Source organism: Pagrus major, chromosome 10 (assembly GCF_040436345.1).
Source record: "Pagrus major chromosome 10, Pma_NU_1.0".
In the NCBI taxonomy this organism is placed as follows: domain Eukaryota; kingdom Metazoa; phylum Chordata; class Actinopteri; order Spariformes; family Sparidae; genus Pagrus; species Pagrus major.
In genome coordinates this window covers 433,660-496,151 of record NC_133224.1, presented here as the reverse complement: position 1 = coordinate 496,151, position 62,492 = coordinate 433,660, and the positions used below count along the sequence as shown (strand labels likewise).

At 44.7% G+C, this 62,492-nt stretch overlaps 6 protein-coding genes across 9 annotated transcripts in view; 1 reads left to right on the top strand and 5 right to left on the bottom strand.

Moving 5' to 3' along the window:
• Positions 1 to 3,679, bottom strand: part of LOC141003983 (Fc receptor-like protein 5) — a 5,426-nt gene extending 1,747 nt beyond the window's left edge. Inside the window, exons 1-3 of the mRNA XM_073475486.1 lie at positions 3,638 to 3,679; positions 2,920 to 2,955; positions 2,124 to 2,393 (exon numbers count right to left, since the gene is read on the bottom strand). Coding sequence (XP_073331587.1) covers positions 2,124 to 2,393; positions 2,920 to 2,955; positions 3,638 to 3,668 — 337 coding nt within the window. The 5' untranslated portion in view covers positions 3,669 to 3,679. The remainder of the gene's footprint in view (positions 1 to 2,123; positions 2,394 to 2,919; positions 2,956 to 3,637) is intronic.
• A 6,339-nt stretch (positions 3,680 to 10,018) lies between these two features.
• LOC141003982 (uncharacterized) lies at positions 10,019 to 19,250 on the bottom strand. Its single transcript, XM_073475485.1, has 6 exons — positions 19,146 to 19,250; positions 18,618 to 18,755; positions 17,725 to 17,781; positions 16,438 to 16,831; positions 11,597 to 11,962; positions 10,019 to 11,481 (listed from the first exon to the last, which is right to left on the bottom strand). The coding sequence occupies exons 1-6, from the start codon at positions 19,248 to 19,250 to the stop codon at positions 11,222 to 11,224; spliced, it is 1,320 nt and encodes a 439-aa protein (XP_073331586.1). The 3' UTR covers positions 10,019 to 11,221.
• A 4,028-nt stretch (positions 19,251 to 23,278) lies between these two features.
• On the top strand, positions 23,279 to 26,397 carry LOC141003518 (low affinity immunoglobulin gamma Fc region receptor II-like). The gene is made up of 6 exons (XM_073474882.1): positions 23,279 to 23,381; positions 23,479 to 23,514; positions 23,846 to 24,115; positions 24,192 to 24,431; positions 24,668 to 24,817; positions 24,926 to 26,397. Exons 1-5 carry the CDS (start codon positions 23,351 to 23,353, stop codon positions 24,802 to 24,804), a joined length of 714 nt encoding a protein of 237 aa, XP_073330983.1. The 5' UTR covers positions 23,279 to 23,350; the 3' UTR covers positions 24,805 to 24,817; positions 24,926 to 26,397.
• A 1,022-nt stretch (positions 26,398 to 27,419) lies between these two features.
• On the bottom strand, positions 27,420 to 36,872 carry LOC141003500 (sialoadhesin-like). 2 transcript variants are annotated; one of them, XM_073474857.1, is made up of 9 exons: positions 36,829 to 36,872; positions 36,616 to 36,651; positions 34,350 to 34,458; positions 33,789 to 33,943; positions 33,234 to 33,473; positions 32,233 to 32,529; positions 31,369 to 31,614; positions 30,805 to 30,933; positions 27,420 to 27,722 (listed from the first exon to the last, which is right to left on the bottom strand). In XM_073474857.1, exons 1-9 carry the CDS (start codon positions 36,851 to 36,853, stop codon positions 27,640 to 27,642), a joined length of 1,320 nt encoding a protein of 439 aa, XP_073330958.1. In that variant the 5' UTR covers positions 36,854 to 36,872; the 3' UTR covers positions 27,420 to 27,639. The 2 variants fall into 2 exon arrangements, with proteins under 2 accessions (XP_073330958.1, XP_073330959.1); XM_073474858.1 differs by lacking the exon at positions 36,829 to 36,872 and having other exon boundaries at positions 27,477 to 27,722; positions 36,616 to 36,664.
• Positions 36,873 to 38,877: 2,005 nt separating this feature from the next.
• LOC141003496 (sodium/hydrogen exchanger 9B2) lies at positions 38,878 to 43,852 on the bottom strand. Of its 3 annotated transcripts, none has more exons than XM_073474851.1 (13): positions 43,295 to 43,852; positions 42,115 to 42,220; positions 41,811 to 41,981; positions 41,589 to 41,731; positions 41,353 to 41,480; positions 41,062 to 41,143; positions 40,779 to 40,872; positions 40,581 to 40,687; positions 40,355 to 40,504; positions 40,111 to 40,219; positions 39,853 to 39,989; positions 39,322 to 39,496; positions 38,878 to 39,227 (listed from the first exon to the last, which is right to left on the bottom strand). In XM_073474851.1, exons 1-13 carry the CDS (start codon positions 43,640 to 43,642, stop codon positions 39,142 to 39,144), a joined length of 1,836 nt encoding a protein of 611 aa, XP_073330952.1. In that variant the 5' UTR covers positions 43,643 to 43,852; the 3' UTR covers positions 38,878 to 39,141. The 3 variants fall into 3 exon arrangements, with proteins under 3 accessions (XP_073330952.1, XP_073330953.1, XP_073330954.1); XM_073474852.1 differs by having other exon boundaries at positions 38,878 to 39,224; XM_073474853.1 differs by lacking the exons at positions 42,115 to 42,220; positions 43,295 to 43,852 and having other exon boundaries at positions 41,589 to 41,811.
• A 7,846-nt stretch (positions 43,853 to 51,698) lies between these two features.
• Positions 51,699 to 62,492, bottom strand: part of corin (corin, serine peptidase) — an 18,799-nt gene continuing 8,005 nt past the window's right edge. Inside the window, exons 6-25 of the mRNA XM_073474827.1 lie at positions 62,404 to 62,492; positions 61,969 to 62,252; positions 61,753 to 61,866; positions 59,558 to 59,665; positions 58,443 to 58,553; positions 57,642 to 57,764; positions 57,391 to 57,504; positions 57,011 to 57,242; positions 55,898 to 56,040; positions 55,672 to 55,779; positions 55,475 to 55,588; positions 55,245 to 55,355; positions 55,016 to 55,139; positions 54,776 to 54,904; positions 54,469 to 54,518; positions 53,836 to 54,022; positions 53,569 to 53,731; positions 53,367 to 53,475; positions 53,010 to 53,143; positions 51,699 to 52,085 (exon numbers count right to left, since the gene is read on the bottom strand). The exon at positions 62,404 to 62,492 is cut by the window's right edge and continues 16 nt beyond it. Of these exons, the coding sequence (XP_073330928.1) occupies positions 51,900 to 52,085; positions 53,010 to 53,143; positions 53,367 to 53,475; positions 53,569 to 53,731; positions 53,836 to 54,022; positions 54,469 to 54,518; positions 54,776 to 54,904; positions 55,016 to 55,139; positions 55,245 to 55,355; positions 55,475 to 55,588; positions 55,672 to 55,779; positions 55,898 to 56,040; positions 57,011 to 57,242; positions 57,391 to 57,504; positions 57,642 to 57,764; positions 58,443 to 58,553; positions 59,558 to 59,665; positions 61,753 to 61,866; positions 61,969 to 62,252; positions 62,404 to 62,492 (2,733 nt within the window). The 3' untranslated portion in view covers positions 51,699 to 51,899. The remainder of the gene's footprint in view (positions 52,086 to 53,009; positions 53,144 to 53,366; positions 53,476 to 53,568; positions 53,732 to 53,835; positions 54,023 to 54,468; positions 54,519 to 54,775; positions 54,905 to 55,015; positions 55,140 to 55,244; positions 55,356 to 55,474; positions 55,589 to 55,671; positions 55,780 to 55,897; positions 56,041 to 57,010; positions 57,243 to 57,390; positions 57,505 to 57,641; positions 57,765 to 58,442; positions 58,554 to 59,557; positions 59,666 to 61,752; positions 61,867 to 61,968; positions 62,253 to 62,403) is intronic.

The following is a 62,492-nucleotide window of genomic DNA, read 5'->3' as shown; positions in this document are numbered from 1 at the left end:
GACCTGTCAGTCACTGTCGAGGATGTCACGGTATCGCCTTCATCAACTGCGAGGAACCTGGGAGTGATCCTTGACGACAGACTATCCTGCACCCCCAACATCACCACGGTGGCCCGATCCTGCAGATTTGCCCTCTACAACATCCACAGGATCCGGTCTTTCCTCACAAAGGAAGCGACGCAACTCCTGGTCCAATCGTTGGTCATCTCCTGCCTTGACTACTGCAACTCTCTCTTGGTTGGACTCCCAGCCTCTGCAACTAAACCGTTGCAATGTATCCAGAACGCTGCAGCGTGCCAGGTTTTCAATCTACCCAAATTCTCCCATGTGACCCCCCTCCTCCGTGACCTCCACTGGCTTCCTGTTGCGGCCCGCATCAGATTCAAGACCATGGTGCTGGCCTTCAAGGCCGTCAACAGAACTGCAACCATCTACCTCCAAAAACTGGTCAGACCACACGCCCCAGCCCGAGCACTTCGCTCTACTACATCAGCTGGCCGGCTGGTACAGCCATTGCTAAGAGCAAACAAAGGTCGCTCAGTGAAGTCCCGACTCTTCTCTGTTCTGGCACCTCAGTGGTGGAACAAACTCCTGACCAATGTCAGGACAGCAGAGTCACTCGCCATATTCCACAAAACACTCAAGACTCACTTGTTCAGACTTCACCTCAACCCCGCATAGCATGACTCCCTAACCCTTCAAACTATGACACCCTACCTCCTCCAGTCAGTTTTGGACTTGAAGGTCTTGGTGGTCAAGTAAGCAATAATACATAATATACAACGTCCAGTCAGACTTTGTGCTGACAAACATTTTCCATGTTATAACACATCATGACTTTTGGACTGTTATTAATGTTGTCACAGTGTCGCGGTTTGGTTAGCTTCCGGCATTTTTGGTTGAAATAAGGATGTAACGTAAGTGATATCAGTTATGTACGTACTCACTAGGGTTGGGCAATGTCAAATTGTCATATGACGAATTTGAGTCCCCTCAGAGTTGTCGTAAGGCAGCAGTTGGGAATTAGCTCACCACTGTAGCCGCCACTGTTAACCCTATTTCCAGTTACCACCGCCATACATCCCTGTACCAGGTTTAAAAGCATCCTCGTCTTTGCACCACATGTCTGTAACTTAGCTTTGTTCAGCCTCATATGCACAAAACAATGTTGGTCGACTAGCCAAGGAAGCTAAGCTACGAAAACTGTGTATAAAAATGACATGACTGAGAGAAACAGCGGTCCACGGGAAAAGAAACACTGATGCCGTAAATTTAACAGAGTGTCTTCGGTTCTCCTAACTGAGCTGGTTTAATAAGAAAATAATAAACGGGACATGGAGACATAACGTTAGTGCACTGAGCAGCAACATGCTTCTTTTCGTTTCCTCTCCCCACATATCAGAAATTACAACAACTCTTGTCTATGGCAACTCTGAGGGGGACACGCCTTTCTCGCTACTTGCACTAGAGGAGTAACTACAGCATGACACTTAGAAGGATAAAGCCGCTGACCAGGCTGCTGTATTTGACATGTTGGGGGCGAGTGGGGGTAATCTGGGGGTAACTCCAGAATAACACTGGCTGCATGTATGTTGCGCAATGGCTCCACTGCAGTTTTGCTCTGTGATCCCTCGTCCATCAACACCTACCAGCTGTGTTTGGGTGCAGTATGGTGCAGCACTGCTGGACAGCTGGAGTGGCGAGACTGAGGAGTTCCCACAATAATTACAGAATCACGCGCAAGAGCAATTATACATGTACAACAAACAGACAAAAGGTTAGTGTTCCCAACCGAAGGATTAGAAGAAGGGTGGACTTGGATTTGTCTCTTTTTTGAGATTTTTGAGTGTTTTATTCTGAAAATTAACCAGATGTTTTGATGTTGTTTCGTTGTGTGACTTCCTGTCTGCTTCTGTGCTGAATTCGGCTGAATTGTTGTGCTGTGCTCCGGCATCCGGTAGACATAGCTTTGCGTATCTGATACGGAAGAGTCCGGACTGCCAGAGCTTCAACAGAGTAGATACACAATGCAGCGGAGCCAGAGGAAGTTAACACATAGACTAGAGTGAAGCCTATCAGCTCCACTGCCATGGCGGAGCGGAGGTGGACTTGCCTCATCTTACCAGAGACAGTGATGTTGATGCTGGTACTGGCTGCTCCCTCTGTGGACTCACACCAGTAAACTCCACTGTCCAACGGGTCAATGTAGCTGATGATACAGGAGGAACCAGCTTTTCTTCCCCAGTCAGGTCCACACTGAGTCCTGGTGTCTCCGGTCTTGGTCATGTTCCTCTTCACCGTCCATCCATCAGAGCTGCCGTCCTCCTCACACCTCAGAGAGACAGACTGTCCTTTAAACAGCTGAGAGCTGTCAGGACTCATCTTCAGAGAGGCTGGAGGGAAATAATTTTATTTTTATCAAAACTGAATGACCTGCTGAGAGGTAGCTTGAAGTTTTAAACAACCAGAACATTTTTCTTGTTTCCAGAGTGTTGGAGCTCCATATGGAGCTGAGTTTTTACAGTTTGTCTAACATGTTAGTACACCTCTGACGATACCTAAACTGCTGGAATAAGTATCAGGAAGTACAGCAGTCGGTGTACCGAGATGATGCCACATCTTTCATTCATTAGAAACAGGACCCGGTTACTTCATACATCTGCAGGAAACTAACAGATTTTAGTAGCTAGGATCCATAAACAACAGGCGACTTCTGTGACTTAAAGCTCATCCGTAGCGTAGCATAACATAACATACAGGGTGTCGGTACAAAGTTCAGGTATCAAGAGACAATCATTACATCTCATGTAAGAACTATTTTCTTTCAGAAGTCATGATTTGATTGAAAGAGGAGTTTTCTCTGTAACTTTGCTCTCATTAGGTAGCAGGCGGTTGCTGTCAGAGGGAACATTCACTAACCTCGGGTGGCCATGCAGCACAGCATCATGGTCAGCCCTGAAGGGAAGAGAGACAGGTTGGTGTGAGGTTTTATATTTCACACAAGAGACACTCACAGGAATGTACACAGTACCATCCAACTAGAAGATGAACTGTATGTGTGTGTGTGGATACTAAAACCACACCTGTATCATGTTAAATACATGTTTCTGTAGAGAGTCGTGTTCCACGAGGAAGCATGTATCATACTTGATGAAGAAGCTCATGATTATAAGGTAATTAAAGCTCCTGTTGGTGAGAAACTCGTCAGATACTGATGCGCTCGGATCATAGGTCGGGTCGGCCGCCATCTGAAAGCGTCAGTATGAGACTTGAGCTTTGAGTTGAGATGAGAATTATTTGATGAGGTTAGAAAATGTCTGAAGACAGTACATCAGATATTTAATACACAGAAACTGAACTCATGTTTAGGTTGGTTTGCTGACAGTTAACATTTGATAGAGTTATTGATATGATATCAGTCATCATCAAGGGTTTAGTTATCAGAATATCACAACCGAGTTAAGCTGATGTTACTTCCTGCTCTGAAATGAAAATCACTTTCTAAATCGATTCAACTGCTAAACGTCTCCTTTCTCTTCTTCTTTGTTTTTTATCAGTCAACATTTAATGATTTTTAAATGTCAGTACATCCTAATCAGACCTTTCAATCACATAATGTTCATCAGATTGTACTTACCGAGCAGCCATTGTGTGGATGTTTGTCCCATTGTATCACTAACAGATATGAGTTTAACCAAGCTTTCAGTCAGTGCACCTAAACCAGCCCACTTCCTGTAAGAACTCAGAGCTCTGTGGCTTTGACAGAAACAGAGTCTGTTTAGTTTATTAGACACAGACCAGTGGGATGGTAAAGAGAGACGCAGGATAATGAGCTCAAACACACCTCAAAGCTTTCACACAACAACTGAAAACCAAAGAAGACCAAACTGTCCTGACTGTCCTGGACCATTACTTTAATTAATTATTACTTAAGTCACAACTTTTGTGATAATTGTGTGTTTGATTGTTATATATGTTCCATGCCAATTGAAAAAAAATTAAAAAAAACACTTATCAGCAGCAGTTCATATCTTAAAGTTCTCGTCTTTTCCTTAGAATATAGATCAGTTAATATTTTGATGGTATAACAATGTGGTAATGCTCCATCACACATTTTAAATGTATTACACAGTGAATATTGAACTGAAGCTTGAAAACGATTGCAAATCGAATCACAATCGAAATATTGGTCGGAAATCGTTGAGCACTGTCATGGACTGTCCTCCACAGTCACCTGACCTCCACCACAGTCCACATTTATGGGGGCACCTGAAGACTGAGACAGTCAAGAAGCTTTGTGAACACTGTCACATCATGCTGGATAACATAAGTCGGCAGGTTTTACACTCACTTGTGGAGTCCATGCAGCTGGAGTTTTCAAGATGGCGCCAATGACGGCAGGCCGTCTGCGCAGTCTGTTATTTGCTTTTGCCCTATTTCTGTCTATGTGCTGGCAAGATGTCTCTGCTCTACTCATCTATGATCACCAAATAGTTCTTGACATCCGAGGACAGACGTTGTCAAGGCTTGTTGTGATAGATGGGACATCAAAACCTCCTCCCCTCCTGTCAGATATACCGGCGTACCTGCGCCGCTTACCTGCTGCTATACCTCGCAAGAGACGTTTCAGGAGACGGGGAAAGCGCGGCAGAGTGCTGGTGAAATTTAAGGCTTACCTGGCGCCCACCTGTGTGACGTGTCCTTTTGATGGATGCTACATCCCTGCTGCCCGACGACTGCTGGACTTAAGAGGCCGATGGCTCCGTCCTGTTGTCCCTGGCTTGCTGGATGTCTCTGACCTGCTGGCTCCGCTGTCTCCTCCCGGGCGGTTTCAGGTCCACAGAGGCAGCGTTGATTTTTCTAACCTTCGCCCGCTGAATTGCGTTGTGCCTTCGGTCAGTGAGTCTTCCACTCTTCGCTTGGCTCTGATTAATGCTAGATTGCTAGCAAACAAGACATTTTTGCTGAACGACTTCTTCACTTCGGGTGAGTTGGTTTTTATGTTCCTGACGGAAACCTGGCCTCGTGCTGGTGAGTTCACACAATTCTCAGAGCTTCTCCCTCCTCAGTGTGACTTTCTCAGCTCCAATCGGACCACCGGTAAAGGTGGGGGACTAGCAACTGTATATAAGTCCTCTTTTCACTGTTGGTCGGTTCCTTCTAACAGCTACTCCAGCTTTGAACTGCAACTCTTTGAAGCAAACTTTCCCGTGACCGTGCTGTGTGCGGTGGTTTACCCTCCTCCCAAATATAATAAGGATTTTATTCAGCACTTTGCCAACTTTGTGGCAGGGGTTGTGCTGAAGTATGATCGACTTTTAATTGTTGGTGATTTTAATATACAAGTGTGCTGTGAGTCCAGGCGTCTGGTCAGGGATTTTCTAAATCTTATCGACTCTTTTAACCTCACCCAGTCTGTCGCTGGCCCGACGCATGAAAAAGGTCACTCCCTGGAATTGTGTTGTCGCTTGGTTTGTTGGTTGAAGTCAGTGAAATATGTGACACGTGTATCTCGGACCATCTGCCTGTTTTATTTACTTTGACTGGTTCCAGTCCAGATGCTTCAACTGGAGCTCCCGCGTGCCATCAGCAGTTTTCTGCTGCTTTTGGAGACACGCACAGGTGGAGTCGAACTATCAATCACAGTGTGCTTGTTAATCCAACCAGGTCAGCTAACACCAAACCTCACACCAGCAATCTAACCTTTGGGTTATTTAACATCCGTTCACTGACCAATAAGGGACCTCTGCTCTATGATCTACTGAATGACCGTAAGTTTGATTTCTTTTGCTTGACTGAGACGTGGCAGCAGCCTAATGACTTTTCACACCTTAATCAAACTATTCCTCCTGGATTTGTCCACTCACAACCCCTGTACCTCTGGCAGAGGGGGCAGCCTGGCGATATTATACAATCAAAAATGGATAGTGTCCTCTATTATAGTGCCTGTGTACCCCTCATTTGAGTCCATTGCTCTTCAAATCAAGGGCCCTACTCCTACTATTCTGGCCACTATTTATCAACCACCCAAGCCAAATAATGGCTTCCTACAGGAATTCTCTGCCTTCTTAACAACCTTATGTTCTGTGTCCCCAAAGTTAATATTGCTGGGTGATTTTAATATCCACTTGGTTAGCATCAATAATGTTTTTACAAAGGACTTTACTTCTTGCCTTGACAGCTTTGGACTACAGCAATATATTGACTTTCCGACCCACTGCAAAGGACACATTCTTGACCTAATCTGCTGTTCTGGTGTAACCCCTCAAAACTGTTGTGCCTCAGATTTGCCTATCTCAGACCACAAGCTAATATCCTTCAATGTCAATCTAAGATTATCCAACACTAACATGCCTTGCTCTATCACATTTCCAAACATCAAAAATATTGACCTATCGGCTCTCTCTAATGAAATTGATGACTTTCCCAGCAGAGACAACTTATCCACCACAGATGAACTGGTATCCCACTACAATATTGGACTTCATCGACTGTTAAAACTCTTGCACCTCTGAAAACAAGATCTGTTTCCTTTGCTCACTCTGCTCCTTGGTTTACACCAGCATTACACCAGCTCAAAACTAAAGGCCGTCGTCTGGAACGCCTTTATGTCAAAACTGGCCTAGCAGTGCACAAAGAAATGTATAATAATCACGTACTCCAATACAAGGATGCTCTTTCTTCAGCCAAAACCACATACTACTCAACCTTAATCAGGACAGCGGATGGGAACACTAGAGCCCTATTCTCAACCATCAACAATATCCTGAAACCACCTGATGCTCTACCACCTCACTTACTCACAGTGCGATAAATTCATGACCTTCTTCAATGCCAAAACTGAAAACAGCTTCTCTCCACTGGCTTCCTGTCCGCTTCAGAATTGATTTTAAGGTTTTATTGTTTGCTTTTAAGGTTTTAAATGGCTTGGCACCTCCATATCTATGTGAGCTTATCAACATTTACTCTCCAGCTAAAGCTCTGAGGTCGTCCTCTCTGATGGCTCTCAACGTCCCAAGAGCCAAACTGAAGAGTAAAGGTGACCGAGCGTTTTCAGTGGCTGCTCCTAAACTGTGGATCTCTTTGCCTCTGCAAATTAAATACTGTTGTTTTGTGTCCCCTGTTTGTTTGATGTATCTATTTTTACTGTGAATTCCTGAAGCTGTGAAGCACTTTAGTCAACTTTGGTTGTTTTTAAATGTGCTATATAAATAAATTTGACCTTGACTTTGACCTAGGAGTGCATGAAGAATGAACTGAGATATTCTGACATTCAGGGACATTTTTCACTCAAACTTTTAAACTGATGTTAACATTTGTAATAAAAAATAGACGTTTCTTGACTTTAATTTCTTGAGAACTGCTCCTGACAATCAGCCCTCAATATAAAGACAATGTTTTTGCCTGTAGTGTATAGTTGTATATGAAGTGTACTCTGTATACTCCATGAGTAGATTATTAATTAAGAACTGTAGCTAAGGACAGAAAATTATAATGAAAATCAAAGTAAGTCTTGACTGAAGGATTGCTGATAAATACAGTGATGCTTTACGTGTGCTGCTACCTGAGGAGCCTCAAAGCTCCACGAACATGACAGCTCCCTGTGCAGACAGACCAGCAGATGTCAGCAAAGAGCAGCTCAGCAGCCAGCAGATCTCCTCGCCCTGTCACCAGGACACACAGGAGCAGGTGAGTTTGAGTTCTTTGTCCTAAAAGAGGCCATTACTGCTACAGCAAATAGGACAGTTAGGTAGACACATGACAAAGACTAGCGATGAGCTTCTTTTGCATTGTTTATGACTTAAAACCCAGGCAGCAATTTTTCATGAATAAAGCAAAATTAACTGATTATCATTTTCATCATTTCTAAGCAGTAGAACAGGAGAAATAATATAAAACATTTGTACCATCCTGGGTTTTATTATAAATATGTTAACAGGATTAAATTAGTTAGTTTGTTAGTTTGTGGAGCTTTAGTTACTAGTTACTTCTAATTACGGAGGATAAGGATTAATACAGTCGAAGAAAATAAAACTTCAAGTCAGGTTAGCGTATTAGGGCTGACTTCATCATTTAATCATTTCAACAAAGTAAAATAATAAAGAAAACGTCATCTTTCCCGTTGTAAACAACTTGAGTGGCCATTCCAGTAGATTTTTCTGCTTCCGCTTTACTGTTCAAAGAGATGTAGACGCGCAATGGTTTTTAAAGTGGAGACGGCGGGACCACAGTGGCTGTATCATTACTTTCAATGCTTGTCTATCAAGTACATTTAAACACAGCAGCAACAGGATGTGCAGCAGCGAGGCTTCTTATGGCTAACTTTAACTAGTAGCCCAGAAACTTTTCAGAAAAAAGGCTTTTTCTCTTCATCCGGTTGTGATGGCATCCTTTCACATGGCGAGATGTGCTCACCGTGGTTGTCTTTCTTATGAAGTAGAGTAGCAACCTGCGAAGAGCGACCGAAACAAAGTCAGCAGTCCTGATTTCTTCAATGATGTGCTCTCTGAAAACTTGCCCGTTCTTGTCAACCTCCTTGTTATCTTCTGATCTCTGTCCTGTAGCCTTCATCAAGCTGAGCAGCAATATTTATTCAAAACATGTCAAGACTCGTGTCATTTTCCATGCGGCTCTTAGCTTGTTTATGCCTTTTCACTTTTTTTGCAAGAGCTTTCATCCATGCTGGTTCGGTTCCTGCTGTCTGAAAAAGGAGGCAAGGAAAGCAAAATAAAGTGCCGACCTCACTGCATGTAGTTAGAGACGGCTTCTTATCAAAGGGGAGGTGTGCATGTGCGCATGTTGTCCTTGTCTCCTCTCTCCCATGGTGTCCTCGTCTCCTCTTTCTTCGCATGGTTTCCTCAGGTCTCTCCACAAATCCTCGCCCTGTGGGACAAAGAAACAGGCAAAAGACGCAACATGGAAACAATTTAGGTGAAATGGGAAGAACCCACTGAGGAGGGCCGGTATTTCAAAGCTTGTAACTGTAAATCTGGGACAGAACAATCCGCAGAATGAAACCTCATTCGTTCTCAGTCGATGATCCCCTCCTGTTACTGTACTTTTATCTGTAAGTGTGTTTATTGTGTTTTGTTTTGAAATGTTGTGTCTGTTGGATGTTGTGGTGCCAACAAGTTATGATGTTGAACTGAAACTAGACTTTGAGAAATGCTTTGTTTGTATTTGTCCGTTTACAGCAGGTTTTCTTTTAAGTTTAAGTGTAATGAACATCTTAGGTAACTATCTGTGAGAAGTGAAGCCTACTGTAGGATATTTATATCAATCTGCCTCAAATCTCTCTCTCAGGTAGGATCCAAACATCCTGAACAACCAGATCTCTGCCATAACATTTGAAAAACCTAGAAGCAGCGTTTTTAACTGCCCACCATCCAGGACCTGTACTCATCCAGAGTCAGGAAATGGGCAGGAAACATCTCTGCAGACCCATCACACCCTGGACACAATCTGTTTGAACTCCTCCCCTCCGGCAGGCGCTACAGAACCCTGCTCGCCCAAACAACCAGACACAAGAACAGTTTCTTCCCCCAGGCCGTCGCACTGACGAACACTGGATCAGTCACCCAGTGTCAGTGACGCCCCGACTCCAAAACCATCCACTCAGTCTTTACATTTACAGACTACATTGCACTTTATATATGTATTTCTACCTGTACATAATTGAACAACATATATCCTTACTGTAAATAATATAATATATATATACTTAAATATATATTTATAATAGACCGGACTTCTGAACATTTTTTAACTTACTGTTCTTTGTTGTTCTTGTTCCTTCTAGTTGAATGTTGTTATGTTTGTTATGTTCATGTTTACGTCTATGTACATCGTGTGCGAAGAAAAAACCAAGTCAAATTCCTTGTTTGTGTTTCACATACTTGGCCAATAAAGCTGATTCTGATTCTGATTCTTTATCCAGAGTAAAGGTCGGACTTGATTACCAAATCAGAGCAAACAGGACAGTAAAGTAATAAAGAAACAGGCACAAATGTTTCTGTCATCAGTTTGATCCACTTTATTGTCTTTGTCACAGTTCAAATACACAAAACAAACAAACCTACTTTATGACCTTGATTACAATAACGCAGTCGTACTCCGTCACCGGCTGGACATTTAGAGTCTGACCCTCCCCTGGGACCACTTTGTCATGGGGGACCCTGCCAGGAGCTGAGAGGTCCAGACAACACTGATCCCACAGTCAACGGGTCCAACCTGCTGTCAATCATCCACAAACACACACACACTCACTCAGAGGAGACTGCTCACACCCTAGGAGGAGGACGGACATACCAGTATACACAAACACCACAAAATAATGGGTCATGGAACAGGGTCTCTGAAACAGGAAAACAAACATCTCTAATAAACTGTTGCTCTTAAGTCTAATCGGATCATGTCAGCTGATCAGATCATTTTGTCAAATTTCATAAATCCCTGACAAAAACATTCCTCATACAGAAGAAATAAGTAAAAATGGATCTTTCTGTGCTCTGAACTGTAAAACCTGGTGCAAATAAATTTATATATATATATTTTAATTATTTCAATGGAATAGCATTAATTCATCAGTTTCAAGTTTTAAAAAGGTTGATTCAGACTTTCTGAACATAAACTCACTCACTTCATGAATCAAAGAAAAGTTCGTCTTATTTGCATTTACTTCTTGACATGCTTCACTTGACACTCTCATCTCAATTAAAAGAATGGTTTAAGCCTTGTGGTTGTGTGACGCTCCAGTCAAGTACTTGTTCCTGAGAGCTGGTGTTGAATAATGACCAGAACATTTTCTGCAGAATATTAATATTATGACTTTATACTTTTGTATATCAAACGTCATAACGTCACCATTTGAGTTTCAGAGCTCACACGTGTCCTTAACTCTGACTCTGTGAGGACACTCCCACACAGAAAGTCACATATTTTCTGTGCACATCCAGTAATTTGACTTTCTAATTATTCAATAATAAAACTTCATAGAAGTTCAATGTTCAGTGTGTCTTCTAGTATGTTCATACAAGACTGAGCCAATCAGGAGCATCAGACTGGAGGCTGCAGCTCCTTCTTCTCCTCCTTCATAGTAAAAAGTAAAAAATGCCGACAAACTGTCAAAGTGCCCTCAAACCCTCCACCTCACTGAGGCAGCAGTTCATGAAGGGGAAATATTGTTAGGCACTGATGAACCAGATCATCATGGTGGAGAGTCTCAGACTTCAGATTGACACAGAACCTCAACAGACTCTGTGGATAAGTGCTGTTTTTCATCAGCAGCAGGCTGCTCTGAATTCTTCTTCATTAGTCTTTTATAAACCAGGAAGCCGATTAAACCCAAAACAGCAACAGCGATCAGACCGATCAGAACCATCAGCCCATAATAACCATGCAGGTTCCCTCCCTCCTTGCTTCCTCCCTCCTCGCTTCCTCCCTCCTCGCTTCCTCTCTCCTCGCTCCCTCCAGCTTTAGGACCTGCAGAGCAGAAAGAGGTGTCAGGTGTCAGCAGGTAGCATTTCCTCTGCAGTCTCATGTCAGCTGTCACCATCTGTATAAAACACAAACCTCTGATCTGAGTCTACAAACTCACCTGAGTCTTCAACCTTCAGGTGGACGATGTGTCTGAAAGTTGCTCTCTCTGTGTGTCCCCCTCCTCCTCCTCCTCCTCCGCTCATGAAAACCGAACACTCGTACGGTCCAGAGTCGTTGGCAGTGACGTTCTTCAGAACAACAGAAGCGTCTCCCTCCTTCATCTGTCGATCTCTCAGCTTCACTCGACCACGAAATGATAGAAGCTGGTAGTTTTCATATGAGCGGTTTTCTCTGAAGAAGAAGACATATTTGTCTGACTTCAGGTCAGTTTTGTTCCATGCTAACTTCTCAATGGAGCCATCTCTGTGAGCCCGACACTGAAGAGTAGCATTATATCCAGGTTGTTTCACCTTCACCTGTGTGTCTGAACAAAAACAGAGAAGAGACTTCAAGACTTGTTTCCTGTTCACGTGAAAACAACCTTTTCATTCCATCTGTGACGTGAAATAACTAACGACATGTAAAGATGGCCGACGCAGCTCTACTTCCTCACACTGTACAAAATACGAGCGCTGCCATCTGGTGCTGGTGACGTCATCTGACATCACTTTAGTGTAATGAGCCTTTAAAACCAAGAGAAGACATCACTGATGACATATCACCATATAACACCATATACAGTCTCATATCACAATAATGATGTTATATATCATATATCATATATATATTGATACAGCCAGCCCTACACTAACTAAAAAAATGTTAATAATCACCAAAACTTATGAAACTTTTCAAACTTGTCAAAGCACTGGTCATCTCCCGCCTGGACTTCTGCAACTCTCTCTTGGCTGGACTCTCAGCCTCTGCGACTAAACCGTCGCAACGTATCCAGAACGCTGCAACGCACCTCGTTTTCAATCTACCCAAACTCTCCCATGTGACCCCCCTCCTCCGTGACCTCCACTGGCTTCCTGTTGCTGCCTGCATCCGATTCAAGACGATGGTGCTGGCCTTCAAGGCCGTCAACGGAACTGCACCCATCTACCTCCAAACACTGGTCAGACCACACGCCCCTGCGCAAGCACTTCGCTGCACTACATCAGCTGGCCGGCTGGTACCGCCATTGCTGAGAGCAAACAAAGACCGCCCAGCGAAGTCGTGACTCTTCTCTGTTCTGGCACCTCAGTGGTGGAACAAACTTCTGACCAATGTCAGGACAGCAGAGTCACTCGCCATCTTCTGCAAAAGACTCAAGACTCACTTGTTCAGACTTCACATCGACCCCGCAGAGCATGACTGCAAATGTAAACTTCCTCTCCGTCTTGTGTTTTGGACACATGTGTATCTGCAGCCCACCTCTGAGCCTCATGAGGAGAGCCTGTCTCTGTATTCAGTGCTTCATATGAACCCAACGACTGGCTGCTGGACTGAACAGATCTAAACCCGTCATCACAAACAGCATTATTCATTGACAGTAATTCATCAGAGCGATCACAGTGATGAGTCAGGAGCAGCAGGGAGAGGCAGCTGATTACAGTTTGAAACGCTCGGTCTGTCTCTGTTTATTAAACGCACCCAAAACAGGAAAACTGCTAAATCTGAGTATTTAATATGTCAATGCTTTTACTATCATCTCCACCTGAATGCATTGATTTAACCTGATTTATGAAGAATTCAACATGTATACATGTCTTCAGTGACACGTGCAGAACTAACAGCTGGTTTTCCTTCATCTTTTCTATCAGAGTAACATGTTGTTGTCCAGATGCACCAGCCTTCTGTCTGCATGGACGGACACGACTGCAGAAGAGTTGTTAAAGAACAAGTTTCCCTCCACAGTAAAACTCTTCCTTTACCTAACACTGTGAACGCACTTTCACAATAAAACAACAGGTCGTCACTGGACTTCGGGTGGCGCCATGCGGTAGGAAACAGGAGGCAAAGTTGCTCATAAGAAAAACGATTTAAACTAGCTCTTAAACATAAAATTAATGTCAGAAAGCAAACAAAACTAAAGAATATTTAGCGGAGAAGTAAAGTAAAAGAAATGGATAAAAAAGGGAGGCCTACCAAGAAGGAAAATGTGAGTAATACGCACACCGACAAGACCAAGGGTACCACGCCGGAGACGGCGCTGGAAGGCAGGGAGCAGGACTCGATAATATTAGCGGAGCTACAGAGGCTACAACAAGAGCACACAGAAGCAGCTGCAGACAACAAAGGGGCTCTGACAAGACCAGAGGCAAATGTGATGGAACTTAAGGAGAGAATAACTTCACTGGAGCAACGAACAGCCGATGTGGAAGAAAGGTTGGGAGACATGGAAGACAGGACAGCGCGGCTGGAAAGAGTGGTCGCCTTTCTACTTTCTTCTACTTCACCAAGAGGCGAAGCTGTCCGCTAAACGCGACAACTTGGAAGCAAAGTTAAGGAGCAACAACATAAGGCTACATCAGATTCCAGAGGGCACTGAGAAAAACGACACTATTGGATTTGCTAATGACTTTATTTGTTCAACAGTGCGCCTCCCGGATGATATGGTGCTCCGCATTGAAAGAGCTCACCGCTCGCTGACCGCCAAACCAAAAGAAAATAAAGCCCCGCCACGAGCGGAGTGATACAGGAGGCATGGAAACAAAAGATCACATATGAGGAGGCAGCCACGCATCACAGAAGCGGAAAAAGGTGATAAAAGATAATATAGGAAGATATATTATGATAATCGGTTCCATAGGAGATATAACTATATCTATACTAAATGTTTATGCCCCAAATGAAGAAAATGAGACATTCTTTAAAAATATAACCAATGTAATTGCTAGTAATGGGAAAGGGATGATATTAATTGGGGGAGATTTCAACACAGTACAGAATGGTAAATTAGATAGGCTGCCACCAGAACAGGGTCCAAGCACAAAAAAATCTAGAATATTAAATAATCTTATGAAAGAATTAGGTCTTACAGATCCTTGGAGAAATAACAACTCTAGAGGGAAAGATTTTAGCTTTTTTTTCGAATCCACACGGCAGTTATTCTAGAATCGATTTTTTTTTATGTGTCACAACAACATATGCACAAGGTCCTAGACTGTGGCATAGACTCCGTAACTGTCAGTGGTCATGCTCCTAATCCTAGTTTGCTCTGTAACGACCTGAAGATATTAACAAGCATCTTGGCACAAACGATGCAGAGATATATAAAAATCATCTTCAGCGTTCTCCTCTCCACCACGGTCTCAAAAGAGTCCAGCCTGAGACCGAGTACAGAACCAGCCTTCTTGATGATTTTATCAAGTCTGTTAGTGTCGCTGGCTCTGATGCTGCTGCCCCAACACACAGCAGCAAAGAAAATGGTGCTGGCAACAACAGACTGGTAGAAGATCTCCAACATCCTGCTGCACACGTTGAAGGCTCTCAGCTTCCTCAGGAAATAGAGTCTGCTCATCCCCTTCTTGTACACAGCCTCGGTATTAGTTTTCCAGTCCAGTCTGTTGTCGATCACCACTCCCAGGTACTTGTAGTCATCCACCTCTTCCACCACCTCCCGCCTGATCCGTAGTGGCTGTGAAGGCATCTTCCTCCTCCTGAAGTCAATCACCATCTCTCTGGTCTTGTTGACATTCAGCCTCAGGTGATTCTGTTCGGACCACTCAACAAAGTTGTCCACCAGTGTCCTGTACTCCCCCTCCTCTCCCTCTCTTACACACCCGACAACAGCCGAGTCGTCAGAAAACTTCTGCAGGTAACACGACTCAGAGTTGTACTGAAAGTCAGTGGTGTATAAGGTGAAGAGGAAGGGAGAAAGCACAGTTCCCTGTGGAGCTCCTGTATCACTGACCACCACATCAGACAGGACACTGCCCAGACGGACAAACTGTGGCCTGCCTGTCAAGTAGTCAGTAATCCAGGAGATCCATGCGTCGTCAGCACCCATCACCTGCAGCTTCTCACCCAGCAGCAGAGGTTGAATGGTGTTGAAAGCACTGGAGAAATCAAAGAATGTGATCCTCACAGTGCCTCCTCCACCATCCAGATGCATATGGGCTCGTTGCAGCAGGTAGATGACAGCATCATCGACTCCTACATGGGGCTGATAGGCAAATTGCAAAGGGTCCAGATACGTCCTCACCTGTGCTGGGCTAAGACCAGTCTCTCCAGGACCTTCATCACATGAGATGTGAGGGCGACTGGTCTGTAGTCTGCCGGGTCGGATGGTCTCGACTTCTTGGGGACCAGAACCAAGCAGGATGTCTTCCACAGCAAAGGGACTTTCTCCAGACTGAGGCTCAGGTTGTACAGATGTGCCAGTACAGGAGACAGCTGGCTGGCACAGGTCTTCAGGATCCTGGGTGTGATGCCATCAGGGCCTGCAGCCTTTCGCTGGTGTAGTCTTTCCAGCTGCCTCTGCCTGTAGTCACCGTTGGGCGGTGGTTGGTGCAGATGTCTTCAGTGGAGGTGGAGGAGGAGGATGTGGGGGACAAGGAGGGGGGGCAGATGGAGAGGTGCTGTACAGGAGAAAGCCGGGGGGTGGGTCGAGCCATTTGGGACAGTGTGGGTGTGTGGGTGGCAGGAGGTGAGCTAAACCTGTTAAAAAACTGGTTCAACTGGTTTGCTCTATCCAGGCTCCCTGATGTCTGCCTGTCTTTCCCCTTCATACCCGTGATGTGCTTCATTCCTGCCCACACATCCCTCACACTGTGAGAGATGTGTGGGAAGAAGATGATCCCGGAAGTTTGTTGCATTTCTCTCCTAACATCAGTCAACACGAATCATAAACCAGCTCCAACTAGTGATGTCACCATTCAAAGTTGTAAACAATCATATGTGGAGAAAAACACGCGCATGCTCTCTCTCACACAAGCACAGACACGCCCACATGCAGACACACACACCCCTTACCTCCACAAGCAACGATGATCCATGAACAGGTCAGGAGGACCGTCAGTGGCGAAGATTTTAACACGGACATGACTGAGGAGGAGCTCTCTGCTGCCGGTCTCTCTGCTGCCGGTCTCTGCTGCCGGTCTCTGCTGCCGGTCTCTCTGCTGCCGGTCTCTCTGCTGCCGGTCTCTGCTGCCGGTCTCTCTGCTGCTGGTCTCTCTGCTGCCGGTCTCTGCTGCCGGTCTCTCTGCTGCTGGTCTCTCTGCTGCTGGTCTCTCTGCTGGTCTCTCTGCTGCCGGTCTCTGCTGCCGGTCTCTGCTGCTGGTCTCTCTGCTGGTCTCTCTGCTGCTGGTCTCTCTGCCGGTCTCTGCTGCTGGGCGAGGTCTCTTCTGTTATCAACTTCCTGCTCGCCCTGTCATAAAGTCAGCCCGCTGTCACGTGGTTTCCCAGAAATCAGCCCTGTTAGAGAAATGTTGCATTCAAGTACACCTGCTCATCTTCTTGGTACAGGTTTGTTCACCCACTAAACAAAAGGTGGGTAAACAAACCTAGTGGCGCTACATTCAGTAACGCTGACTGTTACATATTTCCCCTTGGTGAAAATAAGGCTGTCCTCAGCCGTACACAGCAGAAGAAGTAACCAAGCTTCACTTAGCATTTTGTAATATATAGACTCAATGAAAAGTCAGCCGTAACACACAGGGTAAGATAAGATGCTCAGCATTCTGATATACATGTCAGTGGACAGAGTATAAAAGTTTAAGATTATTCCTCATCCCAAAGTACAAGGCTGTTTTCTCGTCCTAACAACTTACAGTGAGCTCGCCGGGTTTCCTCGTCGCCAAAATGTAATATCTTTACGATATTAGGGAAGAATGGACGGACACTGGAGGTAAGTTGAGGTGGGTTTACTGGAGCACTTCTCATTACATGACAGGAACATGGCAACATCAACTACATATCACCTGTGGCACTATAGTCTCTGAGCTAATGAATAAACCACATTTGGCCTAGGCTATGTGTTGCACTCTGGAAAATAGGGATAAATAATCACACGAGTGATGCCGTGTTTCCTCAACCAGAGCTTTAGTGAAGTGAGTTTCAAATCATATTTTATCACCATACAGCTAGTAAACTCGAACAAATATAGTAATTACATAAACAGGATATAAACAAAAATACATTCTCTTATGTGCACATACCCACGTTAACAATGAAAACGTCTAGCGTATTTATACAAGATGGCGGCCCTTTCGCTCGCTCGTACTTACTTTTAAGTGCCCAGTAAACATAGTTTAAACTTACTAGAGCAGCCAGCCGGTCACCAGAATAAAATACTGGTGTGTACGTTTCTGCAAACCACTTTTGTGTTCACATCCTCGTCACTCTGCAGCTCTTCTCTCCAGCTGACTGCTTGTTTTGCTGATTTTTAAACTTCATGTCTATGTGTTTCTGCTCCTGTGGGTCAAAGTTCAGACTTCAGACTGTCGATCATCATCTGATGAACACAGTGAAGCTGTTGTGCTGCCACCTGCTGACTGACAGCACTGACTGGCTCTCAGGCTGAGAACAAACAGGAAGTTACTGCAGTCTTTCCCTCCCATAGATAAACAAAAACAGAACAGAAATACAAGTAATGTACATTCTCCTAGAATATATCTATATATACAGTGTAATAAATAATACAGTTGAAATATGGGTTATTGCACATTAGAGAGAATCAAAGCGTCCAGAGTCGTCCTGTTGACTCAGAGTGTCTGACACTCAGAGAGGAGTTGAACAGTTTGATGGTCACAGGCAGGAATGATTTCCTGTGGCACTCTGTGGTGCATCCTGGTGGATCAGTCTGGTGCTGAATGTACTCCTGTGGCTGAACACCACATCATGGAGTGGATGAGAGCCATTGTCCAAGATGACATGTCACTTAGACAGCATCCTCCTCCCTGTAACCGCCATCAGAGTCCAGCTCCACTCCCACAACGTCACTGGCCTTGCGGATCAGTCTGTTGAACCCTTTTGCGTCCGCTACCCTCAGCCTGCTGCCCCAGCACACAACAACATATAGTATAGCACTGACCACCACAGACTCATAAAACATCCTGAGCATAGTCGGGCAGATGTTGAATGACCTCAGTCGTCTCAGAAAATAGAGACGACTCTGTCCCTTCCTGTAGAGGACTTTCCTTAGTGTTCTTTACCCAGTCCAGTTTATTATCAGTGTGGACCCCCAGATACTCCACAATGTCCACACTGACCCCCTGGATGGAAACAGGGGTCAACGGCACCTTGGTCCTGCTCAGGTTCACAACCAGTTCCTTGGTCTTTGTCACATTGAGCTGTAGATGGTTCACACCATGTGACAAAGTTGTCCACAGTAGTCCTGTACTCATCCTCAGCACCTTCACTGATACATCCAACTATTGCTGAATCATCCGAGAACTTCTGGAGATGACAGGTCCCTGTGCAGTAGTTGAAGTCCGTGGTGTAGAGGGTGAAGAGGAAGGGAGAGAGGACAGTCCCCTGTGGGGCCCCGGTGTTGCTGACCACTCTATCTGATGCACAGTGTTATAAGCACACATACTGTGGTCTGCCCATCAGATAGTCAACAATACAGGTCACAAGGGGGGAATCCACCTGCATCGCTGTCAGCTTCTCACCCAGTAGAGCCGGACGGATGGTGTTGAATGCACTGGAAAGGTAAAAAAACATGATTTCACAGAGCTCACCGGCTTGTAGGGGTAGGCGTACACACGGTTGAGGAGGGTTGCAATGGAGCGTAGCTCTGATTTCAAGCTGGACAGCTCATGATCCTCTGGGGTGAGTGGGGGCATTCTTGGGTGGAGCAGATGGTGGCTGTGAAAAGAGAGAAAACAGCTCCGGCAGCAACGGTGTTTGTAGTAGCCTATGCTTGTTTGCCTAGCGGCTAGCTGGATCGCTAGTGTAACGTTAACTTCAGGGAGGCAGTGAAGACTTACACACGAGGACTCCAGATGGAGTCCACAGCGTTGAAGAGGCACATATAGCAGACTGTTTAGATGGTGAGAGGAGGCGAGACTTACCGGCACAGGCCCAAATACCGGGCCCGGTGAGGTGATAGTGTGTCCGGTAAGCTAGTTGGTTGAATCTCACAGGCTCTTCAGTGCAGCACGGGATGGAAGCGCTGGCAATCGGTTGGCAATCAGCTGTTGGACGATGAGCAGCTGTCTGACCATGGAATCAACGACGGATCAACCATTAACTTGAATGGATTCGTACAACAAAGCGGTCGTCCAAGTAGTGGAATGGGTGACAGGGAGGGCAGAAACCAGAGTATGGAGTGCGTGGCTATAATGTTAACAGGAAGTGATGTCAGCAGTGAGGCAGCACCACATCCTCAACCAGCAGCAGTCGAAGATCTCTGCCTGAAGTGAGGGAGGAGTTGATCAGGGTGGTGAGGAAAGGCAAGATGTCGTGCGAGATGTTTTGGAGAAGAGAGGAGGGAATCGGGTCGAGGGAACAGGTGGTGGCATGGTTAGACGTCACCAGTGTGTGAACATCTTCAGAGGAGAGAGGGCTGAAGCAGGTAAGGCTGTCACAGGTGACGGTTGGGGGAGGTGCTTTCTGGATCGGCAGAGGAGTAAATGAGGAGCTGATGTCTTTTACTTTCTTGGTAAAGTAAGTTGCAAAGTCATCAGTAGTGAGGGAGGATGGAGGGGGAGCGAAGAACCTGACATACAGAACTCTACATTTCTCAACCAAATGTAACCCCAGTCCCATGTAGCTAGTAAATATTGACTGACAAATAATTAGGATGGTATAGTACAATGGGACGTGGGCCTGAGTTCGTCTGAAGATGGCGCTATGTACCTGTGATAACTGTGATAGTGTTGTAAAATAACTTGGCGGTGCCTCCAATAACTTTTAAGAAGTAAACACAAAATTTGGTACTACTTTTATCACTTATTTATCCAGAAAGTATCACCTTTGCAATTACAACACAGGATTTAGTTGAAACAACAAGACTTATTTATTACAAAGTTACAAATTGGTCATTTGGAAATGAGTTAACTGGTTCACTGTTGACCTTTAAGTATGCACTGATAACAGTATTCAAAACTCATACCATGCTCTGGGAGGTTTGACCCACAAATGACCTCTGGTGAACCCAAAGAGAAAAGGTAAAATCAAAATCAGCAGGAAAACTCAAGTGTCCACAGCCCACACTCACACACACATTCACACTGGGCTATTAAATGCAGGTAAAGGAAAACGCGGCAGGCCCGGTCGAGGCCAGAAACAAATGGCCGCTTCACTGGGTTTACCCAGCATAAACAAAAAGGCATGTGCAAAGTGTTAGAGGTGTAGGGTGCAGTTTCAGCGGCAAGGGAATGGGGCGTGCAGCAACAGTACAGCAGCTACAGGCCCGCTCCAGTGGTCCAGGGCTCTCCCGGTCCTCACTCTCTCCCTCTTATGGCAAATGTCCGGTCCTGAATCACATACCGTAATTTCCGGTAAAAGCAGCTACTTTTTCCACACGCTTTGAACCCTGCGGCCTAAACAATGATGCAGCTAATCTATAGATTTTTACGGGCTAACGGCCTCCAGGGGGCGCTCTTGATTGTGTTTTGAACAGTCATTTTGCGCATCATGCACACACCCTCATCATGGAAAACACACGAAGAAATGTATATGATGCAGCGAAAGTGACATTGAGAGCGACAAAGATAGAGAGAGTGAGAAAGTGTGTGACGAAGTCATTCTGGGGCTGTTCAACTCCGACACTGAAGAAGACGACTTCAGTGGTTTTGGTGCGCAGGAGGAAGATGAAGACAGCGATCAAGGACTTTTCTGGTAGGCTGGTTATTTTTTTAACCAGCCGTGTTACTGCTGTGTTACAGGCACTGTTCGGAAAAAAGCATTTATTTAATTAAAAATTTTAAAAAATTTCTGTGTAAATATCTCATGTTACAATGTAGACACCTGCGGCTTATAGACAAGTGCGGCCTATATATGTACACATTTTTTTTTCTTTTTAAATTTAGTTGGTGCAGCTTATATTCAGGTGCGCTCAATAGTCTGGAAATTACGGTAATTCCTCTTAGTAACTAAGCTACAGGCTAATTCATGAAGAAAAATCCACAGTATGTCTTAAATGAATGAGCAATTGCTAGCTGCAATGCGTAATTAACAGTGTGAAAGTCTATGAGCAGGCTGAGCTAAAGGCAGCGATGAGCAATTCAGCTCGTCACATTACAATCAAACAACAGCAGTGCATCAAAACACATGTATTTACCTCTGGCAGCGTCTCAGAGTTCACACACATCAACCACAGGACGACTCTCCGTCAGTCTTGGGCTGTGTCTCAATTCAGGGGCTGCATCCTTCGAAGGACGCCAATCAAGCCGCTTCTGCTGTCGCTAACCTGGCTGCGGCACGTAGGTGACACTAAGCCCCTCCCCCCTGAACAAGGTGACGACAGGACTACAGACATGCCAACAGTGATGAGAGAATAAAAGATGCTTCACGGCCCACAAACAAACGTGGTCTTCTGGTATCTGTGCAGACAACCAACTGAATGATTTTTACAACTAACAACACTCTTTTTCTTCTCTGACTTTTAACTGTATATAGAATGAATGTTGTAAAATGGTATAATCTTACACATATTTACACTTCATGAACTGTTATTTCTTAACAACGTAAACATTTTAATGTCTGCATATAAATGAATGGAATAAGGGCCACAGGGCAACACAAACATCATTTAATGTTGTTCATTTTTCATCAATCTTATCTGTTAAACATTTTTTATGACATCTGAATCACTTTTTAAAGACCTGATGAACTGAAGTGATCATGAATCAATGACAGAATCAGTGAAAGTGTCTCTGAGACAGTTACACTGCTCATGTCTCCCACACAGTGAAGACACAGTGACCTGCTGTAAAGTCTTATTGATTTAGTTACTTTAATGAAACTTTCACTGTTAGTTTTAAATGTTCCACACGCTCAACAACATGTGTGATGATTGAATTAAAATCCTGATCTTTGGGGGAGAAATGCTGCAGTGACTTCCTGTTTGTTTCACCTCAAAGAGCCAATCACTGAGAGATGATTTGAACAGCCAGTCGTGTGCAGTTGAGACGCACGGTGTAAAACACACTTTGGACTAAGAGGTCATGTCAGTGCAGTCAGACAGCCAGCAGGTGGCAGCACAGCAGCATCACAGTGTTTCACTGATGATGATCATCAGTCTGAACTTTGACCTGCAGGAGGAGGAAAACACAGACGTGAAGATTTAACAAGCTGAACAGAAGAGCTGCAGGAACATCAGACACTGAGATATGAGAGATCTGAAAGGACACAGTGTGGCTGCTCCCCTCTGGAGTCTCGTGTGTTCACAGTATGAATCATGATTTCATTGTGATGCTGCTGTCTGATTGTTGTTTCTTGCTGCTGGTGTTGAACTGAATCCACAGCAGGTAGTTTAATCTCTGGAGCAGCTGGACTGAGATTATAATCTGCTCTGTGAGGGGACACATGACATCACACAGGACTGAAGGGAGACTTAATGACTGTATCACCTGAAGTGAAGGGCTCTCTGATCGGCCTCTGCTGGACTCATCTGGTTTGGGGGTTCATGGTTGAAGGATCTTGTTGGTGAAGGAGCCTTGACAGCTCTCCACTCTGGTGGACGTGATGGATAGTGTGAAATAGAAACATGCACAAAAATGTCCCATGAGAAATTTGTCTTTTCACATTTGAGATCAGCGTGTCGCTGCAGTTTGTTGTGACGTTCAGTTTAAACTGACGGACTCCATCAGTTGTTCAGCTGCAGTCAGCTGAGAGGAAACCACAGCAGGGTGAGAGTCGTCAGGGAGGAAGGAGGAGGGTCTGACTTGATGTGAGCATGAAGTGATGCAGTGTAGATGTCATATGAGTCAGTGTCAGGATGGAGGAAACATGTCTGCTGCGTCTGCTCTGTAAGTCCACTCAAACATCAGCTGATGTTGTTTCTCTGAGACGTCTGTCCTCCTCTGTGTGTCTTCTCAAACCAACCTGAGTGTCTTCTGTCTTTAGTTGTGACGTCACTGCTGAGCGGCTCCACACACCAAGGTGAGGAAACTTCTTGTGTCGCACTCTGAAACTCATCATCTCCTCCTGATGATATAAAGTCAGGCTCAGCCATCATCTGCATCACAGTCTGCAGAAGAAGACGTTATTTACACCCACGATGTGCTCGAGCTCGTTAACACTTCAGACAGGATGCACACCAACACTTATAGCTCAGCAGCTACAGTGAAGATTTCAGCTTAAAAAAGGGTTTAAATACTTCTTAAAATACTTAAAATACAGTTTGACATTGCAATTTACTGAGGAGAGTTTAACAAACGTTGGGTTTCTTTTCATGTTTTCTAAACTGTAAAATCATCTCCTCGTCCTCCAGCCTCTCTGAAGATGAGTCCTGACAGCTCTCAGCTGTTTAAAGATCAGTCTGTCTCTCTGAGGTGTGAGGAGGACGGCAGCTCTGATGGATGGACGGTGACGAGGAACACGACCAAGACCGGAGACACCAGGACTCAGTGTGGACCTGACTGGGGAGAACCAGCTGGTTCCTCCTGTAACATCAGCTACATTGACCCGTTGGACAGTGGAGTTTACTGGTGTGAGTCCACAGAGGGAGCAGCCAGTACCAGCATCAACATCACTGTCTCTGGTAAGATGAGGCTGTGCAGTCAGTGCTGATGAAGCTGTGTAGTGGATGAAGTGCTGTAGTTTGTCTCTGTGTTGAGGTGGAGCAGTGATCCTGCAGAGTCCTGTCCTCCCTGTGATGGAGGGAGATGATGTCACTCTGACCTGTACAACAGAGACCTCCAACCTCTCAGCTGGTTTCTATAAAGATGGCTCCTTCATCAGGACCGAGCCTACAGGTCACATGACCATCCGCCATGTTTCCAGGTCTGATGAAGGCCTCTACAAGTGTCACACCAGGGAACATGGAGAGTCTCCACCCAGCTGGATCACTGTCACAGGTCAGGAGGTTCCCTGTAGACCCGTTTCCACCCAGCAGTTCACTTCAGTTCAGTTTGTTACAAAACTGTTTCCAAAAGAACCGTTCTGTGTTTCATCACTGAAGGTTCAAAAAGTTCTTTACTGACAGAACTTCAGTGGAAAGTCAGAGAAGGTGACCGAGCCAAACTGAACTGAACTGCTTTTGATTTCAGGACTCATTTCATGTTCACCTGACCAGGTGAGATTCTCTCTACAGGTAAACCTACATCTGCAGCCCCGCCCCCATCTGCAGCCCCGCCCCCTGACTCCACCTCCCTCTATCTTGTGCTCCTCCACCTGGTGGTGTTCTGTCCGTACTACATCTCCACTGTCATCATGGTGTCTTTATATTGACACAGGTCCACAGGTAACAATCAATCAATCAATCAATCAATCAATCAATCAATCAATCAATCAATCAATCAGTTGATGATTGACAGCTGTTGATAAATGATCTCACTCTCTCCGCCTGCAGGAAATGACCTGCCTGTCTCCATGGAGATGGCTCCTCCCACCCAGGCTGAGCAGGGATTGGCTGATGAGTATGATGATGTCATGGCTGCTGTCACCACAGAGCATCACCTCTGAGTTGATCCGACGTGTTCTCCTTCTTCTTCAGTCACGTTTCCTTCGTAGGAGCCAGAACTCTTCCTGTGGAGCTGCTCAGCTTCTGGGTTCTGTTATTGTGGATCCTGCTGCTTCTTCTTGTGAGACCCGCCCTCCTCTGCCTCGGATCGGCTCGTCTCTCTGGTTTTCCCCACGATGAAACCACGCCCACTTCCATGTGACGAAGGCCTCGATGGCTTCGTGGTCCTGGTCGCCCGCTGGAGAACGAGAGGGATGATCACATCAGGAGTCAGCGAGCCTGCGTGCTGTTCCCCAACTTTATGTGAAGAGGTCGGTGTGTTTACCAGGAAACTACAGGTCATAAACTGCTGCATCACCAGTGCAACAAGATCTGACACAACCAGAACTTCACTAAACTCAAACTGTGGACTCGTAGTACCAGAACCAACGAAGGCGACCAATCAGAGCCTGAGAGGGCGGATTTTTCCAGAAAAGCAGCGGGATCCATAACAACACCTCAGCAGGACGACAGGACTTCATTGTAACGCTGGTTTGTCTCAGTTTACCTGTGAATTAGAGCCACGGCCGTAATATTTAGATTCATTCTGCAGCCGTCACCTCCGTTCAGTTTAATACCTTCAGACTGTTCTGCTGGTCCACTGTGGTCCAAACTGAACCATCTGTGTCTTTACCCAGAACACAGAACTCTGTTCATCTGTCTTAGTCTGCTTCATCTTCTTTGATCCATAAAGTCTCAGACGGTAGTTTGGTCCGTGTTAGTGGATGATGATGTGAGTTGTCTGTTTGTTACCCTGCAGTCTGTTAACAGAAGCTCTGTGGTCGTCCAGTTTCCTGTTTCTGATGAAAAATGATAAATATTGAAATACTTTCTAAATGTGTAGATTTGAGTCTCTGTGGATTCTCCATTCTTTTATTTAACATTATGACTGAGCTGTTTAATTTGATTAATAATGACATTAAGTGAACTTATTTCAGTTTTATACTTCCTTTATGTTGACATACACCTTTAATTTGACATGTGTATTTCTGTTAAAGGAACATTGAAGTGAAAAAGGATGATTTTAGATACTTTGCACGTTTCCTGCTTCTCAAACTGACTGACTGTTTTTGTACAAAGACAGCAGCTGCTTCCTGTCGTCTCCTGCGAGGCGTCTAATCTACCTGATGGTGATGTTTCTGTTCTTGTGGTGAAACGTGTTAACTTTTTGTTAAGAGAAGCGAGCAGCTTTGTAGTCGTCAAGTTTCCTGTTTCCTGTTTCCATGTATACGTGTTGTGCAGTCAGAGGAGAGAAACATTGTCTCAGTGCTGTTTGAACTCACCTCCAGACTGTCGCTAATAAAACGATGCTGGATCAATAATTAACTTGTCTGTTTGTTATTGTATGTGTGTAATATAACTGTTTATGCATAAATTATTATATCACAAAAAGTAATGTTTTCATTTTTCACTGTTTTCACTATTAAAACAGTGAAAAATCATTCCAATAACTTTATTTTCCTGCAGTGTTTGTTATTTTGAAGGCGTCATGTAGACGAGGCCACCGTGCAGCTACAATATAAAGTGAGTGTTCAATTGTTTCAACTGATGAAAGCAACATTTTTCAACTAAATAAGAAGTAAGAAATATTTTTATTTGACTGAAGACACATCTGTCCACTCCAGAGGACGTTAGATTCTCACTGTGGGACCTGCTTAAATAAAACTCTTAAAACTCTTGTGTAAAGATTTCAAATCAAACTAAGGCATTAAATAATAAGTCACAGAGAGGTAGAACACCCTGCGGTGCGTTATGATGCCACATCTCAAATGAAAAATGTAAACGTGGACAAGGCTTTGGGGTCCGCCACCTGCTGGTCAGAACATGGTACTCCACTAGTACCACCACAACTATCTGTCTAGTGTCGTGGGTTTAAAAGATGATTGAAGTGTAAAGAATAAACACGTTTAATGTTATTATCAGACGTTTGTAAGGACTAATGAGAAACTTGTTAACAGTTTATCTTCTGCTTAGTAAAAAGTCTTAGCATGTAAACTTTAAGTGCATAATAACGAATGATTTAAAATTAACAAGCAGCAAATTAAAATTAAACTGTTATAAAGGCATATTTATGTACGTATTAATCTTAATAAAGCAACAAAAACAATAGTAAAGGTTTCAAACTAACATGATAGACTCAATATTATAAACAAATGTAAGAAACTCAGTTTTATTAAAGCTCTTAAAAAGTCTCGTAGTCTAACAATAACTATTAATTATGCTTTTATCAACATTTACATCTTCTATTCATGTTAATAAGCATCTTATATGGACTTACAGGGTCTGATTAACTATTAACCAACACTCATTCTTGATATAAAGTGTTACATGAGTCACACTGTTACATTTACAGTATTTATTTAACATTCACAACTATTACACCAAAACCATACAGAAACAAAGAAACACATTAAAACTTCAAACTATGAAAAACATCGAAACATTCAGACTGAAGTTTTGAACAAAATGTTGAATAAAGAGTAAAAAACATGAAGCCCAACACAACAAGCCATTTTATTACAAAACATAAACTTTGATAAACAATATAAGAGAATAAGTTCAGCTCAGAAATGATGCTCGGTGGTGACGTCATCGTACGGTTGGTCCACCTCCTCATCATCCTCGCTTAGACCTGGTGGCTTCCTTCCTGCAGAGTCAATAATTATTGAGTCAATCATCTGATTAATGGTTTGACAACAGATTGTGTTTAACTAAAGCATGCTGAAGGTGCTGTATAAATAAAGTTTGATTGATTGACTGCTGACTGGAGCTGGAGGGGAAACGTACTTTACTTCATGAACGTAACGTTACAGAGGAGACAGAGGACCAGAACCAAGGCAAGGCAAGGCAAGTTTATTTATATAGCACAATTCAGACACAAGGCAACTCAAAGTGCTTTACAGGCGCATAAAAATTACATTAAAAGCATTTAAAATACATTAAAACAAGTTAAGAAATCTTTCCTACGCCAGCTTCCTGGTTTTTGCTGGATTTACCTCCCATTGTTCTACTTGTCACTCGTCCCAGTGCACTTTATATTTATCCTTAAGACCCGGTCGCCACCGTGAATTCAGTTTGTTTACACTACAAATTCTGAAAAAAAGCAGCCAACCAGCGGTGACAACCTGAAGAGACCCCGTGTCTCCACTTGGTTCCACTCGGCCCTGAGTCGGCCCCCAATCCAGCGGTAAAGCAGCTTAATAGGAAAAAACACCTGTTCTTCCTATTAGCTCCGGCGTTTCCAGAACCCGGTTTTACTCTGCCCTGAATTGGTCCAAGTCGCCCAACTATCACAATGGTCAACAGAAATCCAGCAAAAATTACTATTCACAAGAATAGAAAATAAAAGTCAGAGAAAATAAAAGTTACAGTGCAGTTCAAAGCCTTAACATTGCTTCAGTGAAAGGCAGTGGCAACAGAAAGGTCTTCAGCCTTGATTTAAAAGAGGTGAGAGTTGGAGCAGACCTGCAGTTTTCTGGGAGTTTGTTCCAGATATATGGAGCATAATAACTGAACGCTGCTTCTCCATGTTTAGTTTTGACTCTAGGGACTGAAAGCAGACCTGAACCTGACGACCTCAGAGGTCTGGATGGTTCGTAATGTGGCAGCGTCTACTCAGCGTTTGTATGGGATTATAGTCCCCTGGTGATATGGTTAAGTAAATTTGTGTGTCATCTGCATAACTACGGTAACATATTTTGTTGTTTTCCATTATCTGAGCAAGAGGAAGCATGTAAATGTTGAATAGTAGAGGCCCAAGAATGGAGCCCTGGGGTACTCCGCTTGTCATTTTCATCCGCTCAGATGTGTAATTACCAATAGACACAAAGTATCATTTACATAGGATTTAAACCAACTTAGTGCTGTACCAGAGAGTCCCACCCAGTTTCCCAGTCGGTCCAGTAGTATGTTGTGGTCGACTGTGTCAAACGCAGCACAGAGGTCCAGTAATACTAAGACTGAAATTTTGCCACAGTCTGTGTTTAAATGAATGTCATTGATGACCTTGATTAGAGCAGTTTCAGTGCTGTGATGTGGTCGAAATCCTGATTGGAATATATCAAAACAGCCATTTACTATTAAGTAATTGTTCAGCTGTTGAAAAACAGCTTTTTCAATGATTTTACTTAAAATAGGGAGGTTTGATATGGGCCTATAATTATTCATTACTGATGTGTCTGGATTGTTCTTCAGGATGGTTTAATAACTGCAGTTTTCATGGCTTGGGGGAAGACGCCTGAGAGAAGAGACGTGTTTACAATCTGTAGCAGATCTGAAGTCATGCAGTCTGAAACTTTTTTGAAGAACCCTGCTGGTAAAATATCAAGGCAGCAGGAGGAAGATTTCAAATGTTGTATTATTTCTTGCAGGTTTTTGTCATTGATTGGATCAAACTGTGTCATGGTGTTGGAGTTGGTTTTAGGTGGACACATGGATCACACAGCTCCTGTACCTGGTACAGTGGCACTGACCGCTTGTCTAATTTTCTGAATTTTGTCAGTGAAGAAGGATGCAAATTCATTACAGGCCCTGGTAGATAGATGTTCAGAGGCTACTGGCACAGGAGGGTTTGTTGGCCTGTCGAAAGCAGCAAACAGGGCACGTGCATTATTACTGTTTTTGGTGATAATGTCTGAAAAGAAGGACTGCCTTCACTTCTTCAGCTCTAAATTAAAAATGTAAAGTCTCTCTTTATAAATGTCAAAATGAACCTGGAGATTTGTTTTTCGCCACCTGTGCTCTGCTTTTCGGCATTCCTGTTTTTCCATTTTGACCAGCGTGGCATTTCTCCAAGGAGATTTTTTCTTACCAGAGGCCACCCTCACTTTAGTGGGTGCAATGGCATCAATAACTTTTGTAACTTTATCACTGAAATGATCTACAAGGTCATTGACAGAGAGCCTGGAGAGGGGAGGTGTGGAAGAGAAAGCCAGTCACAATAAGTCACTGGTGTTTTCAGTGATGTAGCGCTTTGAGACGACCTCAGTTTGAACATTAGTGTACACAGATATATCACTCTCAAAGAAATCACAGTAATGATCACAGAGAGCAACATCAGATACCAGAGCCTTAGAAATGTTCAGACCCTTGGAGATAACCAAGTCTAGGATGTGTACACAACTCAACAGCATATAGAACAAAGGTCTAAATGTTTTAAGACATTTTAAGTCAGAAATCTGACATATTTTTTCTTTAAACAATAGATGAACGCACATAGAGATCCATCCATTTATCGAGGCAGCTGTGAATGTACAACTCATGATTTCAGTCTGCTAGCAGTCCGTCAGCGTCAGCTGCATTTTTGGTGATAATTAGCTAATGTAAGCTGCTACCATGCTAAAATAACATGGGGGACATAGTAAACATTATAGATGGTAAACATCAGCATGCTAGCATTGTTATTGAAAGCATGCTAGCATGATGTTTTTAGCATTTAGCCTGAGAACCAAAGATGTTTTATTAAAACCTGAACACAGTGTTGGAAGCACACTTGAATAGAGAGAAATAATTTAATCGTGCTTCTAGACTTTACAAATGTTATTGGACCGAACAGCTGACAGTGAAACGAGTCATTTCTCGGGTATTTGGGTATTTTCATACCCGGGAAGTCGAGCATTTTTGGCTTCAAGACGCCACCGAGGAGTTTTCATAGGAATGAACGTGGCTCCGCCTCCAACACTGTGTCCAGGTTTAATATAACATCCTTGGTATGAGTAGGTCAGCGTTACCTGTGAGCATCTGACGAAGTAACGGTACCATGAAGTAAGTGCAGATGCAGTACGGAGCGATCTTCAGCACGTAGTAGATCCCTTTCAGCACAGGCAGCCACAGAGCTGCAGGGGGCGTGTCCAGAGGATCTGGACAAACAAACACACCTGGTCAGGTTGACGTCTTAAAAGACATAATGAGACACAGTTCAGCAAACATGGAAGAAGAATGAGCCTCTGCACATCTGAGCCGACTTTGACAATCACAACGTTGGACAACAATTAAAACATGAAGCTTCACTTCTAACATGCAGAATTACGGCAGCGTTATCAGTTCATACGGGTCGGTTCAGGTGGAGTCAGGTCGAGGCTGGTCGGGTCCATTTGAGATGGAGTCTGGGTGAGTCAAAATTGGTTGATTCTAGTGCAGTCGAGTCAGATTGGGTTGATTTAAGTGGAATCCAGTTGGGTCAGGTCGGGTCGGTTCAAGTGGAGTCTGGTCGAGTGTGATTTGGTTGCTTCAGGTCAGATTTGGTCAACTTGATCGGAGCCTGGTCGCCTCGGGTCAGGTCCATTCACACTAACCTATAACAAACAGCTCGCTGGATGAAGACTCTCCATGTTCCCTGATGTTACACTTGTAGAGGCCTTCATCAGACCTGGAAACATTTTGGATGGTCATGCGACCTGCAGGCTCAGTCCTGATGAGGGAGCCATCTTTATAGAAATCAGCTGAGAGGATGGGGAGACCTTTGGATGTGTTACAGGTCAGAGTGACATCATCTCCCATCCTCACGGGGAGGACAGGACTCCTCAGGATCACTTCTTTATCTGAACACAGAGACAGTGAGTTGGTTGCATTAGTGATTAGTTTTTAGCGAAGATAAATGCTAACTGTACGAGTGTTAAACTAGTTTATCCAGAGGATGTAACTAACAACTCGATCCATCCTGTACTGACCGTCAGCAATAAGTTACTTACTTTCTCACAGTCACAACAGGCAACCTTGGAATTGTTAGCAACGGCAGCAAACTCAACCATTGTGAACTTAGCTAAAGAGACTGAGACTAAATTCTGATTGGACACAGCCGCCACTGTCCACCTTCATAAATACACTGCGAATACCCACTACACAGCAGACGAGCTGCATGGAGACATCTGATGCTTAAATCATCTCCAGCTGCTTCAGTTGTTCAGCTGAATGCTGCAACTCTGTTTTACTGTGAAGCTCCAGAAATGTTACTGTGTGTATGTAACTTGCTATTTTTTTAGCGTGTAGGTTGCTAACTTGTGGTTTCCTGTTGAGAGTTCAGGGATTGTGAAGAAACTAGCGAAAGAGAAGAGAAATAGCTAACGACAACCTTCATCTGCGTTAGTCTGCCAACACTTCAGCTTGATGTTTTGATGAATCAACAACAGAAGGTTTTGTCATTAGGAAGCTGCTCTTACCGAACACCATGAAGCTGACGGAGTTGCTCCGCTGCCTCGCAGGAGACTCACACCAGTAAACTCCACTGTCAGTCTTCTTGACTGTCTGGAGGATGCAGCCAACGTCGGTGGGAGTTCCCCATTTCCTTCCACAGGTTTGAAGGCTGAGCTTGCCACGCGAGTTGGCGGTGTTCACGGCCCTCATGACCTCCCATCCGTGAGAGCGGCTGTTGCCACCACAGGTCAGAGTTACATTCTCATACTCGTACAGCTGAGACGAGTCTGGTGACACTGAGAGCGAGGCTGGGGGAGAATCATCTGGGGACACAGAAAAAGGCTGTTCAGACCTGCTATCAAAACATCTGTCCTGAGCGATCCGATCACACCTGTACAGCTCAGAGAACAGGTGTGTTCGGATCACTCAGACCACATTCAGAGGTGGTCTGAGCTGAGTGTGACCACATTGAAAGACCGCTGACTCAACTGACGTCCTCTGAGGAAGAGGAAGAGGTAGAAGAAGAAGAAGAAGAAGAAGAAGACACAACAACAGGCAGAATAGATTACACACAGTCTGTTTGAACTGATCCAACCATTGAACCAGTAACCACAACATCCCCAGACTCCCTTAACAAATGTGTCAGTTTAGTGAGTTGTTGAGTTGGAGACACTTTATAAACTGTGTGAAACTCTGTCTCTGACTGATTCTGACTTATTTGTTCCTTCTTGTAAATTCAGCAAATGTTCTACATGAACTTCTTTCTGTCTTTGAGTAGAAACATGGAGTCTCGAGGACGCATGTTAATTTCAGCTGTGAAATGAACTGAGCTGAACACAGTTCCTCTAACCTCCACTAGATGCTGCTCAAAGAAAAGGTTGCAGCCACAAACGTCTCTGCAGAAACAGCTCTCTCCTCAGTACACACATGTAATGTGAGTCATTCACTGAAGGTTACATTGTGTCTTATAGTGTTAGTCACATGTACTACAGGACATGGAAAGTGAATCAGAGATCCTGGTCTTTACCTTTCATCCCCAGCCAGCTGGGTGGAGACTCTCCATGTTCCCTGGTGTGACACTTGTAGAGGCCTTCATCAGACCTGGAAACATGGTGGATGGTCATGTGACCTGTAGGCTCAGTCCTGATGAGGGAGCCATCTTTATAGAAACCAGCTGAGAGGTTGGAGGTCTTTGTTGTACAGGTCAGAGTGACATCATCTCCCTCCATCACAGGGAGGACAGGACTCTGCAGGATCACTGCTCCACCTCAACACAGAGACAAACTACAGCACTTCATCCACCTTCACACTGTCTGATCAACAGCTGCTGATACATTTACAAACTGAGACAGAAGCTGTGTTGAAGGATGTGCTGCTGGATCATCTTACAAACCCTGATTCACTTCCTTCTATCAGTTCCCATTTAAACAATTCATGTGAATCAGAACTGACTGCTGACTTCATAGACTCATGAGTCACACATGTTGCATGGATTTCAAATCTGTGGGTAAAGAAATGTCCAGAAACAGGAAGAAGAACAGGAAGTGTCCACGAGTCTCATGTGTCATGTTATGAATCTTACTGGTGACAGTGATGTTGATGGCGTTGCTGCTGTCTCTCTGTTTGGACTGACACCAGTACACGCCGCTGTCGGACAGTTTGGTGGTCAATATGACGCAGGCGGAGGACGTCTGGTTGCCCCAGTCTTTGCCACACTCGGACAAAACCTGTTCGGAACTGGGAAACAGACACATGACAGATGCCATCACATCACAGCAGATCTGTTTCAGTACAGTGGATTGTAGTGAAGCTCTGGTGATCCCGACTGATCCTGTCAGATGTAACGTTGGTCAGAAACAAAACTCATCATGTCTTTATAATGTTAGGTGTTGAAGTAGCGCAGTGGTCCTACCCGCTCACTGGAGCTGGACGCGCCCTACATGCTCTGCGCGTCTTGATTAAGACCATCACTTACATCTGAAAGTTGTCTGGGTCGCGTCATCAGAGATTATCAACAATCACAATGAAACCAGAGAAAAACGTAGAAACAACGGATGAGCTGGAGAGTCGTCGTCCAGGGAAGTCTATCAGATTTATTGTTGATGGCGTCAAACCCAAAGCAGCTTGTTGGTGGTGAACTAACCCGGTTGTGTATCTCCACACTGTCCACTGACCGGCGCCGTGCTCACAGCTCACAGTCATCTGCCTGTACTCGCTGAACTGAGACACGTCGGGGCTGACGGTCACACGGGCTGCAGGAGACACAAACACACCTTTACTCTGTGAACGTGTCAGTCACCAGCTTTATTCAGGATAAAGAGTCTGTGTGGAGAGCAGAAGCGGCGGAAAGCAATGGCTGAAATGCATTCTGGGAACACATCCGGTATCATCTGACAATGATTTGGACCTTATGAGATAATTTAGATATGGTTCTTATTAGGGCTGAACGATATATCGTTATCGTATCTATATGTAGATATGAACATTCAAGATATTAATATCGAAAAAGCAACGATACAAACGATATAGATCCCCCACCCCCACCCCAGCCAACCACAAACCTTATTTCATGCTTGCTGTGGATCGACAGCTGAAGCCAACCAATGACAAACATACGAGGGCGGGAGTGAGGGAGACGCACACACACACACTACAAACACAGCGGGAAATTAAAAAGAAAGAAAGAAAAGTGACACGAGTGCAGAAGATAATGCGGCCGGTGGCGGTGCTGAATCTGATTTGGTGCCAAAACATAAATCATCCTCCATTATTTGGAGGTATTTAGGATTTGAAAAGGATGATGTAAACCAGAGCGAGGTGTTGTGCAGCTCGTGCACGAAGAGTGTGTTGCAATGAGAGAAACACCGGGGACTTCTCAGTCATCCCAAAAGAAGCCCAAGCAAAGTTTGATTGCTGGTGCGTTCAGTAGCGTTACACCGTGTTGACGTCCACGAGACATAAAGACATTACAGACGCTGTAACGTACCACAATGTGAAAGACATGGTACCTGTGTGCACAGTCTCGAAAGAGGGCTTTAAAAAAATGGTTCGGACGCTGGACAAGCGTTATAAAATACCATCCCGAACACATTTTAATCAAGTGGCCATTCTGAAACTCTATAATGTGTAAAATGAATGTTGAATCCGAGCTCCATGAAATCGATCATTTCGGACCTGTGGTCGAGCCGGACAGCCGAACCTTACATCAGTTTAACGGTCCATTTTATTTACATATTTTTTATGTTAACGTTGAAGACTGGCAGTGAGTTATTATCAATAAAAGTGCACTTTCCACATTCTTTTGTATTATGATGTTTTTATTTTTCTGAAAAATACTTGGTTTTCAAACCCGTAGTCATATCGTATCGTATCGATATCGAGATATCTGGCATGAATATCGAGATATGAAATTTTGTCCTTATTGTTCAGCCCTCGTTCTTATGAAGACATCAGTCTACAGAGATCCATCATATGTGACAACACAGATTACTGTTGGCTTCATTTCCCTCCAACATGCAGTGAAGTCAAAGTATAAATCAAAATATTCAAGTACAACGTCCTCAAAAGTCGACATAAGCACAGTACTTGAGTGAAAGTACTAAGTTACTTTCAACCGCTGATCATATGTTCTTAAATCTTAAATCTAAAGTCACTTCTGTTGTCGGTAAATGAAGTGAAAAGTAGAAAATGTCTGAAACGCAGTGTGAAGTCCTCAGTTTGAAACATGTCAGCATCTACTCACTCTTCACCACAGGAGTTCAGACACACTGAAGAGTTACAGTCGGTGACGAGCTCCAGCAAACACGTGTATGAACAACGTGTATGAACAACGTGTATGAACAACATGTGCCCCAGGAAGCAGGTGTGAACGAGGACACTATCATAGCTACCAATGTGTGAACCTTCATCAGCACCTCTCCCCCATCACTCGACCGTCCAGCGTCACATCTCAGAAGGACGTGTGAAGCTCCCACAGGCTTCAGACCAGCCTACACCAGGTTTCTACTGGATCTGACCTGATGAGGTGACACATCTACTGAACTTTGTCTGCAGTGGACACTGACTTTACGACAAGTGAGTGTTGGCTGCTGGATGGAAAGAGGAAATGATCAGTGGTCTCTGGTGTTGACGTTTGAGGTTTCGCTGTGTTTCCATCCACCCATCACTCAGTTACTACGACCACGTGAGAGCGCCGACAGTCATTTCAACTGATGCCGAGGAGGTCACACCGTCTCTGCAGCAAGCGAGCGAACTTCAGACAGACAGGAAGCGCTGAGCGGTTGGCGGCCAGCGGCAAAAACACATCAAAGTTCATCAGAGATGTTCAGAACATACGAACATTGAGAGCATGACGGCAACCTGAACCAACGTTTACGCTTCAATCACACAGAGAAACACATGAAACTCACCACGACCGTGTGCAGACGTCCAGGAGGCCATCAGCACTGAAACAACCGTCACTCATCAGTGTGTGTGTGTGTGTGGACACCAGATCACACACTTACATATTATCATCTGATTAATGTTTAATAACTGCTGAAATCACATCGAACAGCTCAGCATCCTGATTCTCTTCAGCAGAGTTCAATAATAAACACACCTGCAGTGGTGAATGTACTTACAGAGGAGCAGCAGAGTCGACTTCATGTTGTCTGCAGGCTGGAGCTTCACTGACCGTCTGGTAGCAGATGTGGTTTATTTAACATCCTCTTCTTAAACCACAGGGAGGGTAGGAGTGGGTGTGCGCTCTGCACACCACACAACAAAGACACACACTATTATTTTTTTATCAAAACTCAGTTCTGGGATCCAAATATTCAAATGTGTCTGATGAATGTTTAATGTCTTGTTTTTAATTGTTTTAAAAGTGTCTGTAAGCATCAAGCTGTTTGCTGTCACCTGCTCATGAGCGGTGAGACGCAGGAACCAGAGACGACGCTCACATCCTGTTTGTCTCAAGTGGCCTCGTGCTCTCTCGCCTCACACAGAGCAGGCAGCTGCATGAAGGAGCAGGCAACACCATCATACAGACATCAGCTGTGATGAGTCCTGACTGAGGAACACACTTCTATACGTCTGACACACACGTCCTTTATTTACAACTTCTTAGACAGTTCGACAATTCAGGAAAGGTGCTGATTAGATGAGATGAATGCCTCTGTCGTTGCTGTATGCCACCATGAAGCTGCAGCTGGCAGCTGGTTATCTTATCTTAGCATGAAGACTGGAAATAGGGGAAACAGCTACAGCCTGACTCTGTTCAGACATAAATCAATCAACCTGGTTCGCTGGTTAGCATCTTTATTTGACTTCAGTTTAAGCGTCTCTGTTCCGACAGGCTCACACAGATGTTAGCTTCTCTAGCAGGCTAACAACAGTGTTAGCTTCTTCACACTAACATCAAGGTTAGCATCCACTCTCCGACAGGCAACAACAATATTAGCTTCTCTGACAGCTGACCTCTCTAACAGGCCACAGTGTTAGCTTCTCCTACATGTGAACATTAATGCTAGCTTCTTCTACATGCTAATAACAATGCTTTCATCTCGACTCCAATAGGCGTTGGATAGGAGACAGTGTTAGCTTCTCCAACAAGATATAGACAGTGTTAGCTTCTCTGACAGTCTAACATCAGTTTTAGCCTTTTGTCAGGCTAACATCAATGTTAGCTTCTCCCTTCAGCTAAAATCAATGCTAGCTTCTCCAACAGTCTAACTCCAAACGGGATAACATTAGTGTTAGCTTGTAAAACTGGCTAACAACAATGTTCCCTTCCAATCTCCAACAAGCTAACAACAACATTAGCTTCTCAAACAGGCTAACAATAGAATAGACACACTTGTAAACCACAGTGAAGCCGTCAGTAAACAGTCATGATTTTACTTCACATCGTTGTTGGCGGTCAGTTATTTATAAACGGTAGTTTAAAGGAAATAAAGCTTGAATCTAAGCTGTATATTAATTTCTGTAAGCAGCTCATAACTTCACTAAACATTTGTGCAGTTACGTTGAGTTAAGAACCAAACTCCTGTAATTATTCTGTCCTGAGCAGTGCGATCGACGCTACGCTACCAGCATTAAAGTACTGTAGTGCTGCGTCTGCCACTACTAATACCAGAGCAATGTGGCCTGTAGCTTTTTGAAAATGACTTCTGTCCGTCAGTGTGGGTGCTTGTAGATGGCTGCAGTGTGGTCTGGGGTGTGAGGAAGAAAACACGTGACGCAAGTGACAGGAAACACCCAGAGACAGATTCATATCTGGCTTTGTAGTTAAAAAAGGTCCTTGTTTGCTTCTCATTGCTGTGGCCACTGTCAACCAGAAACCACGTCTCAACTGATTTATTATGTCAGTAATGCTAAAAATATGGCTTCTAAACAGAAGTGAACAAACCAATGGGTGATGTCATCGTGGGATCATACTGTACGTTGTTTATATGTTTTGGTTGTAAAATATGAATCTGTAAAGCTGTCAGATAAAAGTACGGCAGTGAAAATTCAAGTAAATAGAAAAAGTAAAACAAATCAGTTACAGTAATCGATTAACTGCACAAAGCTTCTCCTAAAGGGATAACAACATTGTTAGCTTCTCTACCAGGCTAACATCAATGTTAGCTTCTCCCAACAACAGTGTTAGCTTCTTCTCAGAACTGCTGCGCTGTAAATAGGTCACATTTTATCTTTACTGATAAGTGTTTATTGAGCATTAATGACAGACCAGTTATAAATCACGTCCTCACAGTAACTGTTGGAAATATTAATCTTAATAAAGGAAAAAGAACTACAGAAAACCACAGAATATATAATTTCATATTCATGAGTCGTATACAGCAGAGGTTACATACATACAGCAAAGATATTTTATAAAACATATCTTCAACTTCAGAAGGTTAACTTAAGGTGTATAATATATAGCTTTATTTGTCCAATCAGACGCTTCATAGCCTGCTCTCGAGGGTCCCGTTGTCTTTGTCATGAGTCCCGTTGACGCTCAGAGTTGTGTCTTCGCCTTCCGTCTCGTCTGCTGAGATTAAGATCAAAAGGTTCGTTAAATGTGATTTCAAACCATCAAATGTAGAAAGACCACATGTGTCAGGTGTGGATGTGTGTGCGCTGACCTTTGACCTGCCGGGCCAAGAGACGCGGTCCTGCCAGTCCGATACCCAACGCTCCGATAGGCGCTGTGGTCAGGATGGCTAACACGGCCAACGTTAGCACGTCCAGACCGAACTTTATTAAGGTCTCATCCCCCTCCTCCCTCGCCATGTCCAGCGCCTTGGAGCCAATAGCAGCCTGACACAAAATAAACAAGTAAGCACAAACAAAGATATTATTGTTACACTTGTTGTTACTGATGCCTGGACCTTTACGAGTCTCTAAGACATTCAGGAGGTTCTACAGGACCTTTAAAGGTGCTAATGATGACTGACGGGACTCTAGATGTTGTAGTAAAAGGAATTGTTTGTTTTAGTAGTTGTACCACATGTTTTAGGGGTTCTATAGGAGGTTCTTGTGGTCGCTGATGAGGTTCTAGTGGTCCTTTAAAGGGTTCTAGTGGTCATGGAGGAGGTTTTAGGGGTCATTTATTTGGTTCTCGTCAGGGATGAGGGTCCAGAGGTCCTGTCGTTGTGGTACACACACATACGGACCTGTACGGTGGCTTTAGGCAGCCAGGCCACAGAGATGAAGAGTTTCTCCTTCAGGTTGAATCCTCCGAAATGAACCAGCAGGAAGGTGACGAGCACTCGGATCACCAGACCAATACTGATGCAGGCCAAACCTAGACCTGACCACAGACACCAGACCCACAAAGAGAGTTCAAATTAAAGTGTTTGGTCCCTGGTCCACTTCCTAGTACTGGGACCAGGTCCAAACTGTATTCTGTTTGTTTCGAGTGTGGTTCTTACCCACTGTGCTGGGGTTGAGCTTTGCTATGGTGATCTCAGCTCCAATCAGACCAAAGAGGAGCGGCTGGAAGACATCCCAGGACCGGCCCACCATGGCTGCCACCGGAGCCTGGACGTAAAGACACACAGCAAGCTCAGACAGCCGGGACTGAACGGGTTCTGTGGTATCATCAGTTCAAAGACAAGCTGAAAGAGATGAGTCCAGGTGTTTCCTCCAGGTGTAAGTGATCGGGATGTGTGTTACCTTGTCTGTCTTCCAGCCCAGAGCAGCCAGGAAGGCCAGCACCAGCGTGCAGAGACCACCAGCTCCAGCAAAACCAATAACATGACTGAAGAAGACAGAAAATATGGACAGACCCAACAACATGAGGGTTCTCCTCAACACCAGGTCCTCCTGCAGGGAGACAGGCAGGGATTTAAAGAGTGAATTCAGCTGCATTAACATTTCCGATAGCGTAACACACTCTCACCATGTCTTTGCTGGGGAAGCAGCACAGAAACAGACCCAGGATCAGCCCGGCTATGACCCCTCCCACCACCTCCAGCAGCCCCTTCAGTATGTTCATCCAGGTAGAACCTGCAGGACGAACACAGCACATAGAACCGAACAAAGTAGAGCTGAGCAGAACAGAATCAGACAGAACAGAGCGTTGTTCTCCTGCACAGACCTGTAGAGAAGGCGATCCCCAGGCAGGTGGAGAACCCTGTTATGGCCAGAATATCATCAAAACTCCCTGCAGCCATCAGCAGCGTGGGGATGCCCTGAACAACGACGCACAACGTTAAGGACACATCACACAGTGGACAGTGAGGAGGTTCTGTAGCTGGTTCTGGTGTGTTTTCTATGACAAGCCTACACAGACAGACAGTTTACAGGGACTGGATCTGCTCACCTGCTCCCCCTGGTGGCAGAGAATCACCTGTGATCACACTAATGAGTTGATGTTTTACCTTCTCCACTCCGTATCCTTCTCTCTGCAGGAGCAACATGGAAGGAACCACGACCGCCGGAGACACTGCAGCCAGGACAAAGCTACACACACACACACACACACACACACACACATACAGACACACACACACACACAGACACACAGACACACACACACAGACACAGTCATTTTTATGTATTTTCAGTACAATCTTACAGATTTAGACAGATGTGTTGATTTGGATATTTATCTTTAGTGTGTGTGTGTGTGTGTGTGTGTGTGTGTGTGTGTGTGTGTGTGTGTGTGTTACCCCAGTATGAAGCCCCAGACCCAGGGCAGACCGAGCAGGAAGTGAGAAACGATGGCGACGATGCAGGCCTCCACCACACAGGGACCGATCGCAAGACGCACACACACCGCCTTCAGACGACTCAGCGCCTGGATGAACGCACGCACACACGTGGTTACAGAGTATGTGCAGTATATGTATATCTTACTCTGTGTGTGTGTGTGTGTGTGTGTGTGTGTGTGTGTGTGCGTGCTCACCGAGGGGTCCAGGCCCAGTCCAGCTCTGGTCAGGATGATTGACAGGGCGATGTTCCTCAGAGCTGCAGACCAGTGAGTGTCGATGTAGACGGCGTCCGTTATGTAGGGGACGTTACGCAACACCAGACCTGCCAGCAGCATCCCTGCCACAACATCTGGATTAGTACTTTTTTATTCTTACCTGCAAACTAGACCGGAGTGGCTTCACCTGTGGGGTCGTACCAAGTAGTGGAGGGAAGGGGGGCAGCGTGGGCAGCTGGATCATCCCCACCAGCTTCCCTCCGAGCACGGAGCAGATGAAGAGGATGACGAGGCCGAACAGGTTTCCTCCAGGTAAACACTCGCGTCCTGTGATGGACCAGACGACTCCGAAGAGCAGCGCGAACAGACACACTGCACACACACACACACACACACACACACACACACACACACACACACACACAGACACACACACACACCATGAGCCTTCCTTCAGCACCACCTGGTGTTTCTGAGGATTCTGTGAATAGACTCAGTTCGTTACCTTTAGTGACGAGCAGGCTGAAGAGTCCCGCCGGTCGAGGACATCTGTCCTTCAGGCTGATGCAAGACGAACAGCAGGAGGACGAGTCGGTCGCGTCCATCTTCATCTGAACACACAAACAGATTTACTAACATGCAGACTGGTTTTATGTCATCGGTACCTGTTGAGCCTGTTTTTCATTGGGTTCTGGTGCATATATTTAATGCAAGTTTTACATTGTTTTTAAGGGTTCTGGGTGAGTTGATGTGGATCCAAACGTTCCGCTAATAACTGGAAAAACTGACCAATCAGGCAGAAGAGACCGTCCTGATCCGGGCCGATCAGAATCAGTTGAATCTGTTCAATACACCTGACACCTAATAATCCTGCCATGTTTTTTCTGTCTGGTTGTCTGTCCCAGAAGAAGAAGTGATCGCTCACAACAATAAACAACATTTCAATCAACTTTAAAGTTACATTCTCATCAAAACAATCGCTGCTTCGACGGCGGGTCGGACCTCACATCACATCCAGCAGAGACACGTGTTCCTGTTTTCTTCCATCTTAAAACCCCGACACATTAATCCAAAACTAAAGTAAATGGACCCTTGTGAACTCTCAGGTCTAGTTTGGTGTTTACACTCCTCATAACTCTCTCAAATGTAAACACACAGACAGTGAAGCCGCTCAGCGTAAAAGCAGAACTCCCCTGAGAATCTTCATGTTTTAACTTCTCTTCAGTATCACAGTGATCCAGTGATGGTTGTCTGTTCATCCATGAGGTCACTGCTAACAGGAGCTGCTAACAGGAGCTGCTGACGGATAGTTTGGTATATTTTTAATAGAAATTAGCTAATGTAAACAACTATAGATAAATAAATGTTTCCATGGCAACAACAGACTTCCTGTTGCTCAGAAAAAGTTTTATTCTTAAAAAAAAAAAGCAATAAAGCCGTTAATATCTTGTCATTGACGTTTCGCTCTCTCAGGTTATATTGTGACATTATTCACACTCAGCTGTCCACAAACTTCTGGCCTGAATCTGTTGATGTTGCACGTTATACAGCTACAAACACACACTTTCTATTAATAGTTCAGGGTTATCTGAGCCCTGTGTGTGTGTGTATCTGTGTGTATGTGTGTGTGTGTGTGTGTGTGTGTGTGTGTGTGTCTGTGTGTGTGTGTGTGGTCGACCACTCACCCCGGCAGTGTCGTCCATTTCGTCCGTCTTCCTCCGCGGCAGGACGGTGATCTCTCTCTCCTCTTGACCAACCTGAACTTTACTCCCTCGCTTTACCACAGCCAGGTGTGTGTGTGTGTGTGTGTGTGTGTGTGTGTGTGTGTGTGTGAGAGAGAGAGAGAGAGAGAGAGAGAGAGAGAGAGAGAGAGAGAGAGAGAGAGAGAGTGAAAACAGACTTGACAGTTTCTCTGCAGAACATTTCTGGAGCTTCACAGTAAAACAGAGAAACAACTGAATCATTGAAGTCTGCAGAAGAGACGAAGTCACAACCTGATCTGAGGAGACCATATTTACACCCTTTATCAACATGACGTCTTCACTGGAGCTGCTTAGCTAACAGAGTTAGCATGCAAAGCTAGGAGACTAAAGTTCACGTCAAAAGTCTCATAACTGTCAAATTTAGATTCTGTGGCTGTGTCCAAATTCAGGGGCTGCAGCCCTCGCAGGAGCATTTGAAGGCCAATTACGTCACAACGCCGCGCGAAGGCTCCTTCAAATGCAGCCTTCTCTTCCCTCTTTCTGGAGGACGCACCGCTACTGTCCTTCGCGGCCTCACATATCCCAAGATCCTTTGTGCACCGCTGCTCAGTCCCGAAACAGAAGAGGAAGCAAGAGAAAATGGCGACATCAAGTGTCGCAGACATGACATTTAAATTTAAGTAATGGGTTTATACTCGGTTTTTACTCATTTGAACATCCAACGCCAGATGTGTTAAACTTCAAGAGACTATAAAACCTCCAAAGTTTAACTTTCAGTTAAAATATGTGACGCTGGTGATGCTGTGGTAAATATAGTTGTTATTCACCAATGGGTTAATGTTTATTTTGTAATGTTGATAATTCAATTTAGATTTATTTATTGTTAGCATGGGGCTTGTAGAAGCAGTGTGAATCACATAGACCTGTGCTGAGGTTAGTAATCAGGTCAATAATCTGTAAACACACAGTCAGATCAAATGTATAAGTACATATTTATCATCACACACACACACACACACACACACACACACTGTTTGCACATTCCTTCTCTTGTTTGTCTCACACTTGTCCATTTGTTCTGCCGCTGTGGTCCATCCAGATTTATTGTGTCATCGCAGTAATCATTAAACCACACAAACACACACACACACACACACACACACACACACACACACACACATGCACACACACACACATGCACATAATGGAAATGTTCTCAGCAGAGCACTCCCTGAACTTCACTTGATCTCAACGACCCCGTGACCTTTCACTCTAGCACCACCCTCAGGACGAACTGCACGTTTTACTCCAGCAGCTCCGCTTCCTCACAGCTGTTACATCAGTGTGTTATCACTGTGTGTGTGTGTGTGTGTGTGTGTGTGTGGTATAGGAGCTGCAGTTACAGTAAATGATTCACTTGTCGTTACTGTAAAACATGGAAGGACACAACAAGCCAATCAGACAGCAAAGTGAATGTATAGGCCAGTTGAAGCAGCAGTGAGTCTTTGTCAGGACGGAGACGATCCTCCAGCTGCAGGATCCAGTTTTCAATGTAAAGATCCTGTCGCTGTTAGACCACCACACCTGGATCACACCTGGATCACACCTGGATCACACCTGGATCACACCTGGATCACACCTAGATCACACCTGGATCACATCTGGATCACACCTGGATCACACCTGGATCACACCTGGATCACATCTGGATCACACCTGGATCACACCTGGATCACACCTGGATCACATCTGGATCACACCTGGATCACATCTGGATCACACCTGGATCACACCTGGATCAGTAAAGATCGACAGGTCACTGCTCGGTTGATTTGTTGATCGGTCGGATGGTTGCTTGGCATCAGCTACAATTACCTTAACATGATTGTTAGTAACATCCCATAATATTCACGCAGCTGTGGAAGTGCAGATGTAAATCAAACGCAGGATCAACTCTCGTCACGGCGCTGATCCATTGTGAGTTCTGTTCAGCTGTTTGCTATAAACACTGAATCATTTGACACGACGTATTTGAAGACACACACACACAAACACCTGTAGGTCACTCTTCAGCTGAGGTGGTGGGCGGAGCTACACTGAGCTGTACACCTGGATCACAGGTTGTTGTGTTTAGTCAGGAGATCATGTTGAAGTGATCTGAACAGTTGGTACCTCGGCTTGATTCTGTCCGTCGTCACCCGTCCGGAGGTAACGCTTGGTGGCTTCTTCGTCCATCATCTGAAACAAACACACAGTGATACAGTTTTACCTGTGACGACGCTCAGGTACGAACTTCATACAACCACGTCTGATGGTTGTTGTAGTAAGAACCATCGCTGGGCAACACTGAGTGACTGTAATTGATTACTCATGTTACTAATGGATTACTCATCATCAAAGCTTCTCGACACACCGTTCATAATTAACACATGAAGAGGAAGAAAATTAAACATTGTAGTTTAGCATGGAGCTAACAGCTAGCTTAGCCTGGTGACTGTACACTGCAGAGGTCCCAACAACAGCTGCTCATTTAAAAAACAAAACACTGTTGTACTGTAGCTCTACTCAGAGTTACAGTCATCACATTATGAGTACATAAAAACTGGACATGTCCCCACAAACCAATATGTCCCCACACTGCAGGTGTAAAGTCAAATGGGTCCTCACAGTGAGACACCACGTCTTCAGAGTCCAGCTACATTTTCTTTTAAGAAAGAAGATCTTCAAATTAAATTCCTGTTTTTCTCTCATTAGTTCAGAGGAAGCAACAGACACCTCAAACTGTTGTGGACTTACAGTCTAATTATTCCACTAATTATAATTATTATAATAATTATAATAACAGTTTTATACATCCTGTAATCCTGCAATACTCAGCAAAGTAATCACATTACTGTAACATATAACTAAGTAAGGTGTTACAGCCCAACACTGTTGGACTGGACAACATGTCCCCACAAACCAACATGTCCCCACTTTCCAGGTGTGAAATCAAATCAGTGTCTTCAGAAACTTCCAGGTAGAAAGACGAATGTAATTTATTGTAAAGGAAACACAAAGAGTCCAGTTTATTTATTATCAGCTACAGATTGTTTCTGTCAGAACACAAAACTCTAGAAATATCTTTGTGATTTTCAGAAAGTTGTTGTTGCTGTTTGCTCCATCATCAGGATGAAGACAGGAAGTCACAGAACTTAAATAAAGTTTCCAGTGTATTATTTGGATGTTTATGGTATCATGTTAATTTAATTACATTAAACCAAATCACTCAAGTAAATTAATTAAAAGTTTCTCAGTTTGTGCTGAGCAACAACTACAGACTGTCGACTCACAATCCAGTGGAATCAATTAATGAGACGAGCAGCTGAGTTCGAACAATCAATACTGAATCACATCGTTACGTTATTTCAAAGAAACTCTCTGAAATTTTATCCAAAACTATTGATTATCACAGACGCACAAGATAAAATGTTACTTTGTGCTCCAGGAAGCAAACAACTCGACATACACGGAGAATAAAGTTCAAACAACGCAGATATTTTAGTTTTATCTGAAGAGTTGGTGTCTGAGAGGAGTTAAGTTGTTTCCAGATCATCAATAAATAATGATGATCTGATTACAACCAGAGCTGAATGATTAAAACAAATGAATGAATCTGTTGCACACAAACAGACTCGAACATTAATCGCTGCAGCTCGTTTATTGAGATTATTGAAGTATCTTTAACGCGTGTTGATCTTACCTTCTGTCGATGAAGCGCCGTGTGACTGGAACAAAGATGACAAGACGACTGACGGCTTAGTCACCGACCAGCAACAAGACACAGAGAGAGTGTGTGTGTGTCTGTGTGTGTCTGAGTGTGTGTGTGTGTGTTAATAACAATCCTTCTAACTCAGTTTGTGTTCGTCGCTCTACAAAATGACGGTCGTGTCAAACGACATCACGCTGTAAAGCCTGGCATTATGGAAACACAACACGCTGTCGGCTGCATTAATGCCAGGCTGTAACGCACACACACAAACACACACACACACACACTGCAGACGCTAACACGTCTTATTATCATTCAGATAATAGCAGGTGTGTGTCAGTGTGTGCGTACATGTGACAGCATTGTTCCTCTCACAGTGAAACAGCTCGTTAACTCACCTCACGGACACATCAGACCTGCAGAGACCTTCAGGTCCAGAGGAGACGCGGCTGCTGGATGTTCTGGACCGACGGCTCCTCTGCTGCCACAACGTCTCGTGTTTCAGATGCTCATTTAAAGTTCAGGTTTCTGTCACAAGTTCAAACCAGAGTTTGTTCACCTGACGCTGCAACTTCAGGAGAAAACTTTACAACCTCGCTAGTAACTGAAGCTCTCACGTAAATGAAGTGGAGTAAAAACTGTAATATTTGCCTCCAAAATGTTGTGAAGTTGAACGATAAAGTAACAAATGGAGTCAGTAGTACTTCAGAAATGTACTTGAGTAAATGTACTTAGTTACATTCCATCAGTGGAAACAACAGAAGACATGATGAGCGTCATGATGAGCATCTGATGCTCCGGACTAATAAAAACATTGTCGTTATTTGTGGATTAGAGGAAGTGGAAACATGTCAGTGTGACAGTCAGGTCTGCACAGTGTGTGAGTCACACACACACACACACACACACACACACACACAGGTAACAGAGTGTGTGTATAGTTTTATTGGTGTGATACAGGTGATACACAAAAACATCAGATCAGAGGAGACAGTCTGTTCATCTTCATCATCTTCATCAACATCATCATGATAACAAAGTCGTAACAGCTAAATCAGGAAGTGACGTCAGAAACACGCACACACACATTCACACACGCGCACAGACACACACACACACACACTAACAGCCCTGTGTAATTAGCATGACATACAAAAAGCTGTAGAAAAATACTCTTAAAAAACCAAACACACAAAACAACAGCAACAACAACAACAACAACAACCACTTGGAATGTTCTGGATGTCAGTTAGACGTTAGCATGGAGGCTACAGAGGCAATCAGTCGGGCAACTCTGAGCTGGAAACACCTCAAATCCTCTTTTCAAATGAAAATGTGTTGATTTTTCCACTTCAGACTAAAGTAGAGTTCCTCTTCTGCTTTCTTTAAAACATATTCACAGTCGGGCAGGTTTGACCGAGTGAACCACAGAACCACAGGATCGTTGTGTGTGCAGAACTGAGTCGCACTCTGGAAAACATCCTGCTCTTTGTATTCTCAGTGTTTTCACAATACTCACATTTATATCTTTAAAGAATAACTTGGAAAATATCAATCTTCAAATTCAAGGGTGAGAAATTAACATTAAGGGCGTTTAAATTTGTCTAATAGAAACGAGGCAGTGAAAGTAAACTGAGTCAAACATGGAGCTGTCTGTGATTATGTATAAAGATAGTTAATTATGAAAGAGCACAACTCCACAAATATTCTCTCTTTTCTATTTCTGGCTTTGTTTTAGTTTTGTCCCACACAGCAGAAAATGAGATTTGAAATTGATTCTGTCGACATCGCTTAAAGACCAAAAAGATGGAACATGTTTCTCTGTACGAAAACTAATGTTTAAAAGATAAAAGCCTGTTAGCTTAAAACAATATATGTGATTAACATAATCAACTAAGAGTCACTGAAAGAGGAGCTGAAAATGATAACAAAACTCTGCAGTAAGTAGAGTTTGAGTCTGTACTTACATTAGCTAACGTTAGCAGTTAGCTGAACACTATACCTGACATTGTCACATATTTTTTGTGTTAGCTTCTAATTTGTAGCTAGTTAAAACTGCTGCTGTTAAAATGACACAACTGGTTCAAAGCTGTTCATACATACTTGGCAAAAGCTAATGTAGCTTGATGCTAACATTCACAAACAGGTTAATTAATAATCTATATTGGCAATATTTTATATTTGTGCTTCATTATCTAGCTGGCGCTAATGTGGCAGTTCAATATTTGTATTAGTGAGTCTGCTAGCTAGCTTAGGCAATAGCTTGGAAAGCTTGAAGCCTGTTAGCTTAAAAGCATAAATGTGCTCGCTCATTTATTTAATAAAACATAGTATAATCATTAAAGAGATCTAAAATTAACCAAGTTTTACTGAAAGATGGTGAAAAAGAGAGATGAACTGTACAGTAAGTAGAGTCTGTACTGATGTTAGCTAACATTAGCAGTTAGCAGAACACTATCTTCTCCGTACATCTTCTTAAATTTGACTACTCATTAGCTTGGTTAGCTGAGGCTGCTAATTAAGTTTAGCTTAGCCTCTTAGTTGAATCAAAATTACATTTGCGAAACTTAATTATCTTTATTGGCAAAACGCTAAGCTATATTTGTGCTTCACAATCTAACTGGCGCTAACGTGGCAGTTGAATATTTGTGTGAGTGAGTCTGCTAGCTAGCTTAAGCAATAGTAAGGTTAGGCTAATATAGCTTCTTTGTAGTTGACCAAATTGGTTGTGAACTAAAAGCTAAAGCTGCACTGTTAGCATATGCTAACATCATGACTAATCACTTGCCTACATGCTTCTGCTCTTTATTTTAACTCCACTTAAGAAACATTAAACATTTAAATGAGCAGATAAACAGTGAAATCCAACATGTGTTTAATGTTTTGATTGTGTTGTTTCAGATTAGAGTGTAATTGTAAATCAAACATTGTGTGAATAAAGCGCTAAAAAAGTGTCGTCCATCAAAGTTGCCCAAATAAGTTGCCGCTTTGTTTTTAGAAGCAAAAAAAAAATCCTCTCTCTCTCTCTCTCGCTCGCTCTCGTTCTGTCACACACACACATACAGTACGACATTGTACAGGTAACAAGGTTGTTTTTTTACTGCTAACTTTAAGTACAGGCACTATAGAGTGAAGCATTGTGGGAAGTTGAGTGCTCAACTGGTTCGTTTTAGCTAGCAGCTTCTTAGAAGTTCAGTGCTGAGCGCCTGAACGTTGTGACAATGTTGTAATGATAATGATCAGTTCTAGAAACACAGTGTGTGTGTGTGTGTTTACGTCCGACACACACACACAAACCAACAACAAGCTCCGCTCACTTTAAATGGATGCAGCAACAACAACACTGAAGCCCTGTTTATCGTCATAAAAATATACCTGACCGGTGGAGAACATCAGGAAGTGTTTCCTCTGAGTTACTGCTGCCGCTAAACTACAAGTCAACTAACAACTGTTCTTCTGACGTGTTTATGGAAGCGAAGAAGACGCAATCATTTACACTTTGTAAGCAACTGACCAGCGCTGTACGCAAGACCATCAGGGCCACTGTACAGTTTACAGCCACTGTAAAGTTTACAGCCACTGTAAAGTTTACAAGCACTGTAAACTTTACAGTGGCTGTAAACTTTACAGCCACTGTAAAGTTTACAGCCACTGTAAAGTTTACAGCCACTGTAACCTTTACAGTGGACACATTTACAGTGCTTGTAAAGTTTACAGTGGTTGAAAACTTTGCGGCAGCTGTAAAGTTACAGCGACTGTAAACTGGTCTGACTTTTCAATTTGAATTCTGACTATTTTCACTTTTCAGTTTAAAGTCTGAGAAAGAAGTTTAATTTATTTTTATTTACAGTTTTTTTTACAGTGGTCCTAATACTCTCCCGTACTACTGCAAACTTAACATTGAAGTTTAAATACACTGATATTACTGTTACTTTGTAAAACCAAGTCTTGATTTGTGACGTGTGCATTTCCTCTTTTAACATGTTCATAGTCACATGAAGTTTTGCAATTTTAAACGTTTATTTATTTCCCGTTAAGACTCAAACGTACTTTGATCTCAATTATGTTGTTATTTATAAGTAACATATTATAAAAATGTTAAGTACATGTGATTACGCCTGTCCGTCTATATCCAGAATCAGCTGTCTTGTCTTCTGATCATTAGCAGCACAATCATCCAGACCTCTGCATATTCATTGATTTGTTATTTATAGATATTGTTTCTTCGTTGAGGTGACGTTTTAGTTAAATTAGCCCGTAGTTGTTTTTACCTCAGCTACACGTGTTTTATTTACTTTTATCTGACCATGTAAAAAACAAACTGCACATTCAATCAAAGCAGAGTGAGACATGAAATAAATGCAGTAATATCTGAAGGATTTAAACTCTCACAGCTTCTTTTGCTTCCACGTTTCTGAGTGACAAACCAACACTGTGCAGTAATAAATAATACTTCAGTGTTATTAGGTGGATGTTAATCGTATGAATGTGGAGTTTACTTGTTGAACTACAGCTCTACTAGCTAACTAGTTAGCATCTGTAATACTAGTTAACACTACTGCTCAGACAGCAGTTAGCATCTGAAGGCTATCAGTATAGATATAGGCACAGGTAGAGGAGCTGAAGGTGTGTGTGTGTGTGTGTGTGTGTGTGTGTGTGTGTGTGTGTGTGTGTGTGTGTGTGTGAGATTGACGATTACATCACTTCCTCCTGGAATGCTGGAGACAGGAAGCAGCGAGCTCGGAGCAGGAAGTGCTGTGTGTGTGTGTGTGTGTGTGTGTGTGTGTGTGTGTGTGTGTGTGTGTGTGTGTGTGTGTGTGCGTGTGTGTGTGTGTGTCAGTCGGGGAGGTATGTGTGGATGTAGATCTGTTGTTGGATCCAGGGTGTGAAGTGCGTCACGTTGCTGTAGACTCCAGGTCCGAGCACTTTACTGAAGCACACGCTGCCCCACGACGTCAGGCCGAACAGCGTCCAGCGACCGCTGCCGTCCTCCTCACACACCAACGGACCGCCACTGTCGCCCTGCACACACACACACACACACACAGACACACACACACACACACACACACACACACACACACACACACACGCACACACACACACACACACACACGCACACACACACACACACACACAGACACACACACACACACACACACACACACACACACACACACACACGCACACACACACACACACACACACACACACACACACACACACACACAGACACACAAACAAGAATTCAATTAAATTAATAATAAAGTAGTTATGGAGGAAAAATACTATAAAATAAAAGTTTTATTTGGAACGTAACAAAGTATATTTATTCAAGTACTTTACTTGAGTACAATGTTACGGTACCTGTATTACTTGACTTTGTAGCTTTTATGCTTCTACTTCACTGACTGTGATTATTAATACTTCAGTAACATGAGTAATAAATATACTCTGAATGTAACGAGTACTTTTACTTTTGGTGCACAAAAATACTTGATTACAAGTAAAAGTCCCCCAAAACAATTGAGTAAACTTATTATCAGTCATATGTAACATCCCCGTGTTGAGTACATTTACTCAAGTACTGCACTTGTGTACTTTAAGGTACTCTGTTACTTTATACTTCCACCTCACTACTTTTATTTAATAACTTTAGTTACTAGTTACTTTACAGATTACTTACTGCATCAGAGCCAAAGATAAAACATTTTAATTTGATTTATTTTATCATCAATAACAAAAACAAATGTAAATATTTGTATATTTTTGATACGTCAGTACATTTAATATCAGATACTTTAAGACTTTTACTCAAGTTTGACAAAATAGAATAAAATAAACAATAATCCTGATAAATACAATCAATATATTCCTGCTTCTCTCCTGTAACTGTAACATTTATAATCATTATAAACTCATAAAAGCTGTGGCTGCAGATGTTACCATGCACGAGTCCACAGTTCCTGCATCGTAACCGGCGCAAAGCATCCTGGGAGTGATGGTCTTCATGTCGAAGTAAGACTGACACTGAGAGAGAGAGATGATCCGAACCTCCCCCTCCTGCAGCTTGAAGGGCACTGGACACACACACACACACACACACACACACACATGCACACACGCACACACACACACACACACACGACGAAACAAAAATAAATAAGTTGTCACTCAGACTTCACAGCAACTTTTTACTTCCTGTTAACATCACTCAAAGAATCATGGGAAATGGAGTTCCATTCCTCTGTGTGTGTGTGTGTGTGTGTGTGTGTGTGTGTGTGTGTGTGTGTGTGGACTCACTCCTGTTGCCCATGTGACCCCAGCCTGTGATGTAACAGTAGGAGTCGGGAGAAGGAAGCTGGCCGAGGTCGGGCAGACAGACGGGTCTGACGAAGTCCGTCTCCTCGACCTGAAGACACAACGACATGTCAGTACTGATAATCAATACTCTGTGTGTGTGTGTGTGTGTGTGTGTGTGTGTGTGTGTGTGCCTGCCTCTGACCTCAGAGTCCAGCTGCACCACGCTGATGTCGTAGTCGACCACCGCCCGGTTGTAGCGCGGGTGTACGATGATGGAGCGCACGCCGCGGCTCTGACTGTGGACGCCCGGGTGGTCCAGGTTGTTCAGGCCGATCACCACCTTCCACAGCTCGGCACTCTCCCTCCTGACACACACACACACACACACACACACGCACGTTGGACACACATTAAAGGGACAGTTCATCACATCCTCACTGTCCCTTCACAGTGTTTGTGTTCGTCTCACCCCTCGAAGCAGTGAGCGACCGTCAGCGCCCACCTCCGGCCAATGAGGACGCAGCCGCAGACGTGACCGCTCTGGCCGCTCTGAAGCGAGCACTGCCACGGCCACGCCCCTCGCCGCGACACCCGGCCTCCCAGAATCCTCTTCTTCCTGTGAGGGTGGACGCTCACCGCCGGACGCACACCGCAGTCTGACAGAGAGAGAGAACAACACTAATGTGTGATGTCATCATGTCAGCTGACTCAGAGAGCAGGCTGACTTTACTCTGGCTCCCTCTGCTGGTCACATGAAAAGTGTTTCTATCAGGTCAATCGATTGATCGATCGACAGAAAATTAACCTGCAACTTTTAAATCAAACCAGTTTTTAAGTTTCTAACAGGTGAAAACTTCCTTTGCTTTTGTTGGAACATGAAAGTGAAGTGAACATTTCTGACTTCTGCTCAGTTGAAGGAATTTTGCAGCCTTTTGTTTTACAGACCGAACAACAACTAATCGATCGATCGCTCAAATAATGTTTCACATTTTCAGATTAAACGTTTGAATAACGAGGAGGTGAGGCCGAGCCAGATCTACACTTCAGTCTCACGTCTTCATCAGTTAACGATGCTCTGATGAGAAGGAGGAGAAAGTTTTACCTTCTTTGGTACAAAGCACCGACACCCTCCTCCTGGAATGACACGCGTGACTGCAGACAGACAGACAACAGTAATCAGATTACAGCAGCAGGTTGTGGTAAGGCTGACAGTGTTAGCTAACAGTGTTAGCTAACACTGTTAGCTAACAGTGTTAGCTAACAGTGTTAGCTAACAGTGTTAGCTCAGCAGCTACATAAAGGGTTAAACATCATCTCCTCAGATCAGGTTGTGATCGCAGCAGACGAGCTGTCTGGAGACATCTGATGTTACTGTGAAGCTCCAGAAACGTTTGGACTCTCACAGTCACCTTCTCTTCTCCAGTCGGGCCTGCAGAGCCGATCCGTTCCTCTGGTTCCACTCAGGATGGACGTGTAACCAACGGCGACGGCCCGGGACCCCGGGCTGGTCGGCTACCATGGAAACGGAGGAGGGAACTCTGCAGAGAAACAAACAAGTTAATGTGTCATACTGTCGGATATGTGTGTGTGTGTGTGTGTGTGTGTGTGTGTGTGTGTGTGTGTGTGTGTGTGTGTGTTACTAACCTTACCCTAGTCCCAGCTGGTTGCAGGTCAGTACACTCAGATCGTGGTTCCACTCGTCAGCACAGACCTGATACTCCGCCGCCGTCCTGAACACGGTCAGAACAGAACCCGATCGATCGGACAGAGACACTGCAGAGACAACAGATCAATACAGAACCGGATCAGGAACACTGAGCGAGCAGGAAGACACAGTGTGTGTGTGTGTGTGTGTGTGTGTGTGTGTGTGTGTCGTACCACAGTCCCACTCGTCCGAGCTGTCTGAACAGTGTTTCTTGCCGTCACACCACAGAGTCCGATGGACACACTGATGGTTGTTACAGGACAGCTCGTTGTCTCTGCACACGGCTGAGGAAACGATCAATAACACAGGTTCACTATCTCTTATTGATCAGGCCTGTCGTCCCACAATGACTGATAACACAATCAATAAGTCTGTGACAGTCAGAGGACACAGAGACACTCACTGCAGTTGGCCTCGTCCACCAGCAGGGGGCAGTCTGGGAACCCATCACAGATCATGCTGGTTTTAATACACACCTTACTGCCGGGACACTCCCACAGAGCGCGCTCAGCACAGCCTGACGGAGACACACAGGTGACATCATAAAGACACAGACCAACAGGAAGTGCTGCAGCGTTCTCTTATTTTGAAAAGCCTCACCACAGTTGTCCTCGTCGCTGTGGTCGTCACAGTCCAGGTGTCCGTCACAGCGCTTGGTGGCCAGGACGCAGCGACCGGACCGACACTTGAAGTGGCTGGGCGAGCACTCTGTTGCCACGGAAACGCACCACAAACAACAACAACAACAAGGTTGAAAATGTAAATTTGACAGAAGATCAATTCAACATGAAGCTTCAGCCTCGTGAAGACGACACCGGGACCGTACCGTCCACTCCGTCCTCCGGCAGCAGGCAGGTCGCGTTCCCTCCCTCCTCTGGAAACTGGCTACAGTCTGAGTCCTCGGGCCACTGCAATCCCACAATGCCGAGCACCGACTCACACTTCCCCTTCGCATTACGACACAGCGACCTGCAGAGCACAGACACACAACAGACTGACGGACAGACTTAGTTCACTGAAACTAACTAACCAGCGGACTCAAATCTGGGCGATTAGTTGACAGTTGTTACTGACTGTTAAACTCTTTTACCAACTGTTAAACTCTGTTACTGACTGTTAAACTCTGTTACTGACTGTTAAACTCTGTTACTGACTGTTAACTGTATTAACTGGTGACTAACTGGTTCGTCCTGTGAAAATGAGGAGCTGGTAGACGAAACTACTGACAGACTTCTGACTGACATCCAGCCGACCTTTAGGTTAACGAACACACTGACTGACTGACCAGCTAACCAACTTACTGACTAACTAATTAATGAGTTGGTAGTCTGACTAACTAACTGACTGACTAAAGAAATGGTTAACTAACCAACTAACTTTTTATTATTATAAGGGACCCTCTGCAGGGTGACGCTTCAAAGCCCAACTAACTAACTCACTGAAAGACTAAGTCACATAACTGACTGACTGACTTACTAGTTGCTGAGCTGCAGGACGGGATCCTCTGTACACTGACGGGGTGATAGATTAACCAACCGACTGACTGACTGACTGACTGACTGACTGACTGAGCAACTAACTGACTGACTGACTAACTGATTGACTGACTGATTGACTGACTGATTGACTGACTGACTGACTGACTGACTGACTGACTGACTGACTGACTGAGCAACTAACTGACTGACTGACTGACTGACTGACTGACTGACTGACTGATTGACAGACTGACTGATTGACAGACTGACTGACTGACTGACTGACTGACTGACTAACCGACCGACTGACCGACTGACTGACTGACTCTTTGCTGCCCTGGAGGATGGGACGCTCTGCAGGGTAACCAGCTGGTAGACTGACTGACTGACAGACTGACTGACTGACTGACTGACTGACTGACTGACTGACTGACTGACTAACAGACTGACTCTTTGCTGACCTGCAGGGCGGGACCCTCTGCAGGGTGAGCGGGTCACACTTGGGGACCAGCAGCGTGCAGGCGTAGAACATGAGGTACTGGTAGCAGCCGGTCTGGACCAGGGCGGGGAACAGAGAGGCCTCCCAGGACACGGAGCTCTCTCTCTGGGACAGGTGGCCCAGGTAGTTGGGGTAGCTGGTCAGGTTGTAGGGCAGGTTCATGCACAGCTCCAGACTGATGGGCTCACAGCGGGCTGAGGGGCAAAATGTAATCTGAGTATCAACATTAGAGTACTCTTTACATCACACAGAGAGTACGATGTTAGGGTTGGGATGTGTGTGATGTTGTCGTGATGTTGTCACATGTGAGTTCTCAGATTTCTCTGCAGAGTGACGACTCACTGCAGTTGTTGTTGTTGTTGTTTCGAGGGTCACAGGCGGCGCTGCCCGGCCCGCACACCGCCGGACAGGAAGTGGAGATACAGCTGGGCTGACCGGGAAGACACACACCCTGAGCTGAAACACACACACACACACACACACACACACACACACACACACACACACACACACACACACAGAAACAATAAGAATGAGAGCAGAAGAAGAAGAAGAGGGGTGAAGAGATGGTGTTAGGCAGACAGATGTCTCACTCTGCTCTCTGGTGCAGTGCTCCTCGTCGCTGCCGTCTTTACAGTCGTCCTCTCCGTCACAACGAAACGCAGAAGGAATACACTGACCGTTCCTGCACTCCAACAGACCCTGACTCTTACAGGCTGCACACACACACACAGACAGACACACACACACATGCACACACATGCACACAGACACACACGCACACACACACACACGCACGCACACACACACACACACAGCAGTTCATTCAGTGAATCATCAGAGTGACTCGTCATGTTTCAACACTGATCTCTGAGCTTGTCTGACTCAAGTCACAGACTTCTGTTGTTTCTGAACTTTATCATCAGGAACATCAGAGAAGAGTTAACTGAGGGCAGGAAGAGCTAATGAGTTAGCTAAATCTGCTAGCATTAGCTTGCATGCCTTCTGTCTGCTAACAGGATAACAAACTAGCTCAGACTCAATACATGTTATCAGTACTGACTCAGTTAAAGAGAGTTAATGTTGTTGAGTCACTAGTGACGGTGTGAAGATGTGAGATCTTCATCACACTCAGACTAAAGGAAGTCTGTTCACCTGCTGCCGGTGGCAGGAGATCCAGACCCCAGACGACAGCAGCTTCACTCCTCAGACTCCTGAACTCAACAGTCCAACATAGCAACTGTTTCTCTTTTCTAGCATAAATAAACTACAACTTATTGGACACTTTAACTCCTCATTTCTCTACAAACCGTCGATGATCTCTCTGATCAGAAGGTGACAGATGAACCTTCGGTCACAGAGAAGCTCAGAGGTCCAACAGAACTTTGACTCACAGCAGTTGAGCTCGTCGCTCTTGTCCAGACAGTCGTGGTCTCCGTCACACAGCCAGTCTCTGGACACACAGCGACCGTCGCCACAGCGATGCTCACGGGCCGGATCACACACTGAACACACACACACGCACACGCACACGCACACGCACACACACACGCACACGCACACGTACACGCACACACACGCCTGTTCATTTTACATCTATGAAACGCAACAAACTGCATTGTGGGCGTGTTTGTTTGTAACTGTGTATATTATAATAACACTACAGGCAGCTGAGTATTTATAGTTTACGGCAATAAAAGAATGTCCAGTCGTCCCGAGAGACACGTGGGGACATCAGCTGATCCAATCTCTGATTTCTATCTCCTGTTTGTAAGTTTCAAAGAAAGAAGAATCTCAAGTTTCTTTAATCGACCGTCTTCCTGCACAAAGTGTCGTTATACCGGCCGTGCATTTTTATCTCACAGAAAATAAAACAGCAGAAACACAGAAGAGTCACTGTGAAGAAAATGAGTTCTGACTTTTCTCAGAATGAAAGTCAGAGCTCATATCGTGAATCCTGGCGGCCTCTGCTCTTACGTTACTAACAACACAACGGCCCCCGGACATATTAATGTGAACAGCCCTGCAGTCCTTCGACAGAGGTTGGGGTGGTTGTTGTCCCAGTGTAAACGCTGCAGACTGACTGGGCTCATCTGTTTGCAGATGATGCTTTTAATCATTTTTAGTTGCAGCCAGAAAAACAACCTGTTTAAACAGTTTGATGAGAACGGTCGCCAAAATATGGCTCCTTCGTTTAGAGCAGATTAACAGCTGACAGACACCAGAAAGCCCCGACACACGATACTGTGTGTGTGTGTGTGTGTGTGTGTGTGTGTGTGTGTGTGTGTGTGTGTGTGTGTGTGTGTGTGTGTTGGCAGAGAGACAGGTGGTGGATTCCCTCGCTCACACACACACACACACACACACACACACACACACACACACACACTTCCTCTCTCCCTCTGATCCCACAGTTGATCCCGAGCAGTTAAACTGTGTGTGTGTGTGTGTGTGCGTGCGTGCATGTGTGTGCGTGTGTGTGTGTGTGTGTGTGTGCGTGTCCTCTCACCACAGTTGAGTTCGTCACTCAGGTCTCCACAGTCGTCATATCCGTCACACACCAGAGAGGGCGAGAGACACCGACCGGTGTTACACCGAAACTTCCCATCTGTACACACTGGAGAGAGAGAGAGAGAGAAAATAATTATATTTCTCAGATTCTCGTCCGTCTTTTGTTTTTTGTCTCTTTGTCCTTTGTTCAGACTTCTGCTCTAGTCTTTGTGACTGACTGATGCGGGCTGGGTCATCAGGTGATGGTTGGTCCAGGAGCTTCTGACTGTTGGAGGAGCTGCAGTCAGAAGCTCCTGGACCAGAGGTGACACATCTCCAACAAACTCCAACACTTTCCTCATTCCAGTTATTGTTCTCACTGTCTCGCTTGTTTCAGTCTCATTCAGTTTGTTTTTACTCATTTTGTTGTTAGAGAAGTTGTCCTCTGTCGACTCGTCTCTGTTGACTTGTCTCTGTTGACTCGTCTCTGTCGACTCGTCTCTGTTAACTTGTCTCTGTCGACTTGTCTCTGTCGACTCGTCTCTGTCGACTCGTCTCCGTCGACTCGTCTCCGTTGACTCGTCTCTGTTGACTCGTCTCTGTTGACGTGTCTCTGTTGACGTGTCTCTGTTGACTCGTCTCTGTTGACTCGTCTCTGTTGACGTGTCTCTGTTGACGTGTCTCTGTTAACTTGTCTCTGTTGACGTGTCTCTGTTGACTTGTCTCTGTTGACGTGTCTCTGTTGACGTGTCTCTGTTGACTTGTCTCTGTTGACTTGTCTCTGTTGACTTGTCTCTGTTGACGTGTCTCTGTTGACGTGTCTCTGTTGACGTGTCTCTGTTGACTTGTCTCTGTTGACTTGTCTCTGTTGACTCGTCTCTGTTGACGTGTCTCTGTTGACGTGTCTCTGTTGACTTGTCTCTGTTGACGTGTCTCTGTTGACTTGTCTCTGTTGACGTGTCTCTGTTGACGTGTCTCTGCTAACGTGTCTCTGTTGACGTGTCTCTGTTGACGTGTCTCTGTTGACTCGTCTCTGTTGACGTGTCTCTGTTGACGTGTCTCTGTTGACTTGTCTCTGTTGACGTGTCTCTGTTGACTTGTCTCTGTTGACGTGTCTCTGTTGACGTGTCTCTGCTAACTTGTCTCTGTTGACTTGTCTCTGTCGACTCGTCTCTGTTGACGTGTCTCTGTTGACATGTCTCTGTTGACTTGTCTCTGTTGACGTGTCTCTGTTGACTTGTCTCTGTTGACGTGTCTCTGTTGACGTGTCTCTGCTAACGTGTCTCTGTTGACGTGTCTCTGTTGACGTGTCTCTGTTAACTTGTCTCTGTTGACGTGTCTCTGTTAACTTGTCTCTGTTGACGTGTCTCTGTTGACATGTCTCTGTTGACTTGTCTCTGTTGACGTGTCTCTGTTGACTTGTCTCTGTTGACGTGTCTCTGTTGACGTGTCTCTGCTAACGTGTCTCTGTTGACGTGTCTCTGTTGACGTGTCTCTGTTAACTTGTCTCTGTTGACGTGTCTCTGTTGACATGTCTCTGTTGACTTGTCTCTGTTGACGTGTCTCTGTTGACTTGTCTCTGTTGACGTGTCTCTGTTGACGTGTCTCTGCTAACGTGTCTCTGTTGACGTGTCTCTGTTGACGTGTCTCTGTTAACTTGTCTCTGTTGACGTGTCTCTGTTGACTCGTCTCTGTCGACTCGTCTCTGTCGACTCGTCTCTGTCGACTCGTCTCTGTCAACTTGTCTCTGTTGACGTGTCTCTGTTGACTTGTCTCTGTCGACTCGTCTCTGTCGACTCGTCTCTGTCGACTCGTCTCTGTCGACTCGTCTCTGTCGACTCGTCTCTGTTGACTTGTCTCTGTTGACTTGTCTCTGTTGACGTGTCTCTGTCGACTTGTCTCTGTTGACGTGTCTCTGTTGACATGTCTCTGTCAACATCTTCCTCTCATAAAGAGACAGCAGAGGTCAGGGAGAGGGCGAGAGACATAAACAGACAAAGAGAGAACTCTCTCTCTCTCTCTCTCTTTACATTCCAGCAGCCTCAGCCTATAGTCTCCTCATATCGCCATGACGACCACCTGTCACACACCAATAGTTCCGGAACACCGCTGTCGTCCAATCAGTCACATGCAAACACGTCACCACGACAACGGCCCGAAAAATGCCTCTGCTGTTTGATTGTGTGTGTGTGTGTGTGTGTGTGTGTGTCTCACCGCAGTGTGTCTCGTCGCTCCAGTCGTCACAGTCGTTGTAGCCGTTACACACCAGTTTCTGAGGGACACAAATCCCCGTCGCGCACAGGAAGTGGTCCTTCCCGCCGCATACAGCTGCCAACCAATCAGAGAGGGAAGCAGAACAGTGATGTCATCGCCCCATCCAATCAGAGTAGAGTTCAAACCTCCACTGTGTGTGTGTGTGTGTTTACTCACAGGGTTTCCCTTTGATCTGTCTCGGCGTGTAACAGACAGAAGGGGCGGGTCCTGCTGTTGCCGTGGGCGATACTGATGATGAAGATGGTGATGATGAAGGTGATAATGATGATGGTGATGATGAAGGTGATGAAGGTGTTGAAGGCGGCGACACAGCGGAGGTGATGTTGCTGAACTGTGAGCAGCGCAGGAAGTCGGGCCAGGAGGCGTTGAACATCTGGAGGACGGGCTCGCAGCCTTCCCTCGCCGCCTCGCAGAACGACGCACAGGGCAGCACGACCCGCCTGCACACACACACACGCACACACACACACACACACACACACACACACACACACAGTCTGAACAGCTGAGGTTCTCGTGGAGACAGATTTCTTCTTCTCTGGCTCTCTGACCGCAACCACGCTAACTAACGGTGGTTTCGCGGCGTGTTACCTGTTGTGCACGCCGTCAGCAGCGATACACTCGGGCAGCGCCAGCGAGCAGCCGAAGAGCATGATGTGTCTGTAGCAGGACAGTCTGCT

Excerpts from the sequence above, each read along its gene's own strand:
- LOC141003518 (XM_073474882.1), top strand. The coding sequence starts at position 23,351 with ATGGAGGAAACATGTCTGCTGCGTCTGCTCT. Across the intron at positions 24,116-24,191 it reads CATCAACATCACTGTCTCTG|GTGGAGCAGTGATCCTGCAG; the intron begins GTAAGATGAGGC and ends CTCTGTGTTGAG. Across the intron at positions 24,432-24,667 it reads CAGCTGGATCACTGTCACAG|GTAAACCTACATCTGCAGCC; the intron begins GTCAGGAGGTTC and ends TTCTCTCTACAG.
- LOC141003496 (XM_073474851.1), bottom strand. The coding sequence starts at position 43,642 with ATGTTGATAAAGGGTGTAAATATGGTCTCCTCAGATCAGGTTGTGACT. Across the intron at positions 40,688-40,778 it reads GGGGATCGCCTTCTCTACAG|GTTCTACCTGGATGAACATA; the intron begins GTCTGTGCAGGA and ends TTCGTCCTGCAG. Across the intron at positions 40,220-40,354 it reads TGGGCTGGAAGACAGACAAG|GCTCCGGTGGCAGCCATGGT; the intron begins GTAACACACATC and ends CTTTACGTCCAG.
- LOC141003500 (XM_073474857.1), bottom strand. The coding sequence starts at position 36,853 with ATGAAGTCGACTCTGCTGCTCCTCT. Across the intron at positions 32,530-33,233 it reads CAGCTGGCTGGGGATGAAAG|ATGATTCTCCCCCAGCCTCG; the intron begins GTAAAGACCAGG and ends CTGTGTCCCCAG. Across the intron at positions 31,615-32,232 it reads CGTCAGCTTCATGGTGTTCG|ATAAAGAAGTGATCCTGAGG; the intron begins GTAAGAGCAGCT and ends CTCTGTGTTCAG.
- LOC141003982 (XM_073475485.1), bottom strand. The coding sequence starts at position 19,250 with ATGCCCCCACTCACCCCAGAGGATCATGAGCTGTCCAGCTTGAAATCA. Across the intron at positions 18,756-19,145 it reads ACGCCTACCCCTACAAGCCG|CTCAATGTGACAAAGACCAA; the intron begins GTGAGCTCTGTG and ends AACCATCTACAG. Across the intron at positions 11,482-11,596 it reads CCTGAAGGTTGAAGACTCAG|GTCCTAAAGCTGGAGGGAGC; the intron begins GTGAGTTTGTAG and ends TCTGCTCTGCAG.